Raw genomic sequence first — 72,089 nt, 5'->3', positions numbered from 1 at the left:
GCCAACAAACAATTTACTGGTTTGTGCTGCAGTCAGACACCAACTACAGAAACACCCGGGCAAGCCACCGCAAACTTGACTCGGCATTACTAAGCTGAGGGGAACACATCAGCCAACATTAAAACTCAATCACACGACATTTAAAGGATCAAGGAAATATATAGCCCACCTAACTATAGCAGTTGCAACTGACATTTTGGCCAAATCACCATGTTTTTCAGTGTCCATATCTAATACAGCAACAAGATACGACGATGTTTCAACTCCGGCTGGAAGTACAGATGCCCTTGCCCTCCATGCTGATACCAAATCCAACCCAATGCGACGTTTCTCGTAATCATCAGACAGAAGGTTTTCTTTAACAAGTTGGAATTCTTGGCTATGAGTCATATAAATAGGATTAGTATCATACAGAAAAACTACCACAAAATTGCGTTGACTAGCTTGCTTGCTCAATAAACTCATAAAAAAGTTAATAGGCTTACAAATCCGCTCACAAATAAATGCCTGAATTTGATATTGGGAAGGACTTTTATTGAATATATATAAAACATCAATAATTTCATTTGACAAATTTCAGACCTATAATGATTAGGAATCTTCACAAACTTGAAGATAGGCTGCTTGAAAATTCCTTATAACAGATCTATCTTCTTTTTTTGTAAAAGTCCATAACAATAAAAATTACTATTAGAATTTTGGCAAAACTGATGGACTTTGATAGACATGAATTTAAAGTTACCATGGCTACTGCATCTGCTGCAGCCTAGTACTCTAGCTCAAAATTTAAAAACGCACAAAATCTGACTTTATATCTACATGCTTTTTGTAAGTACGGTAACAAAAGATAATATTAAGATAACATTTTGACAAAAAGTCCATTGTTTTATACAAGACGATAATAACAAGTATCTTTTGACAAGGTAATTTAACACGTGTATCTTTTGAAAAGTTGCTTCTCTTGTGTATGATAACACATTTGAATCACTGTGCTACCTGATTCCCTGTGGCTCTTTCTTTACTAGGTTCTAGCTAGGAAAAATCCAAAGGCTTTTTGCTGCGTGTTAAAAATACAGAACCACAAGGAGTGACTGAGCCTATAAGGTAGAGACAAAAAGATTGGGCTGCTGTACAAAACAGAGAATTATAGTTGCGGCATCCCCCACAACCTAGTAAAGAACGAATTTTAGTCTATAGTAACCTAAAATTCAAAAACGTGTTTTGGAAAAGCCTGTCAAGGAAGGAAGAATCACCATTTGAAGTTAATTAAAAAAATGATAACTATTATTTCAATAAGTCTTAATAATAAAAGTTTATTACAAATATACTAACAGAAATACACTGGTTACTAGCAGCCACTTCTTTAGTTGCATTATAGTTGATAGCATCTTGTTAACACTTTAAGTAGCATAGTGGTAATGGGACTCTTCTTCAGAAAGAGGGGATGTGAGTTCAGTCCATTCCATGGCAATGATATGGGCTTCTTCAGAGTTTTTTTTTAATTTCATTTTTCTTACATACAGACCAGCAGTAAATGTTTCAGTGTTATGAAGCTTTTTCATCTTTTTCATTTTTCCATATTTTAAAGAATAAAAAGGCTTGTGGATTGAATTTTAAGAAAGTAATATCTAAACAAGGCATTACATTATACAAAACTGTTTGTTAATTTTATCCAGATACAGGGGAAAATCCATTGTTTCTGAGGTGGATTCAAATGGAGAGATTTGTAAGGCTATTGAATTAAGAGTTTGTTCTTTAACCATTGGAGACACATGAAAATATATTGGGAATGTTAGAAAAAAATGCCTGGATTCACGTCTAACATATGAAAGTGGGTGAGTGTCAAACACTGAAGGATTTTAAGAGATAATATCGTGGGTGTGAATAATATGATGAGGAGTGAGCAATAAGAGTGATAGAGAGCAAATTTTATGACACTACAGTCGGGAAGATTCATCAGAGTAAGTGTGGAGCACATTAAAAATTATAGGGCATTATAGGCTAGTTTTTGTGTAGACCCAACTATTTTCATAAATGCTTATTTATTTATTACTTGTTGTTAGTATTTTGTTTGGTAGCATGGCCCTTTGGTTTTTCTTGTACAATAAATTTCATCCATTATAGCAGTAGTTTTTAAAAACCCAACACCCTATTCCAAACATTCTTATTTCAGGCAATGATTTTGAGAAGAAAACAATAACATCAGACCCCAAAATACAGTTTTCCAGTGATATTTTATAAAAAATAGGAAAATTGTTTCTTTCTCATGAGGTTCCTCTTACAAACACTTACAAACTTTATTGAAGTTTTACTAAACATACATATTCGCTTTATTTTGCCCCTTCTGCTTAACATTGATCAAAATTTTGAAATAGCCATTTTATTTAAAAATGGTCAAAAGGTCTAATAGCTGGGATGCTATGCTCTCACAGCCCCAGGCCAAGGATTGTAAAATGTGTAATTTGCCAACTGTTTACATGCAGGATTTATCATTAGGAAAAGGGGAAATGTTTGATTCTGACTGTATCTGAAAAGGCTAAGGGTATTAAGGTGAAACTTTGGAGAATGTTGAGGAGTATGTTACACTAAACCAAAAGGCACTATGTGCATCTGGTTTATCAAAAAAGAGGATTATCAATATTTTAAGAATAGCTGAGGATGTTTAATTGAAACTTCCAGGATATATTGGGGGAGATGTTGAAAAGTGGTTGGAGGGCTACCAGCTACCTCTTAGATAACAACAATATCTAAGGAATGGCCAAGTATTAAGTTGAAACTTTGAAGACATGTAGAGAGGGGTGTTGAAAAAGGAATAGAGGGCGACCAGACCCCCCCTCTTGTGCCCTTGTAGATGTCCTCCTCAACACTGATAGAAACCTTAAAAAGCTATTTTATTCAAAGTAGCCCCTATGTCTAATAGCTATGCCTCTGGGACTGACATGCCCATACAGCTCCTGAGGCAAGGAATGTAAATTAAACATTTTGTCCAATTTTATATGGAGGATTTATAATTAGGAAAGGGGGCAATGTTTGATCTGGTGTGTTTTCTGATAGGCCAAGGGTACTGAGGAGAAATTTCAAAAACAATAAGGGATGTGTTGAGGTAAATCAAAATAAACTATCTGCATCCAAGTTATCAAAAGGCATATCTTCAATATCTTAGCAATGGGTAAGGGTATTAACTTGAAACTTTCAGGGTAACTACTACAACTACTATTGCAACTGCAAATGCAACTGCTTGTGACTGCAACTACTTCCAACTGCAACAACTTACAAATATGTACTTACAACTGTGACTTTAATTACTTGCAACTGCTACTACATCAAACCAATTTGTGACTACTTTCAGGGAATATTGAGGGGGATATTGAACTAAATGAAAACAATAAATAAATGCTGATTGTTAAAAAGCTGTATCAGCAACATCTCAGGAATGGCTAAGGGCATTAAGCTGAAACTTTCAGATCATGTTGAAAAGTGTTTAGATGGCAAAAGGCCCCCTTGTGCTTTTTAGACCTCCTTAATGCTGGTCAAAATCATGAAATAGCCACTTTGTTCTAATTAGTCAATAGGTCTAATAACTATACCTCTGGGAATGTAAAAGCCCCCCCTCTCACCCTAGAGAAAAGGTAGCAAATTATGCAATGTGCCAAATGTTTACATACAGGACTTATCATTAGGAAAGCAGGGGAATGTTTGATCCTGAGTGTGTCAGAAAATGCTAAGGGTATTCAAAAGTCAAAAGCCCACTTTGACATTCCATATGAGAAAACAAGATCACTTAAATCTTGGCTAATTTCCATTTAAAAACATTTTTTATAGTAAAAACAAAAGAAAGAAAATGAGGTTTATGATAGACATAATCCTATAAAACCTATTTGTCCATGCAATTACTGCTGATCAGTTTAAATAGTAAAAACAGAAGTTACACACATCAAAATTATTTCACTTTCCATACCTTGCCATGAACATCAATCCTTTATAGGCAAAAATTATCTTTTATATGAGCCTTAGTTTTGATGCCTCCATTTTTTCCTTTGTCTTCAAAAATAGTTTTATCTTTTATGTGCAAGTTCCATTTCCTGCACACAAGTAATTAACAAAAATATTAGACATGCCAAAAGGGTGTTAAGTATTCAAAATTTAGCCAAGATACTCACTACATGCTCCAAGGTACACATCTCAGATTCATTGCTAGTTTTTCTGCTCTAAAAGAAAAAAAAACCATTTAAATGGTAGGTTACATTGCTTGCCAGGGGTGAAAGGATAATATATATATATATATATATATATATATATATATATATATATATATATATATATATATATATATATATATATATATATATATATATATATATATATATATATATATATATATATATATATATATATATATATATATATATATATATATATATATATATATATATATATATATATATATATACATATATATACATATATATATATATATATATATATATATATATATATATATATATATATATATATATATATATATATATATATATATAAGTACATTTAAATGGTACATTGCTAGCCAGGGGTGAAAGGATAAAAAAAAATCTTTGAGAATCATGATGGTAATAACAGAGAAAATTGTTGGAGCAGCTCCAAATTGAGACTTTGTGATAATAATTAGAAGTAGGTCTAGTTCTCTTTAGTTTTGATTTTTTTTTTTCTAAAATGGATTTTACATTACACCTTCAGTTATAAAATTCAATAAAAACATACAGACCATTAAATTTAAGATAATTACTATTTAAACCAAACAGATTTGATTGTTAGCAATATATATCTAAAATCTTGAAGGTTCATAAAAGTAAAATTCTGCTATGATTTTTAGTAGTCTTTTACACCCCTTTTCTGCAATGGCATAACAGAAGATTTCTCTACAATGTCAGGAAAAGCTACATTCTGCAACCATAAATTGAAAATGAATCTCAAATTATCAAGAATTCAATCAGCTAATGCATGAAAAAAGCTTATCTTAAAAATTCAAAGAAACATTGAAATGATCAATGGTATTAGACAGTTCTAAAAGCACCCCTAACATTCTTTATCTAGGCTCTTGTTTCCTTATTAAAATTAAATTAAAAAAAACAAGCTTTTTAACTGAAAGTAAGGATCAACATTAAAACTTAAAACAAACATAAATTATTCAGTATATGAAAGGGGATGTCCCCTCCTCAACACCTTGCTCTTTATGCTAAAGTTTTTTATTGTTTTAAAAAATAAAGTTGTGAGACAGAGTCAAACTTTAGTGTAAAGAGCAAGGCATTGTAGAAAGGACAGCTAAATTCATAACAAAAAACTTTTGGCTCTTATTAACCATCATTGTCACTACCAAAGAGATTCAATAATTTTGAAAATATTATCAACATATAAAATAAGATGATATAATTGTCTACAGATCACCCATACAAGCCACAATAGCTGTTATACTGGCAACCTTTAGGACATGATAGGGCATTCATGGTGGTCTGTATAATCTACCAAAACCTACCTTGCTACACGAAGCAAGAATAAATACTATTTTAGGTAATTTTTTTGTTATTCATATTATTGACTTATGAATAAAGTAAACATACCACTCAATGCCTTTTTTTGTACTCTTTCCAAATATAATAATCATTTTTGTTGAAATGAATTTTACCCCCACCCATATGCATACCAAATCAGGGTATATATTTGCACATTAGGGGGCTGGTGGTAAATTTTATTTCTGATGTCAATGAGAGGTAAGTTTAAACTTTCTGATGTCAATGAGAGGTAAGTTTAAACTTTCCCCCTCCCCCTAATGTGGAAATATATACCCTGAATTCAGTGGCAGATCCAGGGGGCATGGCGGTGCACCCCCCCCCCCCTAGTGTAGTCTAAAGTAGTGTAATTTACCTGATTAACTCAATGTTGCATTAACTAAAATTGCTCCTAATACAAGTTTATTAGATCAATCTATTTTGTGCCCCTTCCCCCTAATTATTTTTTTTCGGATCAACCTATTTTGCACCACCCACCCTAAAAAAAAATCAAGGATCCACCCCTGCCTGAATTGGTATATATAGGCTAGGGGTGGGGATAAAATTCATTTCCAACAAAAATGATTACTGTATTTGGAAAGAGCATAAAAAAAGGCATTAAGTGGTATGTTTACTTTATTCATAAGTCAATAATATGAATAACAAAATATTTACCCTATTTTAAATCAATTAACAAAGTGAATGACATGGGCACCCATAAAAGGGGAGGGGGGGGGGGAAATCCCCCCCGGCTGAATGATGATGCCTTATATTTTTATAGGCCTATTTTTATTTTGAGATCTCTATAATACAGCATTGGAAGTGCCAATTAGACCAGGTAGCCCCCCTCCCTCCTAAAATTCAGCCTATGGGTGCCCATGGAGAATAGCCTAATGATGGAAGGACACATGATAGGCCTAATCTGACTAGCCTAATATAAATAGGTTTAGGATATACTAGGCTACACATAATAAAGTAAAAATTGTGTTGCTTTATTTTGCTTTGAAAGACTATAGGCCCATTCTTTTGCACTAAGATCTTCTAAGATTTCACATTTTTCTGCAAAGTTTTCCATTCTTTTAACTCATCTTTGTTCTAAGATCCTACAGCTCACTGATGTTTGCAAAAAGTGTGAAAGATGTCATCTTTCTGTCATACAGAACAATGATAAAAGAACTTTGATGATATACTCATCATTGTTCTTAGACTGCTGATCAGAGCAGAATGATGAAAGACATTTGCAAAAGAATGCCATAAGATGTAGGCTAGCCCAAGATCTTAGTGCTAAGATTTCACTTTTAAGCGTTCTTTGTCATAAGATGTAAGATCTTAGCACATAAATGAGTAAAAGAACAACCCTTATATGTCCTAAGACTATATATGGAGCCATAAGAAGAGGATGGTGGTGAATAGTCACAACACAACTTCAATAATAAAATTAGCAACCTACCAGTGTCTCTCTCTTTATTTTAACATGTATCCTTCAGGAGAGCTACTACTCTGCATATTCACCCAAATTTTCGAAGGAGATTATTAGCCTATATTAGGAGACCCATAAAAAGCCACACTAAACAACCTTGTATCCTATAGTCTGATCTGAGAGATTTGAGTCTCCTCTTGACAGCAATGTCAGTTGAGACTTCTTTCAATATGACTAATTTTCTTCCTTCTCAGCACAACAACATTAGCTGCAACTACTTTCAACACAGCAATTATTAATTCACCTCAGCTTCAATCTAAAAAAATAACAGACAATCTTCCTTTATAGCAGTTTTTTTTTTTTTTTTTTTTTTTTTTTAAACGGACATATATCATTGCTAAAACCATCAGTCAAACCTATTACACATACAAAATCAATCCCTTTTTCAATACAGCAATTACATTACTATCAACTTCAGATAAAATCTTTTTCTCTACCACTTTCATGTATAAACTTAATAAACAGGTCTCTCATCCTATACTTAAAAAAATCATCATCAATCAAAATTCCTAATGCAAGTGCTACTGAAAATTCTCCTAAATTTTCCTCTTTGCACAAATTCATTGTTTCTTTTCTCAAATTTTCATATTCCTTACATTCAACAACATAATGGAAAATACTTTCTATCTCACTACAATTATCACACTGAGGACTATCAGTTTTGCCTATGATAAACAACCTATGCTTAATACCTACATGGGTCAACCAAAAACGGAACATTAAGCAACCATATTTTTTTTTTAATTTACTATAATTATTCATTCCAAAGCAATGCGTCTTGTTTTGGGTAAGAGCTATATTACTACTATTATCACTCATTTCTACAGAAATAATTTGGTTAATTCTTATAAACATCTACCCCATCGGTTTATATTTGTCTGTAGGGGATGTAAGTGTCATATTTTGTGCTGTTAGTTCAGCATATTTGTCTGCTTTTTCATTACCCACCACCCCCACATGGGCTGGACACCAGAAAAATTTTATTACTATTCCTTTCTCAACAATCTTCAGAATAGAACTATAACTCTTATGGCCCTCATCATTTGGTTTATTTGGAAAATTCTTTAGGGACTGGAGGGCAGATTTTGAGTCACTGCATATGAGGAACTTAGATTGATTTTCATCACTTTCACTAGTTTTCCTCAATACCCATTCTAGTGCACTTTCAATTGCTTTTATTTCTGCCTCAAAAACAGTTGATTCTTTACTTAGTGACTTTGTTATCACTGTATTAAATTCTGGAGCCACTGCTGAACAACCCACTCCTAAACCATTTATTTTTGAACCATCTGTATATATTTTAACATATTCTTGATACTTGCTATTCAAAACTGAGAGGAATTCATATCTCATTATTAGGGGGTTATTTTCCATTTTTTCCATGTAATCAATCTGGCACTCAATCTGAACCCAATCCCAGGGGGGAATTTTTGGTGGTTTTTCATAATGTAGCATTTGGGTAATAGGTACTTCTATACCTTCCTGAGTTAGTAGTTCTTCAAAATTTTCAAAAGGATTCAGATGTTTCCTTTTTCTATGGTGATTTCTAGTGTGGGTCAGACCAGGTTTAATTATCAATTTCTTAACTGGGTGATTAAAATCTGCTTTCCATAGATGGATCATGTACACTATAAGCAAATTTCCCATCTTGTGTTGAGTTTCTCCACTCCAGACTCACCCAGGAGAAAAGGAATTGGGGTACTCTGGTGAGCTCCAAATGCTAATCTTAGAGCTGTATTGTATCAAGTTTTCTGAGAGTAGATTCTAGGGCAATGCTGTGTATTAAACTCCCATAATCGATTTTATGTCTTATGTATTTGATATAGAATTGTCTTGCGGTAACTATGTTGATACCATGCTTCCCACACAAAAACATCTTCATCAATTTCAGTTGCTTTGCACAGGATTCTTTTATATATTTGACATGTTGACTAAACTGAAGTTTATCATCAATGTGTATTCCAAGGACTTTATGACAATTGGTTACAAGCAGTTCCTCTCCAAATAGAGTAAGTTGGGGAGGTCTAATATTCCTCTTAGATGTGAACAACATAACTTTAGCTTTAGATGGTTCAAAATCAAGATCTATTCCTAGGGACCATAACTCTATTTGGTCTAATGGTTCTTGGACAACTTTTTCTTCTTCTTCCACTGTGTTTTGGATTGTCCAAGTATTATTATCATCTGCAAAGATTCCTCCTTTGCAGTTATTGTCTTCAAGAGTGATATCAAATTATCCAACATTATAATAGTCTGGTCCAAGAACACTGCCTTGTGGAACACCTTTTTCCACCTCGATTTCCTTTGATCCTTCTTGTCCTACAATCACAGCAATTTTTCCATCTGACATGTAACTCAGTGTGAATTTCATCAAATTTCCATTATTTTTTGCTTTAGATAAACCCTGTGGTATCTGTCTGTGAACCAAATTATCAAAAGCTCATTTAACATCCAAGAGCACTGCAATCATTACTTTGCCATCATCAAATGCATCAATGATGTCCCTCTGCATCATGATCAGGTTATCTACTGTATTTCTCTCTCTGCAGAAACCTGTCTGAATATCCTGCAGCAGGTTAGCTTCATCTGTTTCAAATGTCAGTCTTCCTTTTACTAGCCTTTCATATATATTACCTCCAACTGGGAGCAGAGTTATAAAACAATGATTTTCTACTTTGTATGGTTTATTTGGTTTTGGGATCATGATAGATGTGCCATTCTTCCAAATTGTAGGGAAATTGCCCTCCTTCCACAATTTGTTGATGAGTTTTAGCAAAATATCCTTCCATTTATCAGTCAACCTTTTAAAGAAAACAGGGTATATGTTGTCACTGCCAGATGAAGTCTCTGGTAGTGTCTTAAGAACAAGTTCTAATTCTGATTTTGAGAAGAGTTTGTTGTAATTTGATACTGATTGTTGCATAGAAAGTTTTCTTGCTTTAGTGAAATTTGTTGAATGTGGGCTGGTTCCTTCAAATGGATCTTTCTTACCTATTGTCTGGTGGAGATGTCTTGCTCCTGCCTCAGCTTTTGCTTTGTCATCAGCAATCACTTGTCCTTGGTAGGTTGTTGGCCCCTGTGGATGGTGGTACAATTCTCTCCTATTCATCTTTCTTATGAAGGTATACACTTTTCCAAATGGATCCCTGAAGCTGAGATTTGAGACAAAATGCTTCCAAGATTCTGCTTTAGCTTGATTTATTGTTTTTCTAAATTCTGCCTGGGCCACTATTTTTTTTCTATAATTTTCAATTGTCAGAATCTTGTTGTAATTGTTTGAAGCTTGGTTTAGTTTCTCCTTATTTAAGCTACACTGTTCATTCCACCATATTGGTTCATTCCTAGTCTTGTTGCCCAATGTCTTGATGGGGATAGTCTTCTTAGCCACTTCCATCAGTAGATCCTGTAATCTTTCAATTTTCTTCTCTGTAGTCATAACTGTTGCCAGTTCTTCTTCAAGACTTATCCTTGTAAGTTCTTCCTGGAAGTAATCCCAGTTAGCTTTCTTCAACTTAAAGGTAGGGCATGTTGGTGGGGTTTGACTTCTTAGTGTAGATTCTTTATACTCAATTATCACTGGCTCATGATCACTGGTTCAGGAGTTGAACTTGTATTTAGTTGATTGATTATTGCTACTGCAGAGAATGTGAGGTCAATCGTAGAGTATACCCCTGCAATTGGGTTTATTCTAGTTTGAAGTCCAAGTGGGGTGACTAGGCCAATGTCATCATTCTTATCCAGAGCACTTAGGAGACTTCTACCACTATAATTATGAGATCCACATAAAAACCAGGCGTCTGAATGGTTATTAAATTCACTATTAATGATATAAGGCTCTTTGGCTTTAATCAGTTTTTTCACTTTATTGAAAAAGTCCCCTGTTTGTGTCTCATTTTCATTGGGGTTATACATATTAACAATAAACTATTGTATCCCTCTTACCCAGGAATAATCTGCAAGCTAAAATCTCAATTTTAAAACTTCTGATGTCTTCAATATCTAGTTTTTGAAACATTAATGACTTTTTAATGCAAATTAATATTCCTCCTCTTGACTGTTCTGCTCTATCTTTTCTTATTACTTCATAATTTCTAAGTATCCATGAATACTGGGGTTGTAGCCATGTTTCTTGAAAGTATACAACATCAATTTTTTCTTTTCTAAATAGCACTCTAATAAATCCTTTTTGCCTTTCATAATAGATTGGATGTTAAAAGATAGCAACTTCATTCTGGTTTATTTGCTAGATTCCAAACTTCTTCAACATTGATTTCAACTTTTAAAAGTGAGTGCATGTGATGACACAGCTTAACTGTCCTATCTTTCATTTCTAATTACTTGATGTCTATCACCTCTGGCATTTTGAATACAAATAACACTAGCTGTTGAAGGGTGTTTTTTGGTTCAAGGGGGTGTGGCTCTTTCACAGCCTTCTTGTTCAGTGCATCTGCATAACTCTGGTATGCATTAGCTGCTCTTTTCATTGGTATGTTTTGGGCACCTGCAATTTTTATGATTTCATGGTTTTGTTGGTGGGCCAGGCAGCTACCAGATGTTATTGAATGTTTTTTCCCACAGTTAGCATAGACATACTTTTGGTATTTTCTTGACTCTTTGGTTTCTAGTTTTAAGGGACACTTAAAAGAAGAGTGTTTGTTTGCACATCTCAAGCATACAGCATGTGGCAACCTACACTTTTCTTGAGTGTGGCCATACTTTTGGCATTTAAAGCCAAAGAAATAACAGAAGAATTGCTCAGTTGTATCTCTTAATACTTCTTTTTCTTCCATATAGCCAAATACACTGGGGAAGAGAGTTACTCTCAAATGTAACACAAATATTCAGGCTATCTTCTAATTTTTTGGTCTCTTGGTTGCATCTTTTCAACCTCTTTAATTCCTTAATCTCAATATTAGTTTCTACCCTAAGGTTGTCAGCAGTTCTTCCTTTGAATAATCTAGTGCTATTTGCTTGATTACACCATAGCTGACCTGTCTTTTCTCTTCAGGTGCTAAATCAACAACATCTAGCTTCTGAATTTTCATTAAAGTATCCAATGCAGTTTGTGATTGAACATATACAGATAGTCTATTTCTATCATAGTTTGAGTAAAAGTCAAATTTTTCTGCTTGGAGAATTTTCCTAAGTTCTAGAGTGATTGCTCTGTCTGATGGAAGTTTTACCTGTGAGGTGAAAACCACTGTTAGATTAGTTCCTGATTCACTGCTTATAAACTCACTAGCTGCCTCTATTCTGTTATTTCTAGCTCTGAATTCCTCTGGAAATCTTTCAACTATAGGAGGTTTTAAAGTTTTAGAAGTTTCTTGCTCAAGAGGTGAGCCACTTCTCATACCATTTCTTTTCAGTAAATCACTGATCCCTTCAGCCTCCATAGGATTTACAACATTTGTGATGTTATCCTATTCTTCCTGGGGGAGGGGAGGATAATCAACTGACAACCCTGAAAATCTAGGCTATTATGGACACTTACTGAGGGTACAAATTGTAAATTTTGGGTTTGGGGTGCACGGTATAAATGACCTTGATGACTTGAATATGGCAGAGGTGCATAGTAAACTGTAGGGGGCCCTTGAGTATCTTGATATGTTGAGTGAGGAAATTGTATAGGTGTTTGATGGGGCTGTCCAGAGTATAGGCTACTGGAAATGGCTGGGTGTGAGATGGTGAGTATGCCATGTGTGGTGGTGAGAATGATGTTTGTGGAGGAGACAGTCCTACTAGTGCTGATGTTGATCCTGTTTGTGTATGGTTTGTCTGTTGAGGATGGCTAGTTCCCACTGTGACACTTCCCCCAGGGTGAACCCCCATTAAAGGGTGGGAATTCATTAATCAATCCTAATCCAAATATGTTAAATGTTCTTACCCGAAATAAAACTTCAGAATACGAAATAGTCTAGAAAATAAGCCTGGGCAATTTTTTTATTTTTTATTTTACGGCGTTGTCCGTTTTCCTGGATCCTATGCTATGGTGACTTACAAGCTTTCAAAATTTTAAATTGAACGCCGCCACGAGGGATTTCTTGAACATTGCCAGCACTGTCTTATTTGGATATTTACAACTTTTCCTGTGATATCAAGCTGAAATTCTACGCTTTTTCGAATCAAGTGTAATATCCCTACTTTGATATTCTTGTATTATATCAGTGGATTTGATCGTATTTTAAACAGTGCTGCCCGACTGCCCATGGAATTTTATTTTCATCTAAAATCGTTATAAGTTTATTTTGCTTGTTTTTTACCGAAACTATAAAAGATAAATAAAAAAAAAGGTAAGCAGCATCAAATAGCATTTTTTGATTCTTCTTTGTTTTTTCCACTTGAATTGTAAATTCGCAATTCTATGTTAAAATCACTATCTTGTTGGTCAAAGGTGCTTCATTTATATTGGAAAATACTCCCAAAAGACGTGAAATCAGCACATTTTTTCATGAGAGAGGAAAACAACTGAGTTTAAACTTGATTTCGGGTGGATATGCCAATGAATGGGACAATATACAGGTTCTAAAGTTGGCCGCACAGTTTACAACTGCCATTGGAGAGACAAGACGAAGTGACAGAAAGGATTGCCCCACCATGATTGGCTAGTGTGGAGGAGCAGTTTATTGAAAAACTATTACTGAACACTAATTGGAAACTGACTAGCTGAAGAAAGCTCCAGACTTAACAAAATAAGAATCAAGTGACACAATAGTCAAAAGGAATCTTTAAAGTGCTCATCCCTCATCGTCATCATTATAGGATATGAATATTAGGATATCAAAAGGCAATGGTGTTGGTTTTCCTTGAGCTTAGGTAGCAAGTTTAGCTTGCATTGAGCAGTCTTTGCCCAGCCAATTATGAACTCGAGCATTCTTGTTGTCCTTTCATAGGTAAGACAGGTTTTTTAGTTGCAACAGTCTATTTGTCTGTTCAAAGAGATTTTGGGAGTCTGAATTCTTTGATATTTGTCCACCCATTCTGTTAAGAAGGAAGATACTCTAGCCTACAAGAGAAGGGGAGTTACCACACTTTTTTCTCCCTATCATTGTAATTGCTTCCATCGTCTCTGTCCCTTTCTACTGCTTGAATATAGCCTTGTGATACCCACAAATGTTTATTACTTTTTTCTTTAATTCGATTGACAAACATACTGTTGAGAAGAAACAGCCTAGTTACAAATCAACATTTATAACAACAAATTAGCTAACTTCTGTTTCGAGCCTGAAGCTACACCCAGGCATCAAGGGATGGAATCGGGACACAATTCCACTCATAATTATTATCATTTTTGGGAAGAGGATTCATTTCGTATTGAATAGGAAATCTATTTGGTAAAATAGAGACTTTACAGCAATTTAAAGGTAAAATGTTAGATGGTGGGCTTTTCATTTTGAAAAATTACTGAATTAGGAGAAATAGACTACCAGGAACGAATTCAATAAGCTTTTGTGTCTCTATTTTCTTCTTTCTTCCTATTAGAAATTCACAACTTTGGCCAACAAGATCTCTGTCACGAGCAGCTCTTTCTCTTTTCGAGAGTGACGCTTCAATGAATTAAAAATATTGCAGCTCCAACTCAGGTTGCATGTTAGAAAATTACATCTATCACTAACAGCTCGCTGCAGAACCATGCTGCCAAAGGTTAACACAGTTAGATGCGCACCATCTTTGCCCCAATCTACTCAAAGCCTCACTCTCTATTCTCTCCATGAAGTTCCAATTTCTTTAATTCCTCTCACATGACCTATTACCATTCCACTCGGAGACAATCTGCTTTTTTGTTTGGTTCCAGACGGATTACCAAACCACAGTCTTTAGCAATCTGTCGTCCTCCATTCGTAAAACACACTCTATCCGTCTTAGCCTTTTTTTCAGTATAGTCTTATAAATAATTCCCTACAATGACAGTTTCACATTGGCTAAATAAGCCTTTTACACTGATTTACTTAAGTAAGCTCTGGAATGGGTAAGGGTAAGCAACTGAAGCTCCATAGCGTAAACTGATTACAAAATTGAAAAAAAAATTAACTTAAAATCTGGTATGTAAGCAACATTCAAATTCAAAAATGACTAGAATAATTTGAATCCAAAATAGTATGATTCAGATAATTCAATAAAATGCCTTGTGAGGGCACTACTTATGCAGCCGGGCCTGCCTAGGCTAATACCTGCGTGGGCTACTCTGCTTTTCAAGTTTTCCTCCTCTTCATCCAGTAAAACAGCCAACAGAGCAAAATCTTCGTCACTACTGGAGTCAAAATAAGAAATACTGATTCCATTTATTTTTCCAGAGTCTCCGCTTTTGTTGGGAAAAAACATATTATCGATAATGATTCTTCATCTTTGTTTTTGAGAGTCAAATATTGTGTGAGTTTATGGCGACGTTAGTGTGATGGATGAAATTCCAATGTGAAAGCAATTTAGGCTATTTAAACTCTGTGGTATAAGTCACAAAGGATAAGCAGCAATGTGAAACCGGCATAAATGTGTTTTTGTTGTAATATAAACTGTCCTTGAAGGTTCCAATAAATTTTGAAAGACATTTTTACGTTGGTATATAACTCCATTCATAAATTTTACACTGCCTAAGGATTTAGGACAATAATTTGTTAAAGCTGTTTTTTGAAAATTTCCTAGAATTGTTTCTGTTGAACTTCCTTTTAAACGAATCAACAGACGAGTTTTCAAAGGTAACATCCCCCAGAAGATCGGTCCAAACGGATGTGCAGCGTTTTAAAAAGGTGTGTCCTTGAACACTATGTAGGAATTACCCCTTTTAAAGGTACAAAAGGGTCATAGATTTAACATCATTTCTCACATTCAGTGATCACAAAAGTACTTAACTGGTGCTAAAGACAACCATTGAGGACCAATTTTGGAAGGGTCTGAAATTGGACAGAAGGTCTATTACATGATATTTACCAATTTATAGAAAAACATTTAATTACATATATTTTAAATACATACTTTAAAATCTTCCATGCATCGCAATTACATATTCAGATACACTTCTCGTTGAGCATTTCAAATACCTATTCAAGTACTTTTTTCCTTGGGTGCGTTCTTTCTAAAGTCCCTCGAGGACCTTTTTGGGGGTATTTGGAAGGGTTTAAAATTGGGCAGTGGGTATATTACCAGATGTGTACTAACTCATGTGAAAGTATTTAAATAGATGAATTTGAAATGTGTCAGAGGCAACGCTAGCGTTGTCAATAGTAAAGTCCATAAGGCTTCAATATTTTATTATTAGTATATTTTTACCCAGAGGCACTTCATATGAAAGGGGTAGTCGTATAAGCTTCGGAGGGGGCTCATTCGATTGGAAATTGGGAGTTCTAGCGTGCTTTTTAAGAATCTAAAGGTAATGGCGGGCAACTATCCCCCATGCCCTCTTCTCCTCAAATGCATCTGATCGAAATTTAGAGATAGCTATTTTCTTCAAAATAGTCCAAAAATCATATAAAAATACCTCTGGGGTTGACACAACCCCCCATGGCCCGGGAGCAAGAATCGTAAGTTATGCCCCAGGGTCATATAAGGCTTTTATGGAAGGGTTGGTCGTACAAACTTTGAAGAAGGTTCATTAAATTGGAAATTGCAAGTCCTGGTTCCTTTTTAAGAGTCAAAATCACCAAAGGGTCCCCCTTTCCCTGATTGCATCCGGTCAAAATTTTGAGGTACAGTTTTTGCTCAAAATAACCTAAAGACCTAATAAATATGCTTCCGAGGTTGAGACTTTGATATTGTTACTTTGTTACTAGTTTTGATACTTTAATGTTGAAATAAAATCTGATTTTGAAATGGGGAAAGTTCAAAACTTGAAACTTAGGCAATCCAAAGAAATTAATTAAAAAAAACTTTCTGAAAAAGAAATTTTTCAAAGAAAATTCTAGGTCATATTAGACTTAGATTCCTCACGGACAAAGTACCTAGATAGCTGTTCCAAACACTTTACAGGAAGTGTACCTAAACATGAATTTGAGATACATGGATATAATTAAATATTAATCAGAAAAAACTTTTCCAAAAAAAAGTTTTTCAAAGAAAACTAAAGACCATATTAAACTTAAGATCAGCAAAAATAAGTTCTTATAATAATTCCAATTCAAAAGGACCAGAAATTACTATTTAAGAATAAATAAAACCCAAAACAAACAAATACTAAATAAACAATCATAGTAAAGAAACGTACAGCAGGTACTAATATAAATAAACCTAAAAAGGAGTAAAACTTAAACTGAATATGCAAATCAAGCTTAAAACGAAGAAAAATCACTACAAAAAACAGTTTGGTTACTGCTTCCCTCTCTAACTGTAAACCTCTAAAGCCTACTGCTTAATTGGTGCTTTACTGAAAACGAATTATGTTACACACATTTCCTTTTGTACTTATTACAGCATTGAAAATAAATAAAAAAATTACAGTAAAATAAAATCTTGAACTAATGAGCTTTCAGCAGTTAATATCATCATATATCAAATATTCATTTTAATTTTATTAGTTCTATCCAAGACTGTTCAAGACACATATAGTTTTCAATATGGCGCCAACGAAGCACTAAGCTTTAGACTTTTACAGTTACAGAAGGGGGCAGTAGCCACACACTTGTTTCTAGTGATTTTTCTTCGTTTTAAGCTTGATTTGCATATTAAATGTAAGTTTTACTCGTTTTAAAATCTATTTTGTTCATTTAGCTTAGTACCTGTCGAACATTTGTTTGCTATAATTTTGTATTGAATTTCTGCTCGTTTTGAGTTTGAATTACTATAGGATTTTATTTTTACTGATCTTAAGTTTAATATGGTCTTTAGTTTTCTTTGAAAAACCTATTTTTCGGAAAGTTTTTTCTAACTAATATTTAATTATCTCCATGTATCTCAAGCTCATGTTTAGGTACACTTCCAGTAGAGTGTTTTGAATAGCTATCTAGGTACTTTGTCCGTGCATTTGAAAACCAAAATACTTAGGCATCCAAAATAAATTACCATTTTTTTCGGAAAGTTTTCCAAAAAATTTGTGAAGACTTCTTTTTTGGATTTTTTTTTTTAATTAATATTTATCAAATGGTTTCAAAAGTATTTCGTAGATATAACATGTCAAACGCTTCATTTGCTCCTGTCACGTGTCGTTTCCCAGTTGGAAGTGCCATTTTGACCTGTAAGAGTAATAAACGTGAACGTGGGAAACTAAAAAAAACTATTGATGTTGAAAGCTAGTAAATATATTGGATTATGAGCGAAGCAGATTGGCGTCATATTAATACTCGTCATTCTTTTTTTTTATATCATATTTTCATGAGTAAAGTATGATCTAAATAAGCCCAGGTGTTTACCGTACTAACTCTCCTTTCTTTATCATCCTTAACATATTTTAGTTCCAATGTACTTGGGTATTTAAAAAATGGTTTGTGTTTCAATTGAAAATGCATTTTAAGTCATATATTTGGAAATACAATGCCAATTTGAAAGCATTTTACCTGTTACCGCTTGTACAGAGGAATAATTAAACTGTATGATAACTTACTCTAAGAACAATTAATCACATCTAGCTCTCTCACGAAGGAAAATCAGACACAAAAGAGGGGAGGAGAAGTAAACTCCCAAAAGAATTAATTTGTCAGCTGTCTTTATAGCTTCCTTACCCTTTTCAGTGAAGTTGAAATATCGATCCAAGACCATTGATTGGAAGATTTTTGTTTGGGATACATTTAAATTGCACATCCAGACACAAGACCAGTTTTCTATCTCCAAGAGAACTGATTGTGGGGATAGGGCAACTTGCAAAGGGTCACTATGTTTATGAACAGCTGCCTGGATTATAGTAGGGTCATGATAATGATGCAGAGGGCGGGTGAGATGGTTTCTTAAATGATGCGTTCAAAATATGAATACTTGAAATTATATTACCATCATTACATGATTTATTGATAGGGCATAGCATAATTGAATCCACGAGCTAAGAAACAGGGATTAATAGTTTTCACCGAAATAAATTTTCTAATTGCAAAACAAGATCAGTGGTGAGGTACTTTAAAAAGAATAAACTTCCTTTCAGGCTGGAAACTATCTTTTCGAATCCCCACACACCTAACTTTATGCATTAGGAATAAAAATATGAACCAAAGTTCTTTCAGTGAAAGGACACATTTTTCGCACAATCAAAATTTTATTTGCCACAAAATAAAGTAGATAATTTATCAGTTTTTAGTTGCTAGTAAAGGAAAGATTAGTGTGATATCAAAAGGGTTCTTCTTATTGAAATTGGATTTCAGCATTTAACACCAATTCGTTCTGCGCAATCGTAACTGTTAATAACGCTCGTTAAATCTACAACAATCCAGGAGTTAGTTAATGCTTTCGAGAGACTTGGAAGATTTACAAAGATAGATGATACTTAAATATGGTGCAAAGCCTGAATGGAGATCGTGGTTACTGGTTAGGCTTGTCTTATTCATTTAAGGGCTAGACACACATAGCTGATTTCGGGAACCGATTTCAGCATCAGTGGACAAACGATAGCGGTAAGAAAAATTTATTGTGCAAAATTTTCAAAACCTAAAATAATGGACACAAATAGTCAACTGGAGTTTATTAATAGTTGCTTGATTGATCTCAGCTTAGTTCTCAGCTCAGTAGTGGGGTCTTTTACCACAAAATATTTCTGGCTGACTATTTATTTGTATCCCTATTTCTTTAATGATGATCTTGATGAATATCAACGCTGATTTTGTAAATCGGTGCCGAAAACTAGAAAATTTCTCAAGCTCAAATCGACGGCGATTTCTTTTAAAATCAAGGGCTAGGCACACGTAGCTGATTTCGGGAACCGATTTCAGTAAGGGTATATTCCACGTCGAGTGATTTTAATTATTAATGCTAAGAGGCGGGGCTTAGTGACGTTTTTCGGTGATTAATCATCATTAATTACGATTAATTTACGATAATCATTAAATACGATTAATTACATGCCTAATGGTTCGTTTATACATTGCGGAAATTCATGCAGGTTTAGCAATCCGTGCTGAAATTCCGTCCGTTTTCGTGCTAGAAAAAAATCTCTAGTTTTCCGCAACGTTTTGGTCAAATCAGGACGGAATATTGGCAATATTTTTAAATGAATAAAATCATGAGTATGAATTATCAAAAATCCACGATCTTATAATTTTGGTTCAAGGCTACCCCAGCCTCTATGATCCTGCCCACCCAGGCTATAAGAAAACAAAGAAAAATGGTGTCATTTGGCTCTTTATTGCTCAACAGCTTTCAGAAGAGGGTAAGAACATAGGTCAGGCTGTTGCGATAATTTGAAATCTCTGCCTTAAGACGCAGCATTGTTTTAGCCATAGTTCGAACAGAAACGGACGGATTTCCGCATGGATTTCTGCAATGTGTAAACGAACCATAAAGCTCTAAGGCCCTAGTACATTCTTTGTCTAGAAAGCAATTAATGATGATTAATCAACAAAAAACCGTCACTAAACCCCGCCTCTCAGCATCATTAATTAGAATACCTCGACGTCGAATACATCCTTGCTGAAATCGGTTCCCGAAATCAGCTACGTGTGCCTAGCCCTTCAGCGCTGATTTGAAAATCAGTTCTCGAAATCAGCTACGTGTGCCCAGCCCTTTAGGTTTAGATTATATTTGCGATGTGATAGCAATTTTGCATTAAGGGCTGGGCACACGTAGCTGATTTCAGGAACTGATTTCCAAATCAGTGCCGATTTTAAAAGAAATCGGCGTCGATTTGAGCTAGAAAATGTTTTTAGTTTTCGGTGCAGATTTACAAAATCAGCGCTGATTTTTATCATGATCATCACAAAAAAATAAGGATACAAATAAATAGTTAGCCAAAGGTATCTATGGTGAAAGACCCCACTACTGAGTTGAGAAATAAACTGAAAACTGAACTGAGATCAATCAAGCAACTATTAATATACTTTAGTTGACTATTTGTGCCCAAGATTTTTTGTTTTGAAAATTTTCCACAATATATTTTTCTTTCAACCAATTTTTCTTACCGCTATCGTTTGTCCACTGATGCTAAAATCGGTTCCCGAAATCCGCTACGTGTGCCTAGTACTTTAGTTCCGAGTCTGAACACAAGCTTTTTCAACGTCATCTACTACTATAAAAAATAGACTTCGCGTTTAATAGCTAAATTTTAAATTCTGGTTATGCTGGTTAGGCCTGTTTTTTCACTCATCAATGTGCTAAGATCTTACATCTTTTGTCAGAAAACGCTTAAAAGTGAAATCTTTGAACAAAGATCTTACATCTTTGGCCGTTTTTGTGCAAATGTCTCATCATTCTGCTCTGATCAGCGGTCTGAGAACAATGATGAGTTGATCATCATTGTTCTATATGGCAAAACAGTGGCGGTCTTCACACTTTTTGCTAACATCAGTGAGCTGTAATATCTTAGAACAAAGATGAGTTAAAATAACGATAATCTTTGCAGAAAGATGTAAGATCTTAGTGCTAAAAAACGGGCCTAAAATTTTTCAATCAAGGATGGGTGTCCCCTAAATGTTTTAGGCCTGGGCTTCGCTCAGATTGGCTATTATGTAAATGATGTAATTTGGCATTTCGAAAATTATTCCTCTCACTCTACCATAGGTCTATGTCTGCAGAATAACCATATTAAATTAGCCTATTGCAATTGATTTTAGTGTTCAGTAGCCAATTGAATCACAACTGAAAGCATTTATTGGAACCTATTGTAATTAATTATTCCTTGAGCTCATCTAGAAGGTTCTATGGCCTTGCAGGATTTTTTTTGTTTATTGATTTTTTTTGGCTAGAAATTCAGGTAAATATTTAGTGGTGCTACTCTCCATAAGGAAACACAACCCTTGAAATTATCTTAAAATATTCTAAAATAACCACTTATATCATTCTTGGTAAATATATTTTTTCAACATAATTTAGCTAGCCAGGGATGAAAGTGAAAGTGAACACATCTTGAAGCCTTTCTTTATGGTCTTTTATTGGCCTAATTGAATAACCACTTCAGGAACAAATTAGGCTATATTTTGGGTAAATTTTTTGTTATTCATATTATTGACTTATGAATAAAACCAGTATTACACTTGATGCCTTTTTTTAAGTACTTTCCAATTGTAATAATCATTTTTTTGTGAAATGAAATTCAACCCTATCCCTATATATACCAATTAAGGGTTTACATTGGATTGAAGAGGGGTAGGGGTAAATTTTATTTCTTATGTAAATGAGAGGTAAGTTTAAACTTTCAGCCCCCCCCACCCTACCTAATGTGTAAATATATAACCTGAATTGGTATATATAGGGGTGGGGGTAAAATTCATTCCCAACAAAAATGATTATTATATTTGGAAAGAGCATAAAAAAAGGCATCAAGTGGTATCTTTACTTTATTCATAAGTCAGTAATATCAATAAACAAAAAATTACCATATTTTGACTCCTTAAAGGGCTCAAAGCAGCCCATAGTAGGCTTATCAAAAGTTTAAAGATATGTTCCTAAAAATACTAGCTAGGATAAAAGACTCCTTTTTGGGAAAGACCACTTTTCTTTGGCATTCCAGAAAAATAGCAATGTGTTTTTGGACCACCCCTTTTTACTACATCATGATGCAATGTGAGGGCAGTAACAAGAACCTGCCTTCATGATCAAATTTTCACCAATGATTTGTCAGTATAAATTGAAAATGTGGTCCCTGTTTTGAAAAGCAATTGAAAAAAAAAATTATGTTTATGATTTATAGAATAAATATCAATCAATAAAAGTTACATTTCTAGAATCAGAAGAAAAAAATCTGCTTTCTGTTAATATATGAATAAAACTGAAACACTAAAAGGATATATAGGGGAGAACGGGGCAAACTTGGACACTTTTTAGTTTTCCAAGCATAACTAGGTACTGGATTGACGTAAAAAAATTTAGTGTGGGTCATTAGAAAAGTCTGGCAAATAATGGTGAATTTTTTTCAGATTTTTTAAAGATCACCCTGAAGCGTGAGTACCATGAAAGTAGGACCTTGTCAAGTGTCCAGTTTTGCCCTGTACACGGGGTGAAATTGGACAGGAATGGGGCGACCTTGGACAAGACAGTTTTAAGCAATTAAACTTTATCCAAATACAGAATATTTGTGTAAAATGATACATAATCGCTCAAAATCATATGAAAACTCAAAATTGCATAAAAAAATCAGCCAGGAACATTGCACAGGCATCCGGGTTTCAACTAGAATTGTCATTTTAAAGCATACATCAAAAGATCACAACCAAAGACAAGCCCCTGAACTGCACGACCAGTTCCACCAGCTGAAGAGGGGACAGGAAGCTTCGGTTCTATGTCGGTAATGTCTATCTCAGCAATATCGGGAAGCTGAGGAAACATGAATTTGTCCCCTTGTTTCCGAAGAAAGTTAACCCTTGCAAACTGCTTTTCTACAACATCAAGAACTTTGCCAACATAATACACAAGGGCTTTCTTCTTTCCATACTCGAACTTGACAAGAACAAAGTCTCCGGCTTGAATGTCCTTGTCTAGGTTATCCTTATCAGCCTCATGGAGGTGCAGAGAATTGTCAGATGAATTGTTGTCAGGTTCAACATCATCACCACTACTTTCCACTGGAGATTCAATTTGCTTTCTTTTCTTGGCAGTGGGCTGCTTGGGCATAGGCTTTTTACTCTGCTTTTCCTTTCTCACTCGTGCTTCAGCTTCTAAAGCATCTTTTTCGGGTGTATCGGTAAGAATACGAGTTCGACCTTGCTTTCTCGCATTCCTTCTGGGCTTTGTCATATCTGCTCTTGGATAGGGTCTTACTGCTTCAGGAGTCTGTTTTCCTAGCTCGCTTTGGGGACAAGAAGGTGGAGGAGGAGAGGGAGAGGGTATCGGCTCCATATTGAGTAACGAATTGTCCGGGGGTGGACGATTTGTCACCTCAGCAGGTAGAAAGTCTACCTCAGAAAATACACTTCTGTTGAAGGGCCAAATTCCAGCTTTCGTGCAACCAACTGTTATATTTTCCGGGTTGAACTTGCAAAGGAATGGTTCTTTGCAGAGCTGGGCAGTCTCGTGAATCGTAATTCGTTGACCTGGATGGATCTGCAACCAGGTGTTCAGTGATTCTCTCATTGCAAACTTGAATGGTCTGTAGACAGAAACGTCCAATGGCTGTAAGCGGTGGGAACAATGGGGAGGAAAGGTCAGGAGGTGGACCCAATTATCTTTGCACAGCCGCACTAATACCACCAAAACATGGCTAGCGTGATTGTCAAGTAGCAGTAGCACAGGGTCTTCTTTCGATGGCTTCACCAGCTTGATGAAGTGCTCAATAGCAGCTACAAAGTTGATGGAAGTCATCCAACCACTAGGGTGAGAAAGCCCAAGACATCCTGGGGGGCCTTCTCAAAAAAGCATGTCGTTCACCTTCACCCGTGGGAATATAAAAACGGGGAGAAGAGCTTGACCAGTGGCTGAAATAAACCCGAGCATTGTAACATTTTCCCCTCTCTTTGCTGACGCTGTCTGGGAAACTTGCTTCGATCCTGTGCCTTGCGATTACTTTTGGAGCTGGCAATACAGTAGGAACCCCAGTTTCATCACAGTTCCAGATATGGTTTGGTAGGAACTTGAATTTTTTGTAGAGTTTCTGCAGGTTGTCGAAGAACAGATTCACAACCACTGAATTGAAGCCAGCAGCCCTTGCCTGGCTGGTATTTTCAGGCTTACGAATAGATAGCTCTGGGTTTCGTTTCATAAGGCCTGAGAACCAGTCAACCCCAGCTATGTCGTCTCGCACCCAGCTCTCCGGTGTTTTGACGCCAATCAATTTGCCCCATTCAAAGGCAAGTTTCCTCGCTTCTTTTGGAGTGAGGCAGTGATTCATCAGCTGACATTTTAGGAGATACTCTACAAACTCTTTTTCTTCTTTGTTAGAGAAAAGTTTTTCTCTTCAGGTTGGGCGATGGGCTTGGGCGACCTGGGGGTGTAACTGATTTCGCTTGAGGTTCTTTAGTAACTCCTTGTCGATTTTTCAGACCATAGGCGACGGTTGATTTCTTCAGTCCATAGGTTTTTCCGGCATTTCTAATAGATAGTCTATGCTCTAAGACTGCATTCACTGCCTGCTCCATGGATTGGCCATCTGGTAGATTGTGTTTCCTGATATAGTTGTGAACCATTGTCCAACTAGAAAGAACCAACAGTAAATGCATGGGAAATAACCTGAAAATAGCTTTAAGAGGCAATGATATGAACCGGGTCCCTCCTTACTTACAGTTCGTTACCACAAATTGTTTGATCATGTAATAAAAAAAAATTATATTAAAAATTAAAAAAACACACTTTTTTTTAATTAACGGCTTTTGTGATTAAGGGGTCATTCTTAAAGCATTGGAACAAAATTTGAACTTTAGCGTAGAGTGAGGTATTGACTAGGGGGTGAACCCCCTAAAATACGTAATAAAAATATACGAATATAGTTTGTTACGTGAGTGAATTCATAAGTTACGTCAGAACAAAATTTCGAGAAAGCCATTTAGCCAAAAAATAAATAAAATTGATATACAAATTTTGTTTGAATTATTCATGTACGATGAGCCAAAATTGAAGCTGCATTAAGTCAAAAACGTCCTGAAATTAAATTACAAAAGACAAGTTTTTTTAACTGAAAGTAACGAGCGTAATTAAAACTTAAAACAAACAGAAATTATTCCGTATATGAAAGGGGTTGTCCCCTCCTCAACGCCTCGCTCTTTATGGTAAAATTTTTTATTGTTTAAGAAAATAGAGTTGTGAGAACAAGTCAAACTTTAGCATAGTAAAGAGCAAGGCGTTGAGGAGGGGATATACGGAATAATTTCTGTTCGTTTTAAGTTTTAATATTGCTCCTTTCATTAAGCTAATGAAACAGCCAACTTAACCTTGTTGTGTTGTTAAAAAAAAAACACATCTACACACAAGCAACGCCATCTAGCATCATCGATCAAACTCCAAATATTAGTTAAGAAATTATCTAAAAATTGCCTCCAAAGAGGCAAAGACATTCTCTAAAATGATAAACAAAAATAGCACGGGGTGAAGTTGGACACACGGGGCGACCTTGGACAGTGTCCAAAGTCGCCCCCGAATTGCTGTCCAATCTTGCCCCTATCGAACCAATTTTAGAAAATAGCGTCCTGAAAAAGAAGTACTTGGAATAGACAAATCAAACTCAGGGCATAGATAGAAGATGTACCTAGAAACTGTACAACATCAACAACAAAGGAAAACTACCACTTTTTGTTACCGCAAATCAAGCTGATGTTGCGACTTCCAGATTTTTTTTAAGCATCAAAAACTTGATGCCTCATGGAGGTGCAATTGACTGCTTTTCTACAACATCAAGAACTTTGCCAACATAATACACAAGGGCTTTCTTCTTTCCATACTCAAACTTGACAAGAACAAAGTCTCCGGCTTGAATGTCCTTGTCTAGGTTATCCTTATCAGCCTCATGGAGGTGCTTTTGTCAAGGAGGTGCTTGATGTCAAAACTGGTGCTAACTGTTCTGTTAGATTTCAAACTTCCCGCCAATGTAGACATACATAAGCCCCATCTACCCTATTTTTTGTGGATCGATAGAAGCAATAGGCTAGATGTCAGGTTCGACGTCCAAGTTTACCCTGTCCAATTTCGCCCCATTCTCCCCTACATCAAAATTGGATAATTGGTATTTCCAAAAAGAGATCCCTGTAGGTAAGTCAATAAACTAATAATTTCAAGTGTTTGATCTAATAATTTTAATAATAACCATATTGATGCATAGTGTAGATTGTTAGCTATTCATTAATATACACAATCCTTCTCAATTCCTCTCTGGTAACAGATGTTAGGGTTTTAGTTTTACATAATTTTGCTCAATTGGGTACTGGTTTTTTACCTTCGTAAGGAAAATTGGCATCTGTAGCTGATTCAGAATTGGTAATTATTATTTGCATTAATCTTAATATTAAAATGCTATTATAAAAACAATTTGCAGAAATTGTAAAAAGAGCCAAAAAACTCTCAAAATGATTTCAGTTTTGCTATGATGTCATTTTTGAGAGGTCTCAGGTTTTGTTTTAAATTCATGCAAATTTGTTTTCGAAATAACAAGTACTGTTAGGACCAAGGGCAATAATAATTACCATTCATGGATTAGTTACAAGTGGCAATTTTTTCTCACTTTTCAGTTTTTTTAGAAACATGTAATAAACTTTTGTTTACTATGGACTGTTTTACCTTTTGGAGTCCCACTAAGGGCTCAGAATGTAATTCCCCATGAAGCAATTATTGAATTATGAAAGAACAGACAAAATGGTATCAAGTGATTTATTCACTTTCATCTTAGCTGAATTATGTTGAAAACTGGATATTTATCTGCATATATCATGTAAAGTGAAGTAAAGCACATTTAGGCATGATAATAAGTAAGCATTTTAGAATATTTTTATGTAGTTTCCATCATTGTATAATGTTTCATTATGGAGTATTGAACCACTGATTATTTACTGAAATTCATTTTGCCATTCAAACCGTGTTCAGTAAAGAACAATGCTTATGCTTACAGGATAAGTTATTGCAGTTAATAATGATCAATTAGAATAAGTACTGTTAAATGTGGGCTAATTGTATTGTACATATAGGTTTATAGCCTAATATACCATAATTACACCAGTTACCAGGCCACAAAAACCATATTTTTGACCTTAAGTTGACATGAACCTAGGTTAGTGTAGAACCTGTAAAATTTAAGACATATATAACTTTTCAAGATTCATACTTTGAGTAATTTGAAAATTTAAAACTTTTCCATTTAAAATACCACTATATAATGCATGGTGCTCCCAAAGTAGGTGTCATCAATGTTCAAGAGTTCTTGGTTCTAAAACTTTAAGCATGTCCTATTAAGAAAGCAGCACTCTATACTTTCTATGTTTTATTGAAGTACCAAGGGCACTGAAAATTAAATATAATTCTGTAAATTGGTTAAGTGGCAAGTTACACAACCATATAGGCCTACTATTACTCCTAATAACAACTCACTGCAGCACCAAGCTGCATAAGGCCAACACAGCTATGCCTGCTCCTCCTTCATTCATATCTGTTTAAAGCCTCCTTCTTTACACCCTCCCAAGAAGTTCCAATTTACCTTAAATCCTTCCTTTTGACCTCCTCCCACCCAATCCAGGGACAGCCTGATTTTTGTTTGACCCTAGATTTTTTGCCAAAGGGATGATCTTTGGCAATCTGTCATCTTTTGTTTGCAGAACATGCCCTAGCCATCTCAACCTTTTTCTCATTATAGCCCTAGAAACCATATTTTTCATACAGCTTACTGCTTGAAATTTGGTTAGTCAGATGGGTACTCAAAACAACTTGTAGGCAAATTCCAGTGGAGAACATCTAATAAACCCTCATACATCTTTTGGAGTGCCCACATTTCACAACCATAGTTGACCACTGTCATCACTGTAGCTTCCAATATTCTAATCTTGGTTTCCAGTCTTACCTTCCTATTCTTCCAAACTTTTTTCAACCATGAAAAACAAACCTGGGCCTTGGCTATTCTACTTTTAACATCTTTCCTGCATCTACAATTTTTACTAATAATACTACCTAGGTAAGTGAAGCTATCCATTTGGTTGATATTCTCATTACCGAACATCAAATCTTGAGCTCAACTTATTCTCAGTCTAAGCAACCTAGTCTTTTTGACATTAATTTTTCAAGCCTTTTTTTGTACCCTGGGCTCTCAAAACTTCCAAAAATTCATTCATTTTGCTATCATTTTCATCTAGGATACTCAAATCAGCAGAATAGGCTAATCTAAGTCTAGGAGAGTTTTACTTGCCATTTGATTCCATGCTCTCTCATAGCCTTTGCTGTGTTCCTTCAGTTAAAGTCCATAAAACAGATCCATATAAATGGAGATAGAATACAACCCTGCTTATCTCCTGACTCAATACAAAAGCATCTACTTACCTCCTTTTCTAGCTTAACTGCAGTATTATTCTTGTACATAGCACTAATCATTTTAATGTATATATCTGGTATATCATTTGCGGATATGACCTTTGGTAAAGCTCTTTTATTGGCTAAATCAAATTCTTGCTCATAATCTATAAAGTTAAGGACTAAAGAGGTCCGATGACTCAGGCAGTTCTCAATTACTAATTGAAGAGTAAAAACTTGGTTGATACATCCTCTTCTCTTCTTAAAACCACGTTGTTCTTCTCTTAAAACTTTATCTACAGCATAAATAATTTCTGAGACCACACTAGCTAAAACATAAAATCGCGAAGAAAGCAAGAAAACGAGGACAATTAACAGCCAGTTCACTGGCTGTTAATTGTCCTTGTTTTCTTCCTTTCTTTGCGATTTTATGTTTTATTTACAGCATCTCTAAGTCTAAAAAGTATCATCATACTAAGTAATTTGCTAGCTACAGAAACCAGGATAATGGCTCTATAATTACCACACTCACTTTTATCACCTTTCTTATAGAGGGGTATAGATTTTTCCTAAATTTGCTAGGTACTTACCCTTTTTACAAAATCTTATTCATAATCTCCTGTAATTTGTCTCTAACATCACAACCACCATATTAAAAAAAGCAATAATTAAAATAAAAGCTCATTCACCCCACTATCAGCACCTGGGGCCCTATTATTTTTTATCCATTTAGTATTTTCTCTAATTCTTCCTCACAAGTTTAATCTTCCTTCACTTCCAAAGTGTAAAAAAAAACTTTTTCATTCTTTTCTGTATAATTTCCTTTAACTTTATCAGGGTTTAGCTTATTCTCAGAATGTTCTATCCATTTCTCTTTAACCGGGACATGTTCAGATTGACAATTCCCCCTCATTTTTTTAACATGCCAATAAAATATCTTACTGTTATGCCTTCAGGCTTCTTCTTCTAAACCTTCAGCAATTTCATCCTGCAACAGGCAAATGTTAATACACCTTTTCACTGTTTTGAATAGGGTGTTTTTTGCAAATTTTGGTCAGTATTGGGGAAGGGTATCTAAGTAGGGCAAGTGGAGGAGGAGCTGGCTGCCTCCAATCCCTTTTGAGCATCCCCTGAATATCCCTTGAAAGTTTCAGCTTAATAGGCCAACCCTCAGCTGTTCCTGAGATACTGCTGATATACACCTTTGCCAACCAGCATGAACATTGTGAGTTTTGATTTTGTTCAATATCTGCCATAAAATTCCCAAAAGCAATTGCAAGTTAAAGTATGTGCAGTCACAGCTGCAAGTAGTTGCAGTAATAGTAGTATAGGCAATAGTAATGGCGCTGAAGTTTCAAGTTAATACCCTTAACTGTTCCTAAAATATTGCAGATATGCCTTTTTGATAATTTGCATGCACATCGTGTCTTGATTTACCTCAACATTCTCCAAATTTTCACCTCAATACCCTTAGACTTTTTGGGCACATCCAGGATCAAACATTCCCCCTTTCCAATGAAAAATCCTTCCTATGGAAAATGGACAAATTGCAAAATTTCTATTCTTTGGCCAGGGAACTGTGAGCAGCAAGAGATCTGTGGAGGCATAATTTTTAGTCCATTTGACAATTTTGAACAAAATGGCTTTTCAAAGTTTTTATCAGTGCAGTGTATAGGGGACATCTAAAAGGGCAAGGTGGAGAGGGGGGGGGGCTAGTTGCCCTCTAATCACTCTTCAACTTCACCCTCAACATTTTACACAAGTTTCACCTTAATACCCTAAGCCTTTTTTGAAAACCCAGGATCAAATATGCACCCTTTTACCAATAACCAACCTTATAGATAAGCAAGAATAATCTCTCAGTTGTCCAGATATATGCCCCGAATTCAGCCCGAAGTAAAGAGGAGTGCAACCAATTCTACTTCCAGCTACAAAGCATCACTGACCAGATCCCCAAAAATGATATACTTATTGTGTTGGGCAACTTTAATTAGATAGTTGGCAGTTGCTATACCGGTCGAGAAGATGTCATGGGCCCACACAGACTACCATCTTAATGCAAGGGGAGAACAGCTTATCGACTTCTGCAGGGAGAATGAACTCCACATCACCAATACCACCTTTAAGCAGAGACACCACCAAAAGATAACATGGAGATCCCCTGATGGAGTCACTGAAAATATGATCAACTACGTCCTGATATCCAAACGTTGGAAGTCATCTGTAATGGAGACTGTCTCACTCCCAAGTGGAGATTTTGACTCAGACCACACACTCTTGATGTCCAAACTCAAGCTGAGGTTAAAATGTCTCCCAAAAACCACAAAAATCCCAAGATTCTGAATGGAACTCCTCGAAAACCCCACCAAAAAAGCCACATACATCTCTAGGCTGTCTACAAAACTCTGTGACATCCTGTGTACATCCATTCTGCTTGCAACTCCTGAAGAGATTGATTGCTTGGCTAAACATGCCACCTCTGCAATCCTCAAGACTGCAAGCAACATCCTTGGTAGAAAAGCCAAAGACAAAAAGCCTTGGATCACTGAAGAAATAATTCAATTATGTGGCCAGAAACGCCTACATAACAACAAATCTGACTGAAACAACCAAGATACCTACAAACATCTCAAGCGCGAAGTTGAGCATGAAATCAGGAAGGCATTCTGCAACCTTATCGCCAAAAAGGGGAAGGACTGTGAAACCCAGTTCATGAAAGGCAACAGCCACAAGCTCTTCAAAACAGTCAGCAAGCTGTCCTCCTAAAAGATTCCTCAACACCCATAATCCTAGACAAGCAGGGGAACAACATCAATGATGCCAAGATGAATCCTGAAGTAATGTCTGACCCTAATGTCCTAAACTCCTTCCCAATCATATATCAAGACCCCCCTCCACCTCCACTAAGAAGCGAGACCAAAGCGGCCATGGAATCCCTAAAGCAAGGCAAAGCTCCAGGGCCAGATGGTGCCACTGCTGAACTGATTGATGTTGGGTCAGAAGATGTTATCAACCTATACCACAGTCTTGTATCAGCCACCTGGTCTACTGGACACGTCCTGCAGCAATGATGCAAGGCAGCAATAGTCCCAATACACAAAAAAAGTTCAAAGAAAGAATGTGACAACTACCAGCCCATCAGCCTCACAAGCCACCAAACCAGAATCCTGACCAAGATCCTGATCCACAGAATTCAAACAATCACCACCTCTGTTCTTGGCGAGTATCAAGCGGGCTTTCGATCGGGAAGATCAACTATTGACCTAATCTTTACTGTGCCTCAGCTGATGGAACGGTTCATCAAGTTTAACAGAGACCTCTATCAGCTCTTTATTGACTTCCGACAGGCCTTTGACCTAATATGAAGGAAAGGCTTGTGGCATGTTCTCAGACACTACGGTGTCCCAGATAAAATAGTCAGAATCACTGAGGACACATACAACCAATTCAAAAGTCAAAAACTGACCACTGGTGGGCTCTCCGGTGAATTCCCAACAACTTCCAGAGTCCTGCAAGCATGCACCCTCTCGCCGCACTTGTTTAACCTTTTTCTGCAGGCCATCCTCTCCCTGATACCCGTCGAATATGGAGCCAGAATAGGAGGCATCCTAATTGACAAACTAGCATATGTGGATGATATTGACCTCATGTCCACTACCGTCCATGAACTCCAGAGTCAGGCTGACTACATCTCCCAAGTAACGAAGTCGTTTGGTATGCAGATTAACGCAAACAAGACCAAAATCATGGTCACATCACGACAGGAGATAACAAAACCCCCTTGATAGTAATAGACGGTGAACAAGTGGAAACAGTCGATCAATTCCTTTACCTCGGCAGTCTTTTGACGGCTGACAACTGCCACACTGTCGACATTAAACGCCGTCTCGGTCTTGCCAGCTTTAGCTTCAAAAGACTATCAAAGATCTGGAAATCTAGCCACCTTTCGAACCATCTAAAAGTGCATCTATTCAACAGTCTGATCATACCCATTACTCTGTATGGATGTGAAACATGGATCTTAAGAGCTGAAAACGATTGCAACCTCCTTGCATTCAAAATGAGATGTCGGCGCCGGATAGCCAAGATCAGATATACTGACTATTTCACAAACAAAGAAGGCTGAGGTCGCAAGACATTATCCTGAACAAAATCCGAAAACAGCAGCTGCGCTGGTTTGGCCATGTAAAGCAAATGAATCCCAAACGCCTGCCCAAGATCGCGCTTGAAGGGGCAACTGTAGGACTTCAACCACGGGGAAGACCATGCAAAAGGTGGATCAAAAACTTTGACTGACAATGTATTGCTCAACTATCCCAAACTGCACTTGACAGAACAGCATATCGAGCCCTAGTTCATCAGATTCTGGAAGGAGTGGTCCCAAGACGTCCCATGAGGATGTACAGGACTTAACACACAGATAAGCAAGGGTAATGTACATAACTTACAACCCTTGCCCCAGAGGCTGTGGATGTTATGTAATTCCTATAGGCATAGATATTTTAACTTTAGACTATTTTGAATAAGATATCTATTTCAAAATTTTGATCAGATATCTTTTGGGAAGGCAGCTAAAAGGGTGTCAGAGGGGGACTGGTATCCCTCTGGCTACTTTTCAACATGTCCTTAAAGTTTCAATGGGGAATATTGAAGAATTCAATTGAACTATGGCCCAAGCTTTGATCACAGGCATTGATCTACAGTGTTTATTCCAGATAAACAGTATGATAAGATCAGCTAGTATTGACAAGTTATTCATCACGGCTTTCAGTCTTATGAATGAAGGTAAATGTGAAAGAAAAAAGGCCAGCTCTATCAAAGGTAGACCAGGCCACTGAGACCAGCACAAATCATGCTGGTCTCAGTTGCACAGACCAGCATACCCTCGGCTGTTCTTAAGATATTGCGGATCTGCCTTTTTGATAAACTGAATGTGCATACACTTAGCCTTTTTGGATATACCGAGAATCAAACATTTCCCCCTTTCCTAATTATATATCCTGTATGTGAACAATGGGCCAATTGCGTAATTTAAAATCCTTGCCCCACTGCTATGAGGGACATGGCATCCCTGAACACATGTTTATTAGACTTTTTGACTAGTTTGAACAAAATGGCTGTTGAAAAATTTTGGTCAGCGTTGACAATTTGGGGCACCTAAAAAGGGTAAGGGGGCTGGTTGCCCTCCAATCACTCTATGACACCCCCTCCTTTTCAATATATCATGAAACTTTTGACTTAATTCCCTCAGCTGTTCCTTAGATATTGCTGATATGCCCTTTTGACAACTAGCATACTCATAGTGTTTTTGATTGCATTTGACATCCCTCTTTCAACATTTTCTGAATGTTTCACCTTAATAGCCTGTGCCTTATTGGAGACCCAGGATCAGGGTTGTCCGTTTTTCCAAATATAAAACCTTAATGTTGACAATATACAACTTGTATACCTTAGAGCTCTTAAACCAGGGCTGTAGCGGTTTTTTTAACCCTGGACACATAGTTATTTGACCTTTAGACTAATTTAATCAAAATGGAAATCTCCAATTTTTGATTGGATGTCTTTGGGGAAAAAAGAGCCTGGGAGGGGGGCTTCTCGCTCTGTGACCACTTCCGACTCTTAAAAAGGGCACTAGAACTTTCAATTTCCAATAGAATTGGCCCCACCTGAAGTTTATGCAACCATCCCTTCCAAATGAACTGGCTCTGAAAAAAAACATAATAGTGCGCATTTTAGTCATGTGGCCCTTTGCCATCAGCAGCGCTAGAGCGTTTCCTCTGAGAAACAGTTGCATTTCAGGCCCTCCCCTCCCCCTAATGTGGCCAGATGATTTTTTTTTTCAAATTGGCTTTATTTGGTGTTACAAATCAGCTATTGATGAGAAATAGGCAAAAAATAATGGTAAACCTACAAAATCAGAAAAGTTTTCCCTGTAGCATAGGGCAATGTATGACCTAATTGGAGGGGGGATGGGGGGAACTTGGAGACACAATTGCCATGGCAATGATTTATTGCGTTTGGAAAGAGGAATAAATGGAGAATGTAGTAATGTATTTCTTTTTTTTTGTATCTGATTTCTGTGCTATAGTAAACCTAAATAAATCAACTCCATACTCTTTCTAAACATAAAAATTGCTGCCATCATGACTTCACAATTTGAAGATAAAACAGCACTGTAAATGTTTGTATATAGCCTAGGAGTATGTCCAGGCACTAAAGATGTGTCCAGGATTTTGTTCAGAGGGGAGGGAGGCTACAAAAATAACTTTAAAAAACGCATCAAAAATTTGTTTATATGTATTTTTGTTACGCTTTTACAGGTCAGGCGACCCCCCCCCCTGGATATGGCCTTTCTAGGTCCATGGGGAGAGAGGAGGTTTGGGTCTAATTGCAACAGTATTGACTGTTACATTTGACAAGAGCGTTGACAAGGGAACTAAATGGTACATTTTTTTCTATTTGATATTTTAGTTCTACTAGCAAAACAAGAAACAAGGTGTTAACTTATGGGTACCTTCAAGGGCTCAAAATGGAATTTGCAATGGTAGCCATTAGTATATGTCAAAAGAGTTCTAACGAGAGCATTGAGTTGCATGTTGTTCTTTTCACTAGTAAATTATTCCATGCATTAAAAAATTTACCTTTTATTAGAAATAAGTGAAATAATTCAGAATATCTGTAAAAGTAACAGTGTTGTGCTTGGCCTCTTCTCAAATTCACTTTATATTATCTAAAGAGTAATACTATTTTATCCCCATTCAACATTCTTTCCAGATATAATGATTACTGCCAGGACTGTGGCTTCCTAGTACCCTTTGCCTATTAGGGTAAGATATAACCTTAAGCTAACGAATTGAAGGCAACTACCACCTAAGAATAGTGGCCTGAAAATCAATCTTTTGACTTTTACCTCCCCCCCCCCCCTAAAAGAACCTCCTTCTTCCAACTGATGGTTCGACCAAAGCATCAGGACTGTTTCTATCTTTTAAAAATAGAAACAGATGAAAATAACTGGTAAATGAACAAAATGCCTTCTTTTTTGTATTCTGTTTGTCAGGAAAAAAATATAAACCGTTTTACTTGGATTTTTAAACTAGACATCAAATGTTTTTTTCAGTGACATCTGAATTATCCTCAAAATTAAGCATAGGCATACTTTTTACAAGATAATCCATCCTTCATCAAATAAACGTCTATACAAATGCCTTTGTAACCACGTAGAAAAGCAAGAATCATATTAGAATTGACTAAAAGAAAAGTTTCAAAGGATTTATAGGAAATGTGGAATGAAAAATTTAGATTAATAATGGGCTATTAGAATTCATTAGATTAATAAATTTAAAGCTACTGGAGGTTTACTTTAGATACGTTTGGAAATAGGAACTCAGGGGTATTAAGTATTAAACATTATTGTAGTATTTTTCATTCCACCCCTCCCTATTTTTCCTGATTCTGGGTCCCAAAACTGCAACTTTTAAGGAACCCTGACGTTTGATTGTTGCAAATTCCTTTTCACCACCCTGATGGACAAGTAATGCAGGAAGGTAGTCGCAGTAATTCAGAAAAATCTTGTGGGGGCAAGGATTTTATTTCAGTAAAGAGAGAGCAATTGAACTAACATACCTATAACAGGAGGCAGCAAGAGAAAAGGTTGACTAACATATCCAAACCCTTAGGGTGTGGGGACATTGAAACAAAAAAATTACCTCTCTGGGATAAAAAGTATTCTTCGAAATCTAGAAGAGGGAACTCTCTCCTCCCAATTGGTACCACTGTGGGTGGGGGTGGTAAGTATTTTATGAGTAGTCGCCAATTAGATCATTTACTTCACACTGTGGTCTGAAATTTATGTGACTAGGGATATATCCCACTCCTTCCCTCTACCTCAGTATGCCTATGCAAATGTAACCTGGTTTCATAGTTACTGCGTATCTTTATGTGCTTTACTGAGGGATTCTAGTTTCCAATAACTTAAGAACTTTCATAGTAATTTAGATCTTGAGGAAGAAAAAAATACTTTGCTTAAATTCTTACTAGTCATCTTCTGAGAAAAAGAGCCATCAAATTATTTTATGCAAAAGACTTTTTACCCTTTCGATTATAGTTTTTTTTAGGTTTTCAATGACACTTCTGGGATTTTTTTTTTGTATTTTCAATTACTTATGTAGTAAGATGAATTGTGTTTTCAACTTGGTGCAGTTTTTTTTGTTAACGTCTTAATTGAGGCATAGATATTAAAAACAAAATATTTGGGGGAGGAGGTATTGGCATATTGTTTAGGGTGTGGAAGGGGTCTGAATTGCCAAAAATGTGCATTTATAGATGGGTGTTTCCAATTTTTTGTAAAGAGGGTCACTTGGGACAACGTTAGTCCCACGGTGGGACGGTCCCAGACTCCCACTACTATCTTCCCTGTTACAATCCATAGTTAATACAAAATATATATAAATCTTGAATTTCTATAGATTTATGAACTATTATTATTTATTATGGCTATATTATGTCAGTGACTAGTTTTTCTTTTTCTTTTAGAGGAACTGGTTGAAATTGTACTATAATCCTTCTGCAATCGCAAGATCTGTTGTCCAGCTTACAAACTCTAAGACACCTTCAGAGATTCTTGAAGCAAAAGTAAAAGCTGGGCAACTCGAGCATGATGAATACCAGCAGAAAGTTGCAAACGCCCTTACGAATGTTCATAACGTTATTAGGAGCTATGAACCTCCAAGTCCAAGGTTATTTTCAAAATGGTTAAAATTATCAAGGAGGAAAAATATAGTAAAAGGATTATATATCTGGGGAGCTGTTGGTGGTGGCAAAACAATGTTGATGGATATGTTCCATGATTGTGTTCCTACACAACAGAAGACGAGGGTTCATTTTCACAAATTTATGCTTGACGTCCATAAAAGGATTCACAAGGTTAAAACTGACATTGGAAAAGATTTTTCATCAACCAAGCCCCAAATATATGATCCTATACCTCCAGTAGCAGAAGAAATCACAAGAGAAACTTGGTTGATATGCTTAGATGAGTTTCAGGTAATAGTTTATTATTTCGTTATCTCTCCCCACTCCTCTTAAGCAATTTCCAATGATTTCCTCCAGATTTTTTTTTTTTTTTTTTTTTTTTTTTTTTTTTTTTTTTTTTTTTTTACAAAGCATGAGAAATGTGAAAATATCTTTTTCAGTTCCAAAATAGCACATTACTTTGTGTTTACTTAGTGCTTTTACGAAGATCAAAAGGCGCTTTATCCTCTTTAGTTATAACTAGGGGTTGGTCTAAAAGTATTTGAGGTTGAAATCACTTCTGGATGTCCCTGAAATTAGCCTTTAACTTAAGCTGAAGATCAACAATTAAGAGTATCCTTTGGTGACCATAAAAAAGAAGCCTGAAGTTGGCTTTAAGAATTTGAGCTTTCTCCTCATCTGCAAAATACTACTTGGTTTGTTTTCACAGTCTTTTAACATTTATGCTAGGTATATTTTTAACGCAATTTGTTATTTTGACTGTGTAACATTTAGTTATGATGTAGAATTTTATTTACTGCTTCTTATTGCATTTTTTCATTTTTATTTGATTTTCTTGTGCTTTTATTTAGGTCATCGATTTAGGTTTATTACCTTAACGAATCAATTTTTGCGGATGAAATGGTTTTACTGTCATTTCAAGGAAATAAAATTTACTTTCATTAATTTTTTTTAGGGGGAGGGGGTTCCATTACTGCCCATGTCTCCCAATATAAAAATTGCTTTCCTCCCTTGCAAAATGAGAAAAGTATGTTTGAGTTCATTTAAATTTGTGTTCTTTATTCTGCTACATAACTAGAACATTATAGACCCCAAATAAACTATCATCATATACCACTTTCTCTCCATTCTGACAGTGCCATTCTTGTATATTGTACTCCGTCTTGTCACTCCCTGTACGTTTACTAGTGGGTCACTCATTATCTGCACCGTTTACCATTTCATTAATGGTAATTAAATAAAAAAAAAAAAAGTTTTTCCAAATGAAAGTAAGGAGCAACATTTATACTTTAAACGAATGGAAATAATTTCGTGCAGGGGGGGGAGGGTGCCCCCTCCTCAATGCCTCGCTTTTTACGCTAAAGTTTGACCTTTTGTTCCAATTATTTAAGAATGACTACTGAAACACAAAGGCCGTTTAGATAGAATAATGAGCATTTTTAAAAGCTCTAAAAAACTTTAGTGTAAAGAGCGATGTATTGAGGAGAGACCAACCCTTCTCATATACGTAATAATTTATGTTCGTTTTAAGTTTTAATGTTGCTCCTTACTTTAAGTTGAAAAAACCTGTTCTTTTTTCAATTTTAATTCCTGATGATTTTTTAAACAATGCCGGAAAATCCGGTTCCCCCTCCTTGGAAAATTTCCTTTCCCCACGAAAATTCCTCCATGGTAAGATCCTCAGCGTAAGCGACCCCCCCACTGTGATCAGCCGACTCTGGAAAAAAAGGGGCAGGGGGATCTAGCTGCCCTCCAATATTTTTGGTCGCTTAAAAAGGGCACTAGAACTTGGATTTCCGATCAAATGAGCCCTCTTCCAATCTTCCAGGATCCCTGGTTCGATGAGATCACCCCTGGGAAAACCAAACAAATAAACACACATCCGTGATCTTGCTTCTGGCAAAAAAAAAAGCAAAAAAGTTTCTAAACAGTAGCTTGAAATATGGAAATAATTGAAAAAATCTGATATGCTGAATCTGATGGTATAATTTTCAGTAAGATCACTTGATATTTTTTTTTTTAAAGGTAAATCTTATCAAGCTTGTAACTTTTAATGGGTAGCATTAAACTTGGTGAATTTTATATATTTTAAATAAGCATCAAAATTCGATTCTTTTGGTGTATCCATTGTTATCAAGACTCTATCTCTTAGAGTTTCGGCTACTATTGAGCCGTGTCGCTCCTTACTTAAAGTTCGTTACGACGAACTGTTTGACCAGACTGCTAAAATAGTGACTAAAGTGAACTTTCAAATTGTAGGTTACAGACATAGGAGATGCAATGGTTCTCAAAAGATTGTTTGCTATGCTGTTTGAAAATGGAGCCGTTATTGTAGCTACTAGCAATCGGCCACCAGATGATCTCTACAAAAATGGATTGCAGCGTTCAAATTTTTTACCCTTTATTCCAATGCTGAAGAAGCACTGCGATGTTATTTGCTTAGATTCTGGAGTAGATTATAGACAGAAAGGATCTTCAGGAAACCATAAAGTATTTTTTGTGTGAGTAGTATGGTTAGATTGAGTATTAGTCTATAAAATGGCATTATTTGGAAAAATCAAATTGCTGGGAATGTAGCTTTGCAAATATTTATCGGTAATTATCGTTTGCCTCGCTTCAGACCTACCATTAAGTGGTTTCTTCGTGTGTTGTTATATTTTGGATAATCTGGTAAAAAAAAAGATAAGTACAAGAAGATGTTATTTGTTTTATTTACTCTTGTATTTTAGTGATCTTGATCATATGGTTTAGATTAAAAATATATTTTTCAAAAGTTTAAATATTAGAAGTTATATCTCTATTGTATATATCCAACAAAATAAAATAGAGAAACTGATAAATCGTGGATTGATTCGCTGAAATACTACCTTATTTGTCATTAGGAAAAGAATGTAAGAAGTATAAGAAGAAAAATAATTATGAAGGATAAAACAGTAGAAAGTTTAAAATAAGATGAATTGGAAATAATTACAAAGGAAGCTGAATATGAGAACGTATAAGAATATAGAATGAAAAGAAAACTAAGGTTTTAAAAGAATTTAAAACTTAGAAAATCCTTAAAAATACTGTCATACATCATTGTGAGCATCAAAAAATATGCCTTTGTGCATGGTTATTATTGTGTTAACTTATTATTTTAGTAGCTAAAATAAGTCTGAATCTTTTTTTACGGCAAAAGGATAATAGAAAGGCTGATTTTTTTGTAATTTGTGCTTCGTTGCGTGCATGATAAATGAAAATTAGTGGAATATAAATTTTCTTCTCCCTGTAGTCGTTTGTGCTCAAATATTTTTTTTCAAATTTTTCAAATTTTGTGCTCAAATTTTTTTCAACTGAAAGCAAGGAGCAGCATTAAAACTTAATGTTAACAGAAATTATTCCTTATGTGAGGGAGGTTGTCCACTCCTCAACACCTCGCTCGTTATGCTGAAGCTTTTTAGTGTACTCAAAAAGTGTGTTATTCTTGAGTATCAGCAGTGGTTCTTATTGAGGACTTAATTCAGGGCAAATGTGAACACTTAGTCAAAATTACGAACATGAACCTTCGAGACAGATAAATTAGGAGAACAACAGACGCGATCTATGTTAGTATGGCTCCCAGAAGGATGAATGTAGGAAAATGAACATCACTTATTTGCTGTCCTTAGCTCAGGCAAAGACTCAAAAACCATTTCAGACAGAAGGTTTGAATTCAGTATCGACAATGACAAATCCTCAATGGCAACCAATCAATAACCAAGAGATAGCGTAGATTCCAATACTTGACAAAACACTACAAGTCTTGGTAAACTTCAAGTGCCTGAACCAGTTTATGTCCACAAAAGAATACACATTTATAAGTACTAAAGCGGTAATTTGAACGGCCAAAAGATTTTCATCATTGCGGAAGAGGTACGGTTTCATGGATGAAAAAGAACTATTTTTTGAAATACAGGCGAGGAAGGAGACAACTGGAAAATTTCACAAGGATACAATGAAGTTTTTTTGTAGGGGTGGGTGGTGCGGTTAGTAGTTTGTGATTAGTAGTTTGGTTAGTAGTAATACCAGGAAGGATATAAAACTGGGATGAGGTGTGAAAAGCATATAATAAAACTGTTAGTACAATCCCGAGCAATGTTGGGCTTTTTCCACTAGTTCGGTATAAAATCCGCCAGAACCACTACTATCTTCATCGGTTGGCTCTACCGGGGCATATCCTGCATATCATTGATACCCTGAAGTTTTTGTCACCCAGTTAAACTGGATAGTTTCTAAGCTAATTATAAAGTTATTGATTTGTTTTTCAATGAGGATGAGTCATGTGAGCAGTTCGTGGTTAGAATCACATAGACCGTGGTTTGAAGCCCCAATCCAACAATTTCTCTTTTCTTACATATGTAATTCAAACCACGAATTGCTCACATGACTCATCCAAAAGAAAAAATGGTTGAATTGGGGCTTTCCTGGACAATATGTATGTTTTGCAGCTGGTGTATGTTTATGGTCTTCCAGCAGATTAGGGCATAAAAGGATATAAAACAAATTTGTATAGCTTTTTTTTTAATCTTCTGCATATGAAAGTTATTGAACGTATAACAGAAGTGCTTTGCCTGGAATAATTTAATATATCTTTTTAGAAAAGGTGAAGATGACACAGAACAGGGGATTGCTAGAATATTCAAGTTACTAGCAGCTAAGGAAACTGACTTTGTGCGGTCTAGAACATTGACCTATGGAGGAAGACATGTAACTTATAACGATACTTGCGGACGAATCTTAAGTTCAAATTTTGAAGAACTTTGTAATCGAGTAAGTTTTTCTTTATTTCTTTTAGCATATCAATCCGAAACAAAAGTTTTTTTTTTCTTATACTTAAATTTCACATAAGTAAAGATCTTAAACAAAACTCAATCAGGCTCTTAGTAATCGATTACAAAAAGAAGAATAAGAACATATAAGGATATAAATGCAATAAAAGATGAAACGAAATATTGGGCAAACGGAGATGTAGTGTCCATGTATCTTAGTAGTTAAACTTATTAAAAATTCCCTTTTGCGCAAAATTTTTTTTTGAGATTTTCAAGTGCTTTAAACAGTACTTATTTTGACTGATAATTGACTGATGGTCAAGTTTTGTTGAATTTCTAATAAAAGGCTGCACTTCGAATATTTTTGTGGAAAATACCAATTGCTGAACAATTTTGTTTTTCAAATACTTTGTCATATGTTTTTGAGACCCTATGACGTAGGATTTCAGTTTAAGGGCTCTATAACCTAAAAATGTGTTTACCCTAGTCCCATTGCCTCAGTAATTTTTTTTTTTTTCAGGATGAATAAGAACACACATAGTCCTGCAGTAAAATTAGAAATCTTTTCTTTTCATCGTTTCTGACCATTTCTATACAAGTTCTTATTGTTGTTTGGAATCCCTTTCTCCCCTTCCCCCAAAGGTAAATTCCAAAAAATCTACTAAAATAGTCAAATTGTAATGTTTTTTTTATGTTTTATTACTTAGTTTGAATGCCTTCTATAATGGAAATGTTTCTACAAATGAAATTGGAGGAAAAACGACGATAAATTGAGAAGAAAAAAAAATGATAAAAGAGAATATAAAATAATTGTCTTTAAAAGTCACTTCCATATTTAATAATAAATTGAGGGAAGGTAACTAAAGAAAAGGCAAGCAGGATCATAAAATTAAATGGATTCTACAAACGCTTTGTTGGGGGCTATACCCTATAGAATTGTCATGAATGCGTCTTACTTATTGTTGTAGCTTCATTAGGATTATCGTACTTACATTCTGGCTCCAAAATCTCTTATTATAAGAGGGTATTATCATGTACTTACTTATTTTCAGCATATGTTTTTGTCTGTTTTCAACATCCGTCCTGTACTATAGGGAATACTCTTGTGAAAAGCAAATAAAAACTGTTAGTTTCTATACTAAAAGTGAGTGTTTGTTACTGGAACTGAACTTCCATAAAATAGCACACTGAAATCTGTTTCCCGTTTTCAAGGTTTATGTGCCTTGTGAAACGTCCGGTTTCCAGACAAGCATGCAGCTGTAACTTGCATCGAAATGATAATGCACTTATATCATTGGACTCATTAGTGTTAGATCTATTTATTGAGCCAGAATTATGGCATTATCTAGACTTTTTCTCAGGGCATGAACAAAATTTGCAAAAAAAAAATACAAATTTATCATTTTTTTACTATTTTAAATCAATTTTTAACTTATTTTTCAGATATCAAAGTAAATTCCAAAAATACAATTTGACAGATGGATAAAGTTGAATCTCAGATTTTAAATGATAGCAGAATTGTCTTCTTGAGTTGAAACTTTAAATCGTGGACTGCAGAAAAATTACATACAAAAGATATGTACAGAAAATATAAGCCTAACAAGGCTTAGATCTGCAGTAAAAACAAAATAATATGCCGACATAAATTTTATATTCAGCCTATCCCAACAATAAAAAATTACTCACTTAGCTATGTTCCTTTTCCATCGGTGTATAAAATTTGACTTTCTCTCTGTTGAACACCATTGAGCGGGTATTTGAATTTTTATTTTCTTATTTTTTTTTTTTTATTATTATGACTTTCAATCGATTTTGTTTTGTTTTTCTCTCTGTTCACTGCCCTGGTGCAATAATTTACGAAGTTTAGATTTATGATAAATTTGGATGTTTTAAATGAAGAAGCTAAAGTTTAGCTATTTAGGAAAGCTTTTAAACCTTTTAATGTATAACTTTAAAGTCATTTTTCTTTGGGTCCCAGATTTGTGCGTAAGGACTGTTTTAAATTTTCTTGACTTGGAGTTTCCTTTGTTTCAGAAAAACAAATTTTAAAGAACTACGTTTTTTAATTTAATGTAAAAAGTTGCTTTAGAAAATGTTTCTGTGCGGTTAAATTTTTACTTTTTCATGAGTCTGAAACAAAAGCCACGGATAGTGGAAAAAATACCACCTCGTTTTAGAACTATGGGATGAATGATTTCGAACAAAAACTACTAGCTTTACATTTAAAACTAATTTATGGTGCTTTATATGCGAAACTCATCAGTAGTCATTGACTGACTATTAAAGGTGATTCATATATACTCTTAAATTAGTATATCATCTGAGAAGCTAGTTTTAAAGGCCAGCGATACCGGTTAAAATAGTACAAGCAATAAGGATAATAATTAGACGGACAATTATCAAAGAAATTGACATTTGGATAAAGAAGGAGGCCACAGTCTCTATACGAGGGCATAATATGGAGTGAAACTAGAGGAGTTTCTTCAGTCGCTTCCTTGCAAGCAGCCTATCAAAGTGTTCACCACGCCAGATGGTCACATTGGCATTTCGACAAAGGTATAGTATTCACTAAAACAGGAGTGCTTGAAATAATTACATATAGAGGCATGACTTTCCAAGGAGACAATACTGGTATTAGATAGGAATTTTTTAGTGTTTGATAAAAGATGTTAAACTTTGATACGGTTTTAACTCTAAAATCTTGAGATATCAGTGAGACCCGGACCTCAATGCCGTCCCCATCCCTTTGCGTGCGGGTAGATGTATTAATTGTATTGACTAAAAATTGATGCAGAACAAATATATCGCACAAAGAACAAAATACCCTTTTCCCTTGATATCATTTTCAGGGTCAGGATACCTGTAAGTTTAGGACCAATCAGACGTCTATCAAACTATTGAGCGTTGGTAGGAAAACGGGAGGTTTGTTTTCATTCTTAAGTTAAAATCTTTGATTTCAACATGAACTTTATAGTTTTTCATTCTTTCGTTTTCTTTTCTAGCCTTTAGGAGCCATTGATTATATTCAACTAGCCCAAGTCTTTCACACGATTATTATTCGAGATGTTCCGAAATTGAATCTGAGACTCAAATCACAAGCGAGGCGTTTAATTACTTTAATTGATACTCTCTATGACTATAGGGTTCGGTTAGTGCTCTCTACTGAAGCTCCACTAAATCAACTATTTACAAGGGAAAAAGCAGACCATGATCATAGCCATTTCCTGGAAGACCTGGATTTAAAGGTAACTTTTTTGCGACAAATCAGTGTATAAATGATTTTTTTCCAGTTTCGTACTCGATTTAAAGGACTCATTTTGTAATATTGTTTCTTGTTTTAAAGTCTTCTCGGGACTTCGGGTGTGTTAAATCAAAACCATTTCAGAAAAACCACATATAATTCCAAATTTTGCGCTTTTTATATATTTTTCAGGATATAGTTAGCTACACCCATTAGCCTCGTCTCTGGGTACCCTTCCTCGAAGCAAATGGACAAAACCCAAGAAAATAGAGTAGACATTACTCCCGATGCATTATTATACAAAAATTAAGTTTTAAGATGAAGAGGGGGTTTAGGAAGTGAGAATAAGGAGTTTAGTTATCAATAACACCTAAAATAACCGTAAATTATCCTGTTTACGGGGGGGGGTCACCACTTCTTCACGCTAGAGTTTGATAAAAAATTTTGGTGCATCAAAAAGAAATGCTCTAATACAAGAGCTAAAAAGTTATTTTCAATCACAACACCTCGAAAATCAAAGGGCTGATTTATTCGCATTTGTTTTAAACAGTATAATTTTAGGTTCAAATGTTTTAAAAAGAAATCAGAAAATAAAAATAAAGCGATTGTAATTACAGGGCTGCCACAAAGTTTCTAAAATCGAGTGAAAGTCCTATTGGTCCCTTAAATTGATAAAGATCCCTAAAGTTCCTTTTCTTGCTTTGGTTTTAAGCTCTGTATCCTGAAGGCTACCAATACGTATGAGTATACGGTTTTCAGAAGTTTTGTTTCTATTGATATTCTTGGAACTTGTTTTGGCTTGTCTTAGAAAGACAAAAAGTTTTTGTTACATAGGCTACAGTGTTACTGTCTGGACAGAACAGACATACTAGTCACGACAAGGAGTGACCCCCTTTACCTCTGGAGTCAATAGGCTGGGAGGCAGGAAGGGTTGGCTTTGTTAAATACCTAGAATACTCTTCTGGGTGTCACTTTGTTGCACACAGAGGAAAAAAAAAAATATAAGAGAATGGCTCAAAGTGCAAAATACGAAGGATGCGGTGTTAAAACCAGGTTTCTCGTTCGATTTTGAGCTTACATACATTTCATGAACTGTCGCCCTTTTTTATTTGCATACATTTCTGGTAATAGCCTATATATTTTTCTACTAACTTCTTTTCTTTTTTTTAATTCTGGGGTTTGAAGTTTCTGTTTGAATTAGAATAGGAAAGTGTAAATTCTGGGAGACTTGTCTCGAAGAGAAAAATGCGACGGGACAACAAAGGAAAAAGTGGTATAGAGCCGTTCCGGGAGATCTGTTCTTTTTCTACTGTTCTATCTGCAATACATCGCTTGTCTGTCATAAGAGCTCCTACGCTTTACTGCAGAACGCCAGTACTGCTGAACATAAGAATAATGTTACCATGTAGTTAACGCCGAATCAGCTTCATCCCTCAGCAGCATCTTACATGGAGAGTAGTGAACTGGCAAAATTGTACATGCAACTAGGTGCATCCATAGTGCGGGATGAATCAGTAGTTACAGAAATTACATTGGCTCTGAAGATGATTGTGTCTGACTATTCTGGGAAATTCCAGACGGAATAGCAGATGTATATGGAAAAATGTTTCTAGATACAGTGGTCAAAACTTTTCCTTCGGGTGAACTAAGTTCGCTTATTTTTATCCGAAGCTTTTGGACCCTATATCTGGAAGATAACCCTTGATTGAGTCGGCAGAAAGCAGTTGTGTAAAGTGTTAACTTTTCTCCATCCCAATGAAGTTTCAAAGCCAGTTTCTGCTCACAGTTTGTTATATGTTGTCAGGAAGTTACCCATCGCGACGCAAAAGATATGTTAATTAGCGAGTTTAAGCTAGTCCAGTTAACCGAACTTCCATCAGAGTAAAGGAGGATCGACGACAAGTAGAACAACGTGATCCAGGGAGAAAAATATCCAAAATTGTCTGAGACCTTTAAAAAATGCTTTGACCATTTCACACGGTTCTGCCAGCATTTAGCGGGGTTTTTCCCTTTCCGGGAAATTTCTCAGCGAAGAAAGAAAACTTTTTGTGATAGATAGGTTAGGCAGATTTGGAGGATGTGCGCAAAATGTTGGTGTCACTGAAGACTATAAAACTGGCCAAATCCGCTAGAAAGAGCTATGATTTGTACCTATAGCAGGAAAAAGCCTTGAAAGAGAAAACTGAGAAAGAGTGGCAGGATTTGGAGGCAAGAGAACGGCTGAGAGAGCAGCAGCTCGCTAAAACCTTTTTGAAAAGACAGACAATAGAGACTCTCGAAAAACTTCTCAAATAAAAAAAAGAAGCGCTTGGTTTCAAGGAACAGGCCGCAGACTAGCTACTGAAGGAAGGTCATAACCTGCTCAAAAAAGGGCACTGAAAAGAAGGACATGGTCGAGATATACAGCTAGCGCAGGCTATGATAGATGGGAATCAAAGAACCAGGTGATTCTGAGGTGATCTGTTTCTTAATTATCACTTGGCCTCTGATCATGGAGAGATGTCGACAAATGTTCATTCCTTTTTCTTTTTTTTTTTCTTAGTCAAGTGTCATTCGCTGTCGCTTCACTACTTTTTCTTTCAAAATCTTTCTGAAAAATGAGTTTTGGGGTCCATTTTGTATCCAGAATGGTCCCTAGAGAAGTTTTCCACTAAAAGAGGTCTCTAAGTTCCTATTTTTCACCACTTTAACCTGTGGCAGCCCTGTACTTACCAACAGGCTATATTTATTATACTTTAAATTTCTTTAAGGAAAGCACTATTCAAACTTCGTGTAAAGATTTGGGGTTTGAGAGGTTTTATTTTCCGCCCTCATATATAGGCTAATTTGTGTTCATTTTAAGTTTTAATATCACTTTTTACTTTCATTTGAAGAAATTTGTTTTCATTTATTTAAATCTGCAATAAGAGAAAGAGGATATCCATACATTTTACACTTAATAGCAAAATTTTGAATAAGTACGGGTAAAGAGAGCAAAGTGAAATAAGTTTCGGCAAAAGCTTGCGTCGTTTCTATTTTGAACTGGGACAAGCTCAGACTGACTTCTTCCTCTCGATTTCTTAACATGCCAATACAGTATTTTACTATTATGCGGTCTAGCTGCATCTTCCAGAGCCTCAACAATTTTTTTTTTTTCAGAATCTCCATTTCATACCTTTGTAATACATACCTTAACGCCTCCTCTACTTCCCTTACTTTTGTCTTATTCCCATGTGATCTAGCACCCAAAAACTGCTTGTACAAACCTTTTCTTTCTTCAGCCAATCTTAAACCGTTTTCGCTAGTATTCCTAGCACCTTCTGCTACTTCAGAAGCTAGTTTTGTAAAATTGTTGTATTTGTCAAGTTTAAAAGTCTCGTGTTTTTTCAAATTTAAAAGTCGTTGTATTTGACGTATTTTACATTGTCAAATTTAAAGTCTCAATTTTCATATTCAACTGTTCCTGGAAAGTTTCTCTCAAATTCTCATCCGAATTCCATCAGCGTCATAACTGCCCGGAAGGCTAAATTTCAGATGTATATTATTTTTGGTAGCATTGTCTTGTGTTTCAACCTTTCTGTGAGAAAGAGAGCAATCCAAAAAGTGATAGCCTTCATTAAAGAGAAACGTCATTTTTGGAGGATGGGGGGGGGGGCTAAATCTAGTTAAAACGATTCATGAAATGTGTGCCAGAAAAATCAACTCTACCTGAAAGGGTTGTCTTTCACCGTTTTCATTCCCAGAATCCTTTCACTCGCCTCCCGCTAAAAAAAAGGGTTAACCATCGTTTTGAAGTTTGTTTTTCTAAGGGCCAGCTCAAGTGTTCTCTTCTACGAGGTATTAAGGGTTTTGTCACTTGAAATCAGTAGAAAAAGTTGACCTTACCTAAGCTGTAACTACATTGAAATGTGGGCAACAGTGATTTGACTGTAACTACATTGAAATGTGGGCAACAATCATTTGATTCAGATCAGAGACCTGGGATGCACAAGATACTGTTCGTGATTTATGAGCCCCCTCTACGGAATCTAGACGCCATCTGCAACCTGTATATATATCGTTTCAACCTAATCATTTTTTTCGTAAAAGTGTAAGAAAGTGAATATAACAATCTGAACATGAAGAATGATTTTGTTCGTATTGGAAGTATTTTCAGAGGCTTCGTCGTAATAGCCATTTTCGTCAGCAAAACTTATAGACAAATCAGGCTGCTTATGTAGTTATGACTTTAATAGTAACTCCAGCCAAATATCAAAGCCAGTATGATCCCTTTTATATCATATATGGATGCTATTTTGAAGCTAGAAATGTCAAGTAAATAGGATTTTGAAATGATCTCTTGTTCTTTGTATCTATTGTAATTTGTCACTATCTATATAGCTTTGTCCTTTAAATTTAATTAAATAAAAAAAACAAGTTTTTTAGCTGAAAGTAAGGAGCGACGTTAAAACTTAAAACGAACAGAAATTATTCCGTATATGAAAGGGACTGTCCCCTCCTCAACGCCTTGCTCTTTACGCTAAATTTAGACTCTTTCTCACACCTTTTTTCTTAAAACAATAAAAAACTTTAGCGTAGAGTGAGGCGTTGAGGAAAGCCCTTTCATATACAGGATAATTTCTGTTCGTTTTAAGCTTTAGCTCCTTACTTTCAGTTTAAAAAACTTGTTTTTTATTTAATTTTTGAACGTTTCTGAATTAATGCAGGTTTTTATTTTGGCTCACCGTACATGCATAATTAAAATAAAATTTGCATATTCATTTTACTTTTATTTGGTTAAATGGCTTTCTCGAAAGTTTTTGAATTTTATTTACGAACGTTTTTATTAGTAATAAATATACGTAACTTATCAATGAACTTACGTAACGAAATTCTATATTCATGTATTTTTAATACGTATATTAAGGGGTTTGGCCCCTAGTCAATACCTCGCTCTTTACGCTGAAGTTCGAATTTTGTTCCAGTTCTTTAAAAATGACCCCTTAATCACAAAGGTCATTAATTAGAATAAATAGCTCTTATGAAAGTACTAAAAAATCTTTGGCTTAAAGAGCAAGGTATTGACTTGAAGGAAGGCCCAATCATATACGTAATAATTTCTGTTCGTTTTAAGTTTTGATCTCCTTACTTTCAGCTGAAATTTTTTTTTTATTTAATTTCTGATCTTTTTTTAAATAATGCTGGGAAATCCGGCAATCCTTTCATAGCAATGTCCCTTCCCCCATGAAAACTTCCTCCATGAAAAGATCCTCCCACATAACCCCCGATCCCCCCTCCACAACCAGTAAAAATCCCCCCTTAAAACGTCTGTATACTTCCCAATAACAAATACTATATGTAAACATTGGGTAAAGTTCATAACCTTCAGCCCTTCCCCCGGAGACTTTGGGGAATTAAGTCATCCTAAAAGACATAGTTGTCATATTTTCGACCATGCTGAACAAAATGGCTATCTCAAAATTTTGATCTGATGACTTTGGGAAAAAATGAGCGTGGAAGGGGGCCTAGTTGCCCTCCATTTTTTAGTCACTTAAAAAGGGCACTAGAACTTTTAATTTCCGTTTGAATGAGCCTTCTCACGATATTCTTGGACCACTGGGTCGATACGATCGCCTCTGGGAAAAAAAAAAAAAAAAAAACGAAAAAACACGCATCCGTGATGTTTCTTCTGGCAAAAAAATACAAAATTCCACAGTTTTGCAGATAGTAGCTTTAAACCTCTACAGTATGGTGCTCTGATACGCTGAATCTGATTGGGTGATTTTCATTAAGGTTCTATAACTTTTAGGGGGTGTTTCCCCCTTTATTCGAAAATCAGGCAAATTTTTTCAGGCGCTTAACTTTTGATGGGTAGAACTAAACTTGATGAAACTTATATATTTGAAATGAGCATTAACATCTGATGCTTTTGCAATTGGTATCAAAATTACATTTTTTAGAGTTTCGGTTATTATTGAGCCGGGTCGCTCTTTACTTACAGTTCGTTACCACGAACTGTTTGATTCAATTTTTATCCGTGCAAAGCAAGTACTTAAGTAAGTTTTAGCTGATGACATGTTCTGCCTGATGTAAAAATAATGTTGTTCTTATTTCATTTATTTTTTTTTTACTCACTGAGTTTGCAAATTTCTTGTGGATTGTTGCCAGAAAAAAAACAGAAGTTGTTCTTCCTCTTTACCCATCTTTTTTAAACATCAATGAGGATTGACATGAAAATTAATAAAAAAGGGAAGCTTGATAATATTTCATAATCCTTATTACTTATAACCTAAATTTTTATTTTTTTTATGTGTCGATAAAGTATTTTTTTTTCTTATTTTTCAGAATGACGAGAATAAGTCTAGCATCTTTTCTGGGGAAGAAGAAGTATTTGCTTTCGATAGAACTCTCTCAAGATTGACACAAATGCAAACCACTGAATATTGGGAGTCATGGGAACAAAGCTTCTGAAAGTTAGTTATTTTGAATATATGATGTTTTATTTTTATTGAATCAAGAATAGTTTTCAAAATACAGCCTATAATTTCTATGTTGTTTTTGGCAGGATTTTGTTTTATTTTTTTGCTAATGCTGTTCTTTGAAATATTGTGGTCAGAAGGACGGTAGTGTTGTTTTGCCACATACGCTGCTGTTGTTTTGCTACTCTGCCACATCGAAGAAAGATGACCCCAAACCATCTAGTCTTTCCCTTCTTTTTATGAGAAAAATCTGAACGGTTAAAACTACGTTATATATGTATATACATATATATATATATATATATATATATATATATATATATATATATATATATATATATATATATATATATATATATATATATATATATATATATATATATATATATATATATATATATATATATATATATATATATATATATATATATATATATGCTATGTGAACTTAGGACTGTTTTTGAACAAATGGATATCTCAAAATTTATATCGGATGCTTTTTGGGAGAATACGGCGGGTGGGGGGGGAGGATAGGCTGCCCTCCCATCGCTCTGACCCTTAAAAAGGCACTATAACTTCTGATTTGCAGTCCAATGAGCCCCCTCCGGAGTTTTTACGACCACCCTTTCAATAAAAACCTTATATGCCCTCGTGGCATAACTTACAACCCTTGTGATAAAGGGGGGGGGGGGGTATCATCGTCAAAGATATAATTTCCATACCTTTCAGCTATGCTGAATAAAATGGATATTTCAAAATTTTGATCGGATTTGTTTGGGGAAATTATTGGTGTCGGGGGGGCTGGTTGCCCCTCCATTGCTTTTGACTATAAAAAAGGGCACTGGCCCGTTCAATTTCCAATCGAATGAGCCGTTTTCGAAGTTTGGCCATCTCAAGAAACGGTTAGTTGGAGAGTGAGGTTGGATGCTCTCCAATCACTTTCGATAATTAAAAAGGGCACTAGCCCTTTCAATCGAATTTGAAGTTTTTACGACAATTTGAAGTTTTTTTTGAAGTTTTTACGACAACTTCTTCTATACAAGGTGCCCTGGTCTAAAAAAAAATATATGTGTATATATATATAAATGAATAAACAAATAATACATTGTGCCCATATTGCTCTTTGCTTGGGCAGCGCTATTGTGCTACCTTTAATAAAAAGGGGCCCCAAAAAAGGCCAGTCTTTTTAGTGGTAGTAGAAGCTGTAGTAGTATTAGTAGTATGTACATGGTGCCTTTTGGTTAGTTCAACATCCCCATCAACATATCTAAAAGTTCAAAAGCCGTTCATAAGGTAGTGCAGATATGCCCTTGTGCAACTGCATGTACATAATGTTTTGATTTGGTTCAACTTCTCCATCAACATCCCCTGAAAACTAATGCACTCAGCCATTCCTGAGTTACACTCTTTTGATTATCCGTGTGCACATAACGCGTTTTGATTTAGCTTAACACTCCCCTCAATAATCTCTGAAATGTTTTTTTGAATGCCGTTCGTCTTTTTGGGTGCTAAACGTCAAACATACCCACCTTTCTCAATAAAAAATACCTTACGCAAACAATGGGTGAATTGCATAACTTACCGCCCTTTCCCCCAATGGCTGTGTGGGAGGGAGGGTTGACATCTCAAGAGACATAGTTACTGGAATTTTCAACTATGTTGAATAGAATCGCTATCTCAGAATTTTGATTTGATGGGTTTAGGGAACTGAAGCACATTGGCATGCGGGGGGGGGGGGGCTAGCTGCTTTCCAATCACTTTGACTCTTATAAAGGGCAGCTTTCAATTTCCAATCGAATCAGCTCCTCCCGAAGTTTCTACGACAACTCCTTTTATATGAAGTACCTTGGTCAGAAAAAAAATGATTCATTGTGCACATATCGCTCTTTACTTTGGCAGCGCTATTGTACTGCTTATGAAATAAACAGAGTTATTGAAATAAAACGATGAATATTTAATTTAAGTGGAAATATCAGAAATCTCGTGCACTAAACATATTTCTATTTTTCATGGTTGCCCCCTTAGGGGCAGTCTAGTAAGAATGGGGCAGTCTAATAAGAACGAACCCTAAACCATAGTAAACGTAAATTTGAAAACTCTTTTGGAAAAAACTGTCAAGTGAGGTAGAATCGCCATTTGAACCTGATTCAGGAATGGTAACTATTTTGATTAATCCTAATGATAAAAGCTCATTACGAGATCGAATTAATGGGAATTTTGAAAAATGGCGTAAAACTAGACAAAAAGGGTGTCTGATCAAATTTAAAGCTGTACCATTGGAATCACCATAGTAGAAACCCTATTAAGCCGAATTACAATCCCCCATCTTGACCAACATGGAAAATCTCTTTTCCACATAGAATCAGTGGTGTGTCTCCTTTTTTTATTATTATTGTTAGGCTCCTCCTCCTTCCATTTTCTATATTCACTTTGCTCGTACAGTATTTTTGTCGGCCTTAAAAACCCTCCATGATTGATCATTGTTTCTTAAAATTTGTTTTTGTTATGGCAGGCCAATGTGGTTTACGAATCTGATCCATAATTCGGTCACAGCCCTAGATCACGCTCTCCGTTCACTATAATAAGTAAAATAGAATATGGTAGAGCATGGTATTCACCATACTCTTGCAAATTATAAACGTTTATGAAACATGAAAAGGTTACGCAGGAGCGGCGCTGATTCGACGGCGTGAAGACTACCATGAATATTCTTAGCCCTCAAATAGATGGGCCCACCTGCTTTGTATTAAATAGGAGCATTTTTGAAAAGAATAAATCGACGTACCTTATATTTTATAAATAAAGCGTTTATGATTTCAGTTTGTACAGTTATAAGATAGAATGTATGTTGCGACACAGTGCATTTAAACCTTATCAAACGGTTGCAAAAATCTACTACTGAAGGAAGATGGCATTCTGTCGATAGAAAAGTAAACGCAAATCGGATAATTTATCCTTGCTTTCTTTCAAGGTGTGCAGAGGTGAGTCTTATAGGAACGTTGCACCGGTGTCCTACACAGTTTTTCCAATATGACAGGTTTGTTGTGAAATCTCACTTTCTTATCTTTTTTACTGTTGTCGTCACATACCCACAGGTCTTTGTCACAAACAGATTCTTGAATAAAACACGACATTTACATCAGAAGTAAAATAATAGTTAAAATTTTTTAAATCAGTTTAAAGTCTAAATTATTCAAGAGACGTACCTTACCCCCAGATTAAGATTAAACCAGGATATCGAACGATAAGATTTTGCTTCAGGAAATAAGCATTTAGTAGAAATTTAATACTCTGTACGATGGATTACTTTTAAAGTGGCTTAATTGTGCCATGTAATAGGCTGTCCGAAATGCTTTTGAAAGCCATGAGTTTGATATGCGTTTCAGTGATTGCAATAGCGTATAGATAGAAAGCTTACTGTTTCTTTTAACAATAATGCTGCCGACAGGGCAGGCTCAAGTCGGAAGAGGCTGTCTCTTATCTTTTGTCAATGTTCTTCTTTTTTTCTGGTGTCTGCCATTACCTCATCAGTGGATGGTCTTGCAGAGATGATCAAAGTTTATTTAAAAGTTTGTATATACGTGTTCAAAACAGTGGTGTTCCAGATCAAAATATCCTTTTACATAACTCTATCAGGCAATATTTCTGAAATGGACTGTCTGAGACATTGGTTATACCCTCAATTTTTAAGTTTCACGTTTGCTGCAATAGTTGCAAACTTACCATTATGTCAGCGCTTACATCATCAAAATCGTTCAATATTCTTCCTTTAAGTTAATTAAATTTGGCGTACTCCTGAGCCAAATTGCAAAGCTAAGAGCCTGTTATTGAAAATCCCAGTACCTCTCGGCGAAAAACCTCTACTTGCGAAGTTTCAAAGAAACAGTGGTTATCCAGGTCAAACAAACTTTGACCTGCATAACCACTGTTATTTGAGCCAGATTGAAGAGCCTACTCACACCATTAGCCGTACAAGTATCTTGCAGTTCCTTTACAATGGGGACCAAAAATAGCATCTAAATACACTTTTGTTGAAAAGTGACAGTGAGTTTAGTAAGTTTCACAATGCAAACAAAATATCAAAAATTTTCATCGCTTTTGGTCTGTTTTCTCAATATGTTCTAAACGCTTTCGAAAGTATTTCGGAATATCTAATATTTTTTAAGAAGACAACGAATAAAAGAGGGATTCTTTTGTACTAAAGGAAGCCTACTCGACATCATTGTATTTGGTTACATGATCTTTGATTCGTCATGTCCACAGAGTGTAAGTAAATATTATAGACGGATGAATATACAGATACGACAGCCACTGTCCTTTTTAAAATTTTCACCTTAATTAAGGGTTTATTGGCTTGAAAGATCCTGTGTCAGAAGTACTGCCTCTGAAGATTCGCTTTAGGCATTTAAGAATTATGACTTACTAGTGCTCGCTTGCACTAAGCACGTCAAATACCTGATATACGAAGCCCATTTACGGGATTTAATAACTTTTTTTAATATATGCTTGAATTTCAAGCACTTCTGCCTAAGTGCAATTTATCTTAGCGTCTTTTAAAAGCCAGGCAATTTCACAAGCAAAAACACTGACTTTGCTAGAACATATGTAAGCGAATCACTAAAAGACTGAACTTAATACCTTGCATCTAGTGCATCTGAATAATATCCGTTTCTCAAAGTAACTAAGGAAACAGACCAATGAAAACTAAATTCATATCTTTAGAGCTAAAAAAAAAAAAAAAAAAAAAAAAAAATCCGATTTGTATTCATATTTTGAAAGCCACAAGGAGTTTTTCTGATAAATTTGGAAGAATTTAAAATATGACCTACGAATAAAATGAACAAACCACTCAATGCCTTTTTATGCTCTTTCCAAATATAATAGTTGTTTTAATCGGAAGTTCGACTTTAAGTCCTTTATGGCCACTTGAAGATGATACCACAACAAAGAGAAAAGGGTATCATCTTTGAGGGTCCATAATGGTTAAAATTGAATTTCGAGGTAAAACGACTATTATATCCGGAAAGAGCCATAAAAAGGCATCGAGTAGTATGTCGGTAAGAAATTTAAACTCATCCAAATTTACCAGGTTGTTTTTGCAAAACAATTCCTGACCATGGCTAACCACTTATGTGGGATTCTCGAAACTCACTTTAAACCACTCAAGGGGTCAGATTTTACCGCGTTTTTAAAAAGAGCTATTGCTAAATTTTTTATCTGATATGTACCACAACAAAAAAGTCAGTCCTCTCATAGTTTTAAGGCTTTTTATCTCGTGAATGAATTTTTTACCAATAAAAACTAATGCAATATAAATTCATCAGCTCTTCAAGGAGCTTTGATCAGCGTTAAAAAAATGTTTCTTTCTTAGTTCAAAAATATTAACTTTCTTGCCATGAGACAACATAAGGAGCAACTAGAGGAAACTTTCAATTCCTTTTGCAATGAGAGAACTATTAAACTTTAGGAGGCATATCAAACACCATTCCTCTACCCTAGTTCCAAACACAGAAAATAAAATCAGGTACTCGACTCAATCACAAACACAAATGGCTTGTAAAAGTAGATGGCAACACTTTCGGACCAGGGTGGAGGAATGCTCTATTTTTTGGATACCTAAATTCTTACGACACTCCTGCAGCGAATCCAGCGAACTGAAATCTGCTGCTGAGGGGGGAAAACAAAAACAGGACAAAACCAAAGTATTTTCCCCGCTGCACAATTAAATGTCCATAAATTATGACATTGAAATGAACGAATAAAAGGAACAGAATTCAAAATGAATAGTCAAATCAGCTTAAAATGAACCCATAATAAGTAAATAAAACCTAAAAGAACAAAAATTAAACTGAATAATTAAGTTAAATGAACAGAAACTACCATAAATAAGAGTGTGGTTGTCGTCCTCTTTAACCGCCTAACTCCTAGAGTGTAACTTACGCTTGACTGAAATAGTGTGTATTTTGAATTTTTTTTCATAAAATAAAATACAAACACTAGGCAAGTTGTCTTCTTTCACCCGATCGGGCCTTTGGTCGTCACAGGTATCAAATAGCTCGCGGTAACGAACTGCAAGTAAGGAGCGGCCCGGCTCAATAGTAATCGAAACTCTAAAAAAACTCAATTTGATACCAATAGATATATCAAAAGAATCGGAGTTCATGCTGATTTCAAATATATAAATTTTATTAAGATTAGTTTTATCCACCAAAGATTGCGTGCCTGAGAAAATTTTTCCGAATTTCGAAAAAGGGGGGAAACAGCCTTTGAAAGTCAGGTAATATTAATGATAATAAAGCCATCAGATTCAGCATATAAAAGAATCCTAATGTTTGGGTTTAAAGCTCCTATCTTCAAAAATGTGGAATCTTGTATTTTTTGCCAGAAGAAAGATCACGGTTTTTGTTTATTAGTTTCCAGGGGGTGAACTTGTCAGGGGAAATTATACACTGGGGGTATTTGCCAGAATTCTTATACAAAATTTTTTTATATTTCTTTCTTTCTCTTTTCCGTCTCAATTTTACGCACGGAGTGGCTAAGAGTAATTGTCCGGGGTAAATTTTCACCGGGATTCAATTGTCTAGAGGATATTTCCATGGAAAGGGGGTTTTTCCGTGGAGTTGGGGCCAGATTTCCTGGCATTATTTAAAAAAAAATATCAGAAATAAAATAAAAAAACAAATGATTACAACTGAAAGTAAGGAGCAATATTAAAACTTAAAAGGAGCAGAAATTATTGCGTATATAAAGGGGGTCGCCCCCTACTCAACACCTCGCTCTTTACGCTAAAGTTTGAGTTTTGTCGTTAATTAGAACAATATTACGCTTTTTTAAAAGTACTAAAAAACTTAAGCGTAAAGAGCGTGGTGTTGAGGAGGGGGCAACCCCCATTATATGTGGTAAGATGGTTTTTTATGGTATTTAAGTGGTGTAGTGGTAGATGCCTTTATTTCCCCTTTATAGGTTAGATAAACTATGGCCCTAAGGTAATTAATCTTTGGTAGCGTGCCTTAGGTTATGTCTGGACTAATGAGGCGTACCAGCGGGGTATATTTGAGAGACTAAATGTAGATTGTAAAGAGATTGGCTATAACACAATACTTTTATTCAGTTAACATATCTTAATACAAGGTTTGACAATAGATATATACTCTTCTGGGACTGGTTGTCCCAAGTAGACCACAAGTCTCAGAAAATTACAATAGTATATAATAAGATACTTAAACACTTACAATAATCCGACAATACTCCAAGGTATTTCTAAATCAACGGAGCAGAGGTCAGTCTGGCATAAGGTTAGTATACCGTCTGCCCCTTCCCATAAATTGTATCTTTAATACATTTTTATGAACCACAGCTTGCTGGACCCAACCCACGTAAATAGCTAGGAAGTGGTAATCGCTCAATTTCCTGTTAAGCAGAAACTTGCCAGGATATGTTCCATATTTTAATAAAAAGTGGAATTTCTAAAATTTTGTATTTGCGTTTTAATATTTTTACTAAATTCCAAATTGACTTAATTAGAAGGCTTCACCACAATACTCCCCATTTAAAGAAGAGTTGCCCACAACTCTCAATACTTTAATTTTAAAAACAACTTAATTTTGTTTACAGCTATTATGCTGCCATCTTTGGGTCATTATGTGCACATACCCTCAATGGGTTTCCTTGGGGTCATGTTTCTGGTCAAATATAGGCCATGTCCTTTTTTGTCCAAGAATTTCAATTTTGAAATTCATCCTTGTTTCTTTTTTTCTCTGTCTCTAGGACTGGAAAATACTCTTCTTACCCTTTTTATATGCATCTTCTGTTTTAGCTTGACCCCAAGTGGCTTAAGTATTATATTAGTGGTTCTGCTTAAATTAGATTAATAGTTATATTCAAAACGCTTATAAATTATTTGAGTTTAAATTTAATCCCCATTAATAATTTAACTGATCTGGGTGATGTGGTTGATTTACCGGTTATTTTTCGGGTTTAGAAATGCCTTGGATAGATTACACATAACAATTTCTGGTTTTTAAATTTTCACTTAATTGTCCAGCACAAAGCATTTTCACATATTTTAATAATATAAAGCCTTTGAGGCTATGTAGCATATTCTCTAGGCCCTAATTAAGTTTTGATTTTATCTCACTTTCTGATGAACTTGTAGTAAAGTCTGTAATACTGCATACAGTTTCCAAAATACTAGTTGACCATTTATGGTTTTGTTTCTGATGGTGATAGCTGTTGGTATCAGGATACAATTGAACTGGCTTTTAAATTTGCTATTTTCCAAAAATGTGTAAAAAAAAATGATTGAAAAAATGGATCCGAAAGGATGTAACGAAAAATTTGATTTCGAAAAAAAAACTAAGGCTGTATCTAAAATAAATATTCACATTAGAACTCACATAAATCATTAAGTTTTAGATATATAGTAAAAAGAAACACTCAATTTTGTATATATCACTGCATTCTTTTTTTTTAACGAAGGTTAATTACTTTTAATTACTTTCTCCTCTTTTTACTCTAAAGATAATATGCCGCTTAAATAGAGTTATTATGTTTCTTGCTGGCAACTTGTTTCATTTTCCTCTTCAACTTAACATAGAATTATTAATCACTTAACAGATTGTTTTACAATAAAAAAATATTTATACGTTGACTCGAAGTCAAAAATTTATATATAACATTAAATCACTAGTTAAAACTTAAAGTAAATAAAAAAATAGTATATACACAAGCATTGTGTAATAACTTACACAAGTATTTTTTTAAGTCGCAAAACAAGATAGAACATTCAACTACTGGTTCAAACTTAGAGCATTTGAAAAAATAAAATATGGTATAGACTAGCATTGGAACTAATTCCAACTAGTGTTTTGTTAATTGTATTAATGTAGAATACCTCTTGAATGATATAAAAGCAAAATAAAAAACAATGCAAAAATAATGAACATATTGATTCGCTATATTTACATTTATATTTAAAATGACTTAAGTTATGTTTTTAAATAACTGAATTGTTTAAACACAACCAATAATTATGTACCCTTATAATTTATTTAGTCACTGCAATATTTATTTTTCTTACAACTTTTTAATAAGTCCCTCAAGACTTTTATCTGATAAGTCTTAACTGCAATTAAAATATTTACAAGAAAATTCAACTCCAACACATAGATTTATACACTATAACTGAGAACTGTGATTAGCCTCTATATAAGGGCTTGGCTACAGTTCATATTACATGACTTTGCTATTTACATTTCTATATTTACATTTTTTTTTACGATAACAATTACATATTAATTAAAGGTTTCCAAAATAAATTTATAACTATGTATACTTTCTGAATTACATTTGTTACCACTATATACAATTTACATATACGACTGGATACATTTTCTTATCTTTGTTTTACAACTTTGGTTCTATTTGGAACCAACTTGTGTCATTAACTGTTTTTAGCATACTATATGCCCGTCTGTTTATTCAAACTTGTGAGCTTTTTAATTCTCTTAGAGTTTCAGGTGATTGAGGCAGTTAAAAAAAATGTATTAGTCTTTAATCTCTTTTTTTTCAGCCTTAATGTCCTTTTGGGACAAGGCTCTATTTACAGCTTAGATCTGATAAGCTCTAATTTAGCTGTTCACCTTTTTACCTGTTATGACGCTGTCAATGGACTTGTGCTTGCACTCCAAGGTTTGCTTACCAGGGCTGCCTTCTGGTAGCTCCTTACAACGTTTCTAGGTTATCTTGTAATCGGCTACAGCTAAAAGGACTATTATGAACATACACACACAATAATTAATTGTTCATAGTATAGCCACACTTTTTGTTTTGTTGCCACAGTTTTCTCTTTAGCTATTCTGTTATCAGACAAAGTGGCCCTTGTGCAGAAAATATACCTTGCCTTCATGGCACACAGTAATTTATTTTTAACATACTTTGTTTTACTTTCTTTGTTTTACAACTTTGGTTCTATTTTGAACCACTTGTGTCATTAACTGTTTTTAGCTTATTATATGCCTGTTTGTTTATTCAAATTTTTGAGCTTTTTAATTATTTTTGAATTTTCAGGTGATTGAGACAGTTAAAAAAATTATATTTTTCTGTTATCTCTTTTTCTTAGCTTTAATGTCCTTTTGGGACAATTCTCCCTTTACTGCTTAGATCTGATAAGCTAAAAAATTTTTCTGTTCACCTTATACCTGTTATGCCATTTTCAATTGACTCGTGTCTGTACTCTGAAGGTTTGCTTACCAGGGCTGCCTTCTGGTAGCTCTTTACAACTTTCCAGGTCGTCTTGTCATCGGCTACAGCTAAAAGGACTAATATGAACCTGCACACACAATAATTAATTATTTATAGTACTGCCACACTTTTTGATTTGTGGCCACAGTTTTTTCTTGGGCTATTCTGTTATCAAACAAAGTGGCCCTGTGTGATGTGGTTGATATACCGTTTATTTTTCAGGTTTAGAACTGCCTTGGATAAATTACACATAACAATTTTGGTTTTTAAATTTTCACATATTTTCCCAGCACAAAGCATTTTCACATATTTCAATACTAAAAGCTTTGAGGCTATGTAGCACATTTTCTAGGCCTAAATTAAGTTCTGATTTTATCTCACTTTCTGATGAACTTGTAGTAAGGTCTGTAATACTGCATAAAGTTTCCAAAATATCAGTTGATCAGGTATGGTTTTGTTTCTGATGGTATGAGATGTTAGTATCAGGATACATTTGAAGTGGCTTCCAAACTTGTTACTTTCCAAAAATGCGTCAAAAAATGATTAAAAAAATTGGATCCGAAAGGATGTTACGAAAAATTTCCAAAAAAAAGCTAAGACTGTATCTAAAATAAACATTCACATTAAAATACAAATAAAGCATAAAGTGTTACACATATAGTAAAAAGAAACACTCAATTTTGTAAGGTTTAATTACTTTTCTCTCTTTTAATTACTCCAAATATAATATGCCGCTTAAATCGAAACATTATGTTTCTTGCTGGATTATTCTTTTCAAATTTAATACTTAATGGATTATTTCATAAAAGAAATATTTATATGTTGACTCGAAGTCAAACATTTACATATAACATTAAATCACTCGTTAAAACTTAAAGTAAATAAAAACATAGTATATATATATATATATATATATATATATATATATATATATATATATATATATATATATATATATATATATATATATATATATATATATATATATATATATATATATATATATATATATATATATATATATAACAGGCATTGTGTAAAAACTTACACAAGTATTTTTTTTAAAGTCACAAAAGGATATTTAACTACTGGTTAAAACTTAAAGTATTAAAAAAAATTAAATAGCATTGGAATTAATTCCAATTAGTGTTTTGTTAATTGCTTATAAATTATTAATGTAGAATACTTCTTGAATGATGTAAAAATAGAAAACAGAAATACTCAACATAATAATTCATTATATTTACATGGATATTTTAGATTATATATATATATATATATATATATATATATATATATATATATATATATATATATATACATACATACATATATATATATATACACATACATACATATATATATATACACATACATATATATACACATACACATAAATATATATATATAATATATATATATATATATATATATATATATATATATATATATATTAACAGAAGTTATGTTATACATAACTTAATTGTTAAAAACAAATAATAATTTTGTTCCCTAATAATTTATTTAATCACTGCAATATTTGTTCTTTGTACAACTTCTAAATAAGTCCGTCAAGACTTTTATCTGATAAGTCTTAACTGCAACTAAAATATTTAAAAAAAAAATCAACTCGAACAAATACAGTATATACTATAACTGATAACTGTGATTAGCATCTATATAAGGGCTTGGTAATAATTCATATAACATGATTTTGCTATTAAAATTTACATATTTACAATTTTTTTATAATAACAGTTCCATATTTATAAAGGGTCTTCAAAATATCTTTATAACTGTATATATTTTCTCAACAACATTTGTTATCACTATATAACTTTTCCATATACGACTACATACGTTTTCTTATCTTTGTTTTACAACTTTGGTTCTATTTTGAACCACTTGTGTCATTAACTGTTTTTAGCTTATTATATGCCTGTTTGTTTATTCAAATTTTTGAGCTTTTTAATTATTTTCGAATTTTCAGGTGATTGAGACAGTTAAAAAAATTATATTTTTCTGTTATCTCTTTTTCTTAGCTTTAATGTCCTTTTGGGACAATTCTCCCTTTACAGCTTAGATCTGATAAGCTAAAAATTTTTGCTGTTCACCTTATACCTGTTATGCCATTTTCAATTGACTCGTGCCTGTACTCTTAAGGTTTGCTTACCAGGGCTGCCTTCTGGTTAGCTCTTTACAACTTTCCAGGTCCTCTTGTCATCGGCTACAGCTAAAAGGACTATTACGAACCTGCACCCACAATAATTAATTATTTCTAGTATTGCCACACTTTTTGATTTGTGGTCACAGTTTTCTCTTGGGCTATTCTGTTATCAAACAAAGTGGCCCTTCTGCAAAAAATATACCTTGCCTTATGGCACACAGTTATTTTTTTTGACATACAAGTGACAACGACTATTTTCACTTTAACTTCCCAACTTTTAGTGGTCTTGTCTTAAGTTTCAACTTTAACTTAGGTCCTCTAGGCTATGCGCCATTTTTTTTAAATTGTTTATGCCATGCTAGTCATTTTTCCGAAAATGACTCCCGCATAAGAGAGCATAATTTTTCCTGTCTACTTGGAGCATATCTCCAATATTTCTATTAATCTCGGCTAGAGTTAACCACTGTAACGGTGCCTCCGTAGTATTAATGCTACTTATTTTTTACTTATTTAGTACAATTTTTTCATACTAGTTTCGTTCGGTCAGTTCAATATACACGTATAACAGAGTTTAACTGGTTCCATTGAATTTCTTTTCCTTTAATTTCGTCTTGGTATATTTTCAATTTGAACCTTTCTCTTTTTTTATTATTTTCTTCAATGAAGCCTAAGGGTTTTTTAAAGTTTTTTTCCGCTTTTTTCAGTAAAATAGGTCTTTTTTAAGCCTATATTTATATGTTTCATGTTTTATTTAATAACTTTTACAATTTTTTATGCTGATTGCCCTTCTATGGTTAAATTCATTATCTTTTTATTTTTAAGAGGTGGGGGGGCTGTCTATTGTTGCAACATGCATTTTTTTGAAATTATTTAAATTTCTTCGTCTGAAAGTGTTCGTGTTGGAAAAGTACTTTTTTTCATCTGATTTTTAGAACACTTTTAATTAAGTTTTGCCCCCCTTTGCTAGTTATTATTTCTTCATAAAATGCAATTTTTACGATATACTGGCTGCCAATTTCATCCCAGCTTTAATTACTATTTTATTTGCGAAAGAAAGAGAGACAATAATTCCCTTGGCAAGGCTAAATAACTTTGAATTCGGTGATCATTATCTGTGGTTTATTGACAATCTTGAATCTGGGAGAATTATAAGAATGAATTTCTGTTCATTACTGCAAGTCTTTTTGTTGTCAAATGTTATATTATATTTTCAAAGAAAAAGTGGATACGTTTAGTTTGTGTTAGGGTTCAGCGGATTGGGATTTGGGTGTTTGGGTTGGCAGAGGTGACAACCAGTTGTTTAAACTAGGGTTCTTCTGTGCCAGTTCGTTTTGTCAGATCCAATACATCGCTAGAGTTGAAATTATTACCATGAACTACTGTAGTTCGATTGTCACGATGGGGTATATTTTGGGCTTATTTTTAATAGATTCTGTTATTGGCTTTTACCCCCTGGTCAGTTTTTAGATTAAAATTAATTTTTACATTGCTTATCGTTTGTTTAACCAAGCACTTTTTTTGCATTCTCAGCTTATTCTAAGTTTCGCTTAAATCTGTATAGCGCTTAATTTTTATCTTCAATTTTTTTCCTTTTTACCTTTTGTAACCAATAAGAAAATTAATATATTAGACTATAACTAATATATTAATATATTAGACTTAATATATTAGACTATAAGATTACAGTTATTTTATACATGTCCGGATTCATGTAAACTGTCGTTGTATTTCCCTATTATTATTTTTTTTTCATTCTTCAAAAACAATTCTTTTTTCAAACTCGACTGGAAGTGCCACCTCAGAGAGTCAAAGGTCAGTAGATGCTTCGCATTTACTTAACAACGAGAGACCAGCAGTGATTGAGCTTCCTCCAAATTTTCTAGCTTCCAATGACCCTATTTCAGTAGACCACCCTCCTTTTTAATTACCCCCACAAAAAAAAACAAATTCCAATATACATATCAAAAGAATTGCCTTTTAATGCTGATTCTAAATATGTGTAATTTAATTAGTTTCACTTCACCTATTTAAAAGTTAGGAGGCAATAATTAATATATTTTATGAAACGTAATCCTTTTTGACGAGTCTTGTCAGAACACGATTCGCGAAGTTTTATTTCGTCCCGGAGACAAAGTAGTGCAGGAAGACATGATGTCACTTTAGATCTGAGTTTATTTTTTTCTCAGGGAACTTACGAGTCTCTAGGCTATAACTTTTTTGAGTTTATTTTCTACGTGACAGTAATAATTTTTACTGGCGAGATATATTATGAAGGAAACTTTGACGTTATTTACATACCGATTAAAGGATGAAAAAAAAATATAGATATTTCTTTAGAGGCTCTTTACTCGTTTTATTGTATTTTACTTTTTTCCCGTTATCATTATTTTATTCAAATATTAATTGGCTGGAAGCTACCCTTGTTCTCCCTTTCTCCGTTTCCTGGTTTGAATTTTAGACTCCAAATTTTGTTTTTCTTCTTTATAATATTTGCAAGTTTTTCCGTGGTCTCTATAATGTGGTTCACAATGTTCTGAATTCGAGCGCGGTTTTGTAGCCTCGTCAAATGTCTTTAATCTTTGCTTCTCATGACATGTGGCCTTTTTCATAAGTGATTTAGCTACTTGTGCTGCTGAAGAAGGAACTTGTTGCTGTCCCTTCTGGTTTTTTTACTTTTCTCCATAATTTTTCTTTTAAGGAGGTTTTTCTTAACGATGGCCCAGGTTTAGTTGTATCTGTTTCTGTAGAAAAATAATCGGTGTCATATTCTGTTAGCTCGCGTCTGGTAGATGGCATTTGTTCCAAAAGCCTTTTTGTGTTAGGACTCTAGTTGAGTCTAATGTTTGAAAATCAGATAATTCATTGGTTCCTTCCAAATTTTCTTCCTCTTTGGATTTAACTTTTCGTTTATTATGTTCTAAACCACTAGGTTGTGTTTGAGGCTCTTCTTTATTGCTTTCATCGCTAGTATCCGATGAGCATCGAATATATCCCTTTTTCTCTTGTTCTATGTGTAGAGTTTGAAGCCAAGACTGGGCTAAATACTCCTTCCACTCCTACCAACCGATACAGTCGTTAAAAAGGTCATAAAATTCATATGGTCTTCTGATATATACGGGTGAAGTTGTTTCCTCTGTTTCTTCGTCTGAAGGAATAAGCTCTGATTTCCATGGTTTTGAAAAAAGTCCTTTTTTCATTCTATTATGGTGTACTACTTCTTCCTTTTCATTATACTGATGTTTTAGAACATGAGTTAAGTTATTTGGTAGAATTTTTAGAATTCTGTAGGGCCCCTCCCACGTCGGTTTTAACTTTTTGGTCCCTTCTAGGTTGGTTTTGTATACATAGACCAAATCTCCTAAACAATAATTTGTCTTATTTTTGCTTGTTCTGTCATTTTTTTCTTTTTGTTCTGTTTTCGCATCTTCCAATTGTCTTTAACTTGTTCCATAGCTTTCTTCATTTGCATCACTATTTCTTGCTTATATTGGTCTAGGTTGCAATATATTCTATCATTTTGTATTTCATATAAACAAATTCTGGGATCTCTTAGATGTTGTAAAAAAATGGCGTTTCTTTTAAAGAACGTGAAAAAGCCGTATTTACTGCAAAGACTACGAATTGTAAATGTTCATCCCAATTTTCATTTTCTTCTCTTGCATGTATCCCCAGCATGTAAGCTAATTCCCTATGTTTGCGTTAAACTTTTCCAATAGCGGATGCCTTGTAAGACGAGGTAAACCATCGCTTTACCCCCAAATATTCCGTCATTTCGTCCAATAATTTGGCTCTAAAACATGGCCCATTGTCACTAAGTAAAATTCTAGGAAAAAGTCCGTGTTCCGAAAAGAGGCGGTTGACTAAAACTTTCGCAATGGATTTTGTCTTTTCGTCTTTAATTCGAAAAGCGTATAAGTATGATTTGAAATGGTCAACTACGGTTAGTACACACCTGTTTCGTTTCCTGGAAACTGGTAAACTACCTTCTGTTCCCCAAATGTCTATTGACATTAATTCTCCTATCCCTGAAGGGGTGGGGTATAGGCCTAATTCGGCCCTAGGGGTCTTTGGTGGCGACTTTTGTTTGGCACACTCTTGGCAGCTTTGTATGAAAGCTTTTACTTTTGAGTACATTTTTGGAAAATAAAATTTTCTTTTAGTCTCCCAATAGTTTTCGCTTCTCCCATGTGACAGCCAATAGTTGCGTGTGCCATCTTTAAAATTCCTCCTTCCAGTGATTTTGGAATTACTGGGATAATTTTTAAGTATTTTTTTCTATATTCTTGCGATGGTCTGTAATATCTTACCAAAAGATTTTTACTTTCATCCAGATCAAAATTATCTAAGTCCTTCAAAAAATGTTTAAAGTGCTCTGGCAGTTCCGTTCCTTTTGATAAAAAGGATTTCATTGCTAAACAAAAGTCATGTTTATCTTGATGTTTCGAAATATTTTCATTGCCCTTTCTACCCCTTATAGGTCGTTTTGGGTGGTTGTTATCAAATTTCCTTCCGTATCAGGATTTCGTTACAAATAGTCTGGTAAAATGTTTGTACGGCCCTTTATATATATTAGGGTATACGAATATGCTTGCAGGCGTAGTATCCACCGTGTCAGCCGTGCTGAAATATTTTGCATCGTATGTAGCCAAATAAAGGATTTTTGGTCTGCGCGTAAAATGAATTTTCTTCCAAGTAAAAATTGTCGAAAATATTCTGTAAAAACTACAACTGCTAGACATTCTCTTTCAGCCGTCGAATATTTTCTTTCTGCCTCCGTCAGCAACCTGCTGGCGTATTGAACTATTGATTCTACTCCTTCCGATTTTATGTTTAATGATATGAATCCAATTCCGCACCCCGACGCATCTGTTTGTAAACAGAAGTCTTGTGACAAATCTGGTAGTTTAAGTATTGGTACCAGTAATAATTGTCTTTTTATTTCATCCAGCGCTTGCTTTGCATCCACTGGACATTCGAATCTACCTGGTTTTTTCAAAAGATTTGTCAAAGGTTGTGCAATTGTTACATAATTTTCATTATATCGTATGAAATAGCTTAACAAACCACAAACTGATCTGCAGCTTTTTTTATCTTTAGGGGGCTGTAAATTTCTTATGACTGTAAATTTTTCTGGATTTGGTGAAATAGTACCTTGGTCTATCAGATGTCCAAGAAAAACTAGCTTTGGTGCTACTATTTTTAACTTTTCTGGTTTTAATTTTAAGCCTGCTTTTTCGAATTTTTCCAGTATTTTTCTAAATCCGACTAAGTGGTCTTCGAGGTTTTCACTAAACAAAGTTACATCATCTAAATTAGCCAAGGTATCTTTTTTTCTTCCAGGTTCGTTATCTTTTAACACCAAATTCATTAGTCGACTAAAACAATTTGGACTAAATGATAATCCAAAAGGCATGTGTTCAAATGTGAACGTTCTTCCATCGTCTAAGATTATTGTTGCTTTTATGCTTTGTTTCTGGATCTAAAGCTATTTTCCAATATCCTGCTATTAAGTCAAAACTAATGTAGTATTTTGTACCTCCCAGCGAATCTAAAATTCTATTTGGTTCAGCTTTACTTTATTATTACTTAACTTTGATAGTTTTAAGTATGTGATACCATTTTCAATTTTAATAACTTGATTTTCCACGAAAATCGTGGGATATTCTTTTAGGGTGTATCCTCCTATCATGGCATCCATTGTTTTAACCTTTCCTTCTTTTGTATTTAATGTCGCTAGAACGTGAGCTGTTGTTCCCCCTTGTATTGTGATTTTTCCGTTTATTTTTAGGTTATAATTCGAATCGTCACTCTATTTATCTGTTGTTACGCAAATTTGCCTATTAGTTTCATTTGCCTGGCTTATGGTTATTGTATCAGTTATGGGTTCCCATACGATCCCATATTTCCTGATAGCATCTACTCCTAGAATACAAGGAAATGGTAGCTACTTACATATTATCGCCGTTACTGTTATTTCTTTATCCCCTGTGCTAAATTTTAATGGACATTCCCCCAAAATTTTCAGCTTGTGCGCTGTAACTGATGTCAGGGTATTCTGGTATCTGCTTACGCGATTTTTGACACTAGGAGGAAATGTCTTAAAAACTTCCTCTCGAATTAATGATTTTGGTGCACTCGTATCTAGTAAACATGGTAAATTTTGAAAACACTCAATTTTAAAACAACGCAAAATCGTAGACTATTATTATTTGAATTTGTATCACAGCATTCTAAACTATATAGGGGTCTTTGTAAGGAAACAGCTCTGTCGACCCTTATAGGCTAGTTTCTCCGTTTAAATGCCCACTGTTTTATCAAAAGTTTTTGGGTTATCCTAGTTTTCTTCAGCGTTGCGATTTTGACCCTGGGTATTGTTAACCGTTTGCCTCCTAGGCCTAAATTCAGGAATATTATTAGGTGTTTGCCAAGTTTTATTTGTTCCCTGCCTTCCTAAAGTTCTGCCCCCCCCCCCCTGCGTTCTGAACGGGTGTCTTGTCTTGTATGTCTGTACTTCTTTGCGAATTCTATGCCAGCAATCTGCTGCATAGTGGTTTGGTTTGCTACAATAATAGCAATTAAATTTTCTCTTAAATTGTTTGTTGGTTTCCTGGTTATTTCTAAATAGTTTTGATCTGTCATTGTTGGTTCCCCAACTATCTGTATTTGGTGGGGGTGGGTGCCCATATTTTCTATAGTTATTAGCTGCTAATCTCTCAAGGTCGTGGAATCTGTCAGCTATTTACCAAGACGGCGACCCTCGGCCTCCGTCACGCCTTTTTGGTTCACGATTTGGCTCCTCAAAGTTTACCCGCTTCTGTCCCCTTTCATATTTTATACTTTCTTGGGTTCCTGTGTTATTTATTGACATCTGATCAAACTTTTTCATAGACTCGTCAATTTTTCCCTCTGTTTCGACTAGGATTATAGCCTGCTCTAAATTTTCAGGTTTCCGTGATAATATTAGTCTTAATAGCTTTTTTGGTAACGCTTGGGTAAAAGTATGTAATTGTAATTTCTGTACTGTCTCGTCATTTCTGCCTTTCTCTAACTTTAGGCATACAGATTTACAAATTTTATTGGCATATTCCCTGATACTAGTTGAGGTATTGAATGTCACTACATCTGTTCTTAGCCTCTCGGAGATGCTTGTCTCTATGAACCTTGTTTTAAAAGATTCAATTAGATTACTTATGTCCTTAGGATCTGTTTCCTTAATTGCCTCAAAATTTTTAAGGGCGCTTTCCTCTAATCTGGCTGCAACGCATTCTTCTTTGACCTTTTCCTCAAACGATTCAGTTAGTTCGTCGAAAATTTTTAATTTTTCGATAAACTCATCTACATCTAAAATTCCCGCGTATTCGAGTATAATTTTTGCAATTTCAACTACCGTTAATAGGGAAGTCATTTTTTCCTCTGATAAAGCCATTTTATTTCAATCTACTATTTTTATATAGCCCTCTCAACCCAGTTTT

The 72,089-nt window shown here is 34.8% G+C and overlaps 2 protein-coding genes across 2 annotated transcripts in view; one reads left to right on the top strand and one right to left on the bottom strand.

Annotated features, from left to right (window-relative positions):
- LOC148955214 (ribosomal biogenesis protein LAS1L-like) overlaps positions 1 to 7,765 on the bottom strand; it is a 21,221-nt gene extending 13,456 nt beyond the window's left edge. The window contains exons 1-3 of the mRNA XM_089106602.1: positions 7,716 to 7,765; positions 4,161 to 4,208; positions 170 to 379 (exon numbers count right to left, since the gene is read on the bottom strand). Of these exons, the coding sequence (XP_088962728.1) occupies positions 170 to 379; positions 4,161 to 4,192 (242 nt within the window). The 5' untranslated portion in view covers positions 4,193 to 4,208; positions 7,716 to 7,765. The remainder of the gene's footprint in view (positions 1 to 169; positions 380 to 4,160; positions 4,209 to 7,715) is intronic.
- A 13,404-nt stretch (positions 7,766 to 21,169) lies between these two features.
- Positions 21,170 to 52,273, top strand: LOC148955213 (putative ATPase N2B). The gene is made up of 6 exons (XM_089108106.1): positions 21,170 to 21,206; positions 37,525 to 38,034; positions 40,003 to 40,244; positions 42,360 to 42,531; positions 45,533 to 45,775; positions 52,075 to 52,273. The coding sequence occupies exons 1-6, from the start codon at positions 21,201 to 21,203 to the stop codon at positions 52,198 to 52,200; spliced, it is 1,299 nt and encodes a 432-aa protein (XP_088964232.1). The 5' UTR covers positions 21,170 to 21,200; the 3' UTR covers positions 52,201 to 52,273.
- Positions 52,274 to 72,089: the final 19,816 nt, after the last annotated feature.

The sequence above is a fragment of the Artemia sp. Qi Xiang Cuo genome, chromosome 2 (assembly GCF_049724085.1).
Source record: "Artemia sp. Qi Xiang Cuo chromosome 2, ASM4972408v1, whole genome shotgun sequence".
In the NCBI taxonomy this organism is placed as follows: Eukaryota; Metazoa; Arthropoda; class Branchiopoda; order Anostraca; family Artemiidae; genus Artemia; species Artemia sp. Qi Xiang Cuo.
This window is presented reverse-complemented; position numbering and strand designations above follow the sequence as displayed.

Coding starts and splice junctions, on each gene's coding strand:
- LOC148955213 (XM_089108106.1), top strand. Junction 38,035..40,002: donor TATGCTTAGATGAGTTTCAG/GTAATAGTTTAT, acceptor TTCAAATTGTAG/GTTACAGACATAGGAGATGC. Junction 45,776..52,074: donor TGGAAGACCTGGATTTAAAG/GTAACTTTTTTG, acceptor CTTATTTTTCAG/AATGACGAGAATAAGTCTAG.